The 71,770-nt window shown below is 35.2% G+C and overlaps 2 protein-coding genes across 2 annotated transcripts in view; one reads left to right on the forward strand and one right to left on the reverse strand.

Moving 5' to 3' along the window:
* Positions 1-25,644: 25,644 nt before the first annotated feature.
* Positions 25,645-58,631, forward strand: LOC124363739 (low-density lipoprotein receptor-related protein 6). The gene is made up of 24 exons (XM_046819000.1): positions 25,645-25,654; positions 28,045-28,151; positions 31,345-31,434; positions 32,570-32,689; positions 33,713-33,903; positions 35,601-35,778; positions 37,711-37,823; positions 38,561-38,799; positions 39,404-39,567; positions 41,409-41,582; positions 42,599-42,832; positions 43,209-43,518; positions 45,044-45,188; positions 46,340-46,470; positions 47,422-47,575; positions 47,728-47,980; positions 48,773-49,034; positions 49,684-49,835; positions 49,924-50,183; positions 50,605-50,793; positions 51,818-52,001; positions 54,338-54,647; positions 56,027-56,333; positions 57,686-58,631. The coding sequence occupies exons 1-24, from the start codon at positions 25,645-25,647 to the stop codon at positions 58,158-58,160; spliced, it is 4,752 nt and encodes a 1,583-aa protein (XP_046674956.1). The 3' UTR covers positions 58,161-58,631.
* A 10,640-nt stretch (positions 58,632-69,271) lies between these two features.
* LOC124363740 overlaps positions 69,272-71,770 on the reverse strand; it is a 3,642-nt gene continuing 1,143 nt past the window's right edge. The window contains exons 3-4 of the mRNA XM_046819002.1: positions 70,029-70,163; positions 69,272-69,451 (exon numbers count right to left, since the gene is read on the reverse strand). Of these exons, the coding sequence (XP_046674958.1) occupies positions 69,272-69,451; positions 70,029-70,163 (315 nt within the window). The remainder of the gene's footprint in view (positions 69,452-70,028; positions 70,164-71,770) is intronic.

Below are 71,770 nucleotides of genomic sequence, written 5' to 3' on the forward strand. Positions count from 1 at the left end.
AACCTAAATTATATAGAGGCCCAATAAAAAATTTTTTGATAATTTAAAGAGCGCATACCGTTGCGGCATTCATTCACCCATTCGTAAACCCCAATTTTTACCACCCAAAAGTCGGGGTCAATTTTTTTAAATGATCGGTTCCCAGTTGTGTGCCATAAAAATTCCCCCTGACATTAAAAAAATGCTTTTGGAAAGCCCAACAAGCGTTTGAGGCAAATTTGTAAAAGCTTAGAGGGTCGGGGGACCTTTTTATGGAATCTGGCAATTGTTTTTTTTAAAAGAAAACCCCAGCCTGTGAAGGCCCAAATTTTTCATAACCAAACCCCTTTGGGGTTTTTTTTGTTCGGAAAACTTCTCTGGGCCCCTGTCCTTATACTCAAAGGGAGTTTCGGGGCCCCCTTTTCCAAAGGGACATTTTGGGCTGACAAACAGAAAATTTTTTGCAAAAAGTAAAAAACTCCGTAGATTCAACTAAGGACCCTACTAGCGAGGGGGTCCAAAAGGGGCCGGAGGCCCCCCCCCCCCCAAATTTTTAAAGTTTTTTTAATTTTTTTTTTAGTAAACGATTTTATTTTTTTAAAAAAATTCAGTATTAAATTTACATTTCAGTGCTAAAAATCTTCTCAAAAAAAAGGAAAAAGGGTCAAAAGCATTTTAAAAAACAAAAAGCGAAATTTGGGCCCTTTCTCCCCTTTTCCTATTAAAAAAATCTCAGTTACCTGGACCCCACCCCCTTTTTTATTTCCCGGGTCGTTTTGGAGTCAACAATTGCAATTGATTTTAAAACCCCTTTTTTGCAGCGTTTTTTGAAATTTACTTTTTCGATTATTAAAAACGCTTTCTTTTTCGCAACTTTAAACGGTCCCCTTTAAAGTAAATGATTTGGGGGGGGGGGGGAGGAAAAAGGGGTTAAATTAGGGAAAAGCCTACTCCCAAAGGGGTTTCATGATATCCCAAAGGAAAAACAAATTTAAATTAAACCAATGAAGTGATTTCAGAAAAAATAATTGCGTCATATTTATAACCCTTTCATAAAAATTTTTTTTAAATAAAAGAATAATACTTTGATCCTTTTTGTTCCCCATTGGGGCCTATAGGCGTGGGGAAAACCCCCTTTAAAAAATTTGAAAAAGTGTTGAGACCCCCAATTTTAAAAAGCTTTTCGCCCCCCAAAAAAAACCACTCAATAAATATTCATACCGGAAAACAAAAAAGGTCCACTCCACTTCCTAAAAAAGATATTGAGGGGGGGATCGGAAACCCTTTAATGAGCCCAAAAAAACAAACGGGTCCCCTAATTTTCAGGGGACGCCCCGGGGTTATAGTGATGAGCACGCCACTATCGGGAGGATAAACCCCTATCAGAGCGGGGGTTTTTTGTGTGGGGGGGGGCCCCCACCCGGTCAACGACTATCCAATTAAAAGAAGCAGGGAAAAACACAAAAACCCAAAACAATTAAAAATACGTGTTGGTAATGTTAAATTTTTTTTCCACATTTTGTTGTTTAATTTAGGTCCTACCCGTTTAAAATTTTGATACTTTTTTTTAAATTTCATTTTTTTAAAGCAATGACAAGAAGAAAAAAATTTTAATTTCCATATTTTCAACAATAACCACTTACTTTTTAAATAGCAACATTTTTATACTAGCTTTTTTCAAAGGGGCCCTTTAATAGGTATTGCAAAAAAAAATGTGAGCCGAAATGGGGTTTCACAAAAAAATTAAAAAAAAAAAATAAAAAACTAAGTACAAGGCAAACACATCATTCATTTTTAAAACTTCGATAAAAATTTAAATTTAAATATTTCCCCTAAGGGGGTTTTTAAAGGTTACATTTGATTTGGGGGAGGTTTTTTAAACGAAAATTTAAAAAAATACTTTTTCTGCCCTCAAACTGTAACGCACAATATTCCTTATTATCTATTTTCGGGACCCAAAAACTACTAAGACATTTGATTCCTAAAGTTATACAATACAAAAATTTATCCCCTTTAGTCATTCTCACCAGACAACTTAAAAAGTACGGGGATCCCGGGGGTTGGCCCCAATTTTTTTTTAAATAGTCCCTTTAGGTTTTCTCTTTATTTAAAAACAGAGGTCCAAAAGTTTCAAACGAGCTTTACCCTTTTGAAGGGGTTTTTTTTTTAATTTTAGACCTTCAGAAAAATATATTGGGGTATTTTGATATCAGCTTCCGGTACCCGGGGTTTAAAACAGCAATAAGGTGCGGGCGGTTTCGGAAAGAAATTGGTTTTTTCGTCCCCGACTCGTACTGGGGAAAAAGCTTTGGGGGGTACATTTGAAACAACATAGAAAGGTCCCAGCCCCCAAAATCGCTGAAATCCTCTTAAAACCCCCCGCTCTCTGTATTTCAATTTAAAAAACAAAAATGGGAAATTTTTTATTTCTGGGGGGGAAAAATCTATATCAAAGTCTGACTTGGCACATTTCGCGAAAAATTAAAAAAACTCCAAAAAAATTTTAAAGGGGTTTTCAAAAAAAAAGGGAAATGAAAAACCCGACCCATAAAAAAAAAAAACCCCCAAAAAAAACCAAAAACCAAAACCCAATTTTTTAAACCCCAACGGAAAAAAAACAAAACCTTATTTCAACGAAAAATTTTAAAAAGAAAAAAAAAAACAGCCCGGAAAAAAGCCGGAAAAAAAGAAAAACACGCGGGAAAAACAAAAGAGGCCTTAAAAAAGAAACCTAAAGGTAAAAGGGAAAAAGAAAAAAAGGCAAACCCAAAAGAAGAGGAACAAAATGAAGGAAAAAGAAAAAAAGGGAACGGAAAAAAAAAACGGCAAAAAAGGGGCCTTTTAATTTTAAATTTCCCCTTTTTCAATTTAACCCCCTTTTAAAATTTCAACGGGGTTAATTTTTTCTTTTTTTTAAAATTGAGTCCAATAATATATTCCCCCGGAAAAAAGTTTTTAAGATTTTTGGGAAATGGGTATGGGAGGAACAAAAAGGGCCCATGGGGAGGGCCCCCCCCCCCCATTTTAAGGGTTTTAGGGTTTTTTTTTTTATTTTTTTTTTCAAAAAAATTGTTTTTATTTAATTTTTTTGTTTAAAAAATTTTAAATTCAAAGTTTTTAATTGGGGGTGGTTCTTTATTTAAAAAATTTTTTTAAAAAATTTTTTTAAAAGATCTTTTAATTAAATTTTTATTTTTTTTTTTTTGGGGGTTATAGACGTCTTCCGAAACTCCCCCCTTGACTATAAAATTTTGGAGGCTAAGCGGACTGCTTCTGAAAATGTACTTCTTTTTAAGGGTTTCGGAGATTGACCCAAAATTTTCGGGGGCGAGGGTGCAATAGGGCCCGCAACACAACAAAGGGGGAACTATGTGTTGCACCTCTCCAAAAAACCAAAAAAGTGGAAAATTTGAAACACTCAAACTTTCAGTAAAATTTTGCTCTACTGAAAATCCCCCTTTGGTGTCTGTCTGTTGGCAAATGATTTTCCCTGTTTAAAGAAAATTTTTTGATTTAAATTTAAAACAGCGGGGGGAACATTGTTAGTCCACATAAAATCTAGTTTAAAAAACAGTGGAAAAGAATGGTGAATAGTTTTTCATGTTTTTTACAAATGTATTATTTTTTATTTGGGGCGTGCGTTTGGGCCGGAAAAAACGCCCTAAGGGAAATGCACATATTCGCAGCTGACGCTGAGGTCCGAATTAGTTTTTAAAATTTTTTGAAAACTTTTAAATTGGAAAATTTAATTTTTTTGTTTTTAACACGCAAAAAATTTTTTAACGAATGGCGGGCTTGATTTCATCCCTTTAAAAAAGTTTGAATGCCAAGTCAGAATTTCTTATTCAAGGTCAAAGGAAATTTTTTATTTTTCAATACGTCAATAAAAATTTAACTTAAAATCTGAGTGTCACCCCGCACAGTAAAAAGTGGGGTTCCGGGTGTAAAGTGACAAACTGTTCGTACAAGTTAAAAGAATGCCAAAGTAATCCCCAAATGGGAAAATGAAAAAAGGGCCCAAAATTTCAGCAGTGCGAGCCCGGGAAAAAGCCCTGTTTAAAGTTTCCCTCAACTGCTTTAACACCTTTTAAATTTCCTTTATTCCCCCGAGTGGAAAGGGAAAAAGGTGCAACTGAAATTGGGGGAAAAAACGGAAAAATTTAAAGGGAAAAAAAGAGAGATAAAAAATTCGGAGAATGACAAAATTTGGAGCGGGGGGTCCGGCCGGGTTTTTTTGTGCAGGAGTGAGCCCGGCCCCGACAAACCCGGGGCCGGGGGCCCTCGTTTTGCGGAGAAAAAATGCCGGGGTTTAACCGGGGCCCCCCTATGCACGATTTACGGAAATTCTGTCTCTCTCTCCCCCACAGGCCCCTCTCGCTCTCTCTAAAATAATCACCAAAAAAAATGCCCCCCGGGGCCGGGGGCCCGGGGCCCCCGCCACGGGAAACTTCTCGGGGCCCCTGGCCCCCCTTTATAAACACTTAAAACGGCCCCCAACCATTTAAACCGCTCCAGCTTCGTTTAAAACGAGTCTTTTTTGGGGCCCCCCAATCATGGGGATAAAACCGTAAACCCCTGACAAAACCGCATGATACCCTCTTCTGGGATAAAGAATTATGAGTTCCCTTTGTCATTGGGGTCAAGGTTTAAATTGTTGAAATCAGGGAAATTGTAAAAAGGGTTTCAATTTCTTTAATTTAAACGAGAAAAATTCCCAGCAGCTTTTTGGAAAAGGATAAACCATAACCTTTTCCTCCGGCTCAAAATTTTCCCAGGAATTTTGAAAACACACCGTTTTCGAACTTAAAAAAAAATAAAATTTAATACTAAACGATAACCCCCTATACGAAAAATTTTTTAATAAAAAAAAAATAAACAGTGTTTCCATATAAATTTTTCTACGTATTTCTTACCCCCCCGAACCACTTTTTTAAATTAAAATTTAAAAAACCCCACACCCAAAACTCCCTTTTAATTTATTGCCAAATTTGGGTTTTCAGCCAATTTAAATTTCAACCAAAAAAGGAAGCTCATCGCTAAAATATAAAGTTTTTACATCTCTATTTTGGGTTTTACCTGATAATTTGCAAAATTTAAGGGCAAAAAAAGTTTTACTAACTACTGAAAAAAGGAAACGTATAGAATAAAAAAAATCAAACTTTCCCAAAACCTGACAAAAATTTCCCAAAATAATTTTAACCCCAAACGTACTGAAACAAAAATATCGATTAAAATTTTTGTAAAGAACAATGATCTAGATATGGAACGTTTCAGATTTAAATTTATACAATGTAAATGAAGCAAACTATCGATTAATTTCTGTAAAGAAAAAAAATTAGATTTTGACCAAAATTTCAGAAATTTTAAATTTATTTCAATTTGTACTGAAGCAAACCCACGATCCCCAATTTTCGTAAAGAACAATGATCTAGATATGGACAAAATTTTTAGATTTAATTGGTTTCAATCGTAAATGAAGCAAAACTTTTCGACCAATTTTTTTGTAAAAAAATCAAAGGGCTTTATATGGCCAATTTCGATTTAATTTGGTTTCAATTGTAAATGAAAACAAAAAATTCGACCAAATTTTTTTTAAAGAACAATTTATTTTTGATATGGACACTTTTAGATTTTTTAAATTTGGGACAATCGTACTGGAAAAGCCAAAAAAAACTTTTCAAAACCCAAAAATTTCTGTACTAAAAAGGAAACAGTGAACTTTACTTAAAGGACACAATTTTTAGAATTTTTAAATTGGGACAATTTTACGGGAAACAAAACTCGAACCAAATTTTTGTTAAAAAACAGTGATTTTTGGAACCCTTTAATTGGGCGGCCCAAGAAAATTTAGTTTAAAAAACAAAAAAATTTTTTGGTACAATCGTACTGAAACAAAAAACAAACGACAATTTCTGTTAAGAAACCCTTGGGTCTAAATTCTGTGTTTGACTATTTTTAGCAAATTGAACTAAAACATGTACGTCCACCGTAGGGCCAAAGACAATGAACCGGGCCCAAACTTCCCATCGGGGCTCAGGGGAACCGGAATTTCCCGTAAAAACCCCGGTTTTAAAGCGCGCGGCGCGGGCCCCATAAAAACCCAGCGGGGTCGAATCAGGTTTAAAAGAGAAATATGCAGGAGAAGACTGGGTGGAGATGGAGAGGTGGGGCGGAGGTGAGGTCTAAAAGTTTAGGGGCGGAGTTTTACCGAAACAAGTCTTTTTTTTATGATGAGCCCGGCCGGCCGAGCGCCCCAAAACCCGTTAAAAATCCTCCCCTTCCGTTTAATGGGTTTGAGACCCCCCGGCTGAACCGTGCGCCCGGGGCTTTTTCTTTCTCACAACACTCTTCCCATCTTTCGCAGTGCCGTGCGTTTCATTCCACAAACAACAATCGGAAACCCTAAAAACCTAAAAACTGGGGTTTTTAACAATGTCCAAACCCCCCTGCACTGGGATTTTAAACTCCCCCCATAATTATTTTTTTTTAGAACAGCAAGTTAGGAAAATTACATATTCTTTGCACTACCAGTAAACAATTCCTTCTCCCACAACACGAGTAAGGTAATCCCTTTTATCGTCCCCCAAAATTTAGATTTTCAAAAAATTTTAATTTTTGGGTACCCTTTCCCAACGTACAGACCCTATAAAATCTGTCTAATTTTAGGAATAACCCGGGCAAACACACTCAACACCAAACATAAACAAAAAACCCCTTGGTTTTTTTCCAAAAAACCCAAAAGGGTATTGAAAATTTTTTGCAATGTTAATTTTCTCTTGCCCAAAATTTAAAATTTTTACACTACCCCAAAGGGGGAATTTAGTTGCTGAAAGTTGGTTCTGTTTCCCCTTTGAACTCTTAAATTTGGGTTTAAAAATTTTTTACCTTTTTAAAACACCCCCCTCTATTTCCGAAAAAATAAAGCACCCTTACAAGGTACACTACAGTACCCAAAACACTTTAACTGTAGACAAGTCCCTACAAACTAAAGGTTTTAACTACTACCCATTTCGCCCAAAGTGTTTACTGAACATTACCCGTGAATTGATTAAACAAACGCATATAAGGTTTTATTTGCAATCATTGGGTAATTTTTTTTAAATATTTTTTTGGTTGGTTTTAAACAAAATTTAAAAATAAACATTTTTTTTCAAAGTACCCTTTTTGGTTTTTTTGGTGATTTATTTGGGTTAAAAAAATCCACCAAAAAAAAACAAAGAACCAAAATTGATGTTTGTACCTTTTTTTTGAAACCTTTCCCCCCTGTAAAAGGGCCCTTTCCCTTTATAAGGGCACTTCACAAAAAATAATAAAAAAGCACATTAAGTCCCGCGGCGGATCCAAGGAGGGGGGGAAAAGGGCCCCTTTTGAAAATTTTTAAAAAATTTTTTTAAAAAAAAAAATTACTCATGAGTTTTGACCTAAAAAATAACTTAAATTTTAAATAACAAACTTTTAAAAATGAGGGTTTCTATCTAAACTTTTCTTTTATCTAAAAAGCAAAAAAAATTCCCCCTGTTACCCGTAAAGGTAACAAAATGGTAAATTAAAAATAAGGTGGCAACTCAAACCCCCTCCACACAACCAAAAAAACCTGTACTGGTCTTCTCTTGCATTAAATTAGTTTTATATTTTTTAAAATATGCGACAAATATTAATTGGGCCTGTTTGATTTTTTTTTTGTTTTTATTTGGTGCTATATTCAGTAAAAAAATTTTGAAATGTTTTGTTTTCTTATCTTTTTAATATAAATTGTATATTGAATCCTCCTTTCCCGATTTTAAAATTCCAAAAAAGAAATTTTTTTCATGTTTTGTAATATGATTACCATAAGGGAAAATGTTACTAATTTTTTAAAAAAAAAATTTTCTTTGAAAAATGTTTATGTGCCCAAAATTGGAATTTTGGTTAAAAATGCAATTTATTTCTCCAAATTTGTTTGAATTTTCTCAGGGAAAACGGCCCAAAAATTTTTTTTTTTTTTTCTGTTTGAAAAAATTTTTAAAAACTAACAAGAAGACTAGGGAAATTTTTTTCATAGACAAAACCCGGAAAAGGGGTCAATTTTTAAAAAAGCCTAATGTTTCCACATGAAATCTCAAAAACAGAACCCAGTTGGACTTCAATTTTTTTCTTTTTTGCTATCACTTACCCAGGTGGCAAAATTGTTCCATTTCGTTTTTTCTGTGTTATCTCTGTCTTTCAATAAGATCCTCGGGGAACAAAAAGGGGCTATATAATTGACATTTTGCATCAAAAAATCTTTTTCATTTTGGGAAATTTTTCCCGGGCGTTAGTATACCCTTTCTAGCTACGACTTGAAATTTTGGGGAAAAAAAAAACTTAAATTTACAGGCACGATTAAGTTCAATGATGGAGTAAAAACCGCAAGTTTGGGGTCTAGGCCTTTATTTTTTGGGGGCACCACACAAGTTTTTTTGTTTAATTCCCTTATCAAATTTTCCGTAATTTAAAAAATTTTTTTAAATTTCCCTTTTAAAACAAAATTTTTAAAATCCTTTGTATTTATTTTCTTTTTGGGGGATTTTTGGAAAGGCTTGCCTAACGGGGGGGGGGGCCCCCCGGGCCAAAAAAAAAAAAATAGTATGGGAAAAATTTTTATTTTTTTAAACTCTAGTTTTGTTGGAAAAACTTTAGGACCAAATTTTTAAAATTTAGTTTATAAAGTTGTTAATTTTAAAATTTTGTATGGTTAAAATTTCCCAAAAGGATTTTTTTTCGGGAAAAAACATCCTTTAAATTTTCCCAAAACTCACAGGGCCCTGGCCCCAAAGGGCCCCCCCCCACATAGGGAATTTTTTAAATGTCTATGGGGATTTTGGTTAACCCCCCAAATTAGTTTGGGGTTATTTTTAAAACAGGAAAAAAATTCCTCAGTTTTATCTTTGATTGAGCCCGTAGGTTTTAATTTGTGATACAAATAAATTTTTTAAAGAACCAAATTCAAGTTGATTTTGGGTGTTGCATCTCCATGGGAAATTTTGCTGAGTTTAGTGGGAGGAAAAATTTAAAAAAAAATTAAGCTACTGGGCTATCTTTAAAACAACCTTTTAAAGAAAAGAAAAAAGGAAAAAAAAGCAAAAAATTAAAGTTAGTAATGGGGTTTTAAAAAAATTTTTAAAAGGGTATGATCAAAAATATAGTGAATCCACATTAAACACGTCTTTCGGACGGTACCATGCTAATACTTAACTAAGACATGTTTAAATGTCACTATTTCCCCCGGGGAATTGTGTTTAATAAGGAAAAACCTCTCCTTTGGGATATTGTTTGAATAAAAGGGCATTGGGATTGTGACTATATGAGGATTGAATATGTACCCGCAACTTGGCAATCCCAAAAGAAAAAAAAAATTGTCATAATCGGCAGGCATTTTTTAATTTTTCCCTTTTAAAAGATTTTTAAAATATTATAAGAATTTTTGCTACTTTCTTTTATACAAAAAAGGGGTTTTCCCAATTTTAATTCTGGAAAAACCCCCTTTTTTTAAAAATTTTTATAAAAATAAAAAAAAAAGATTAAAAAGTTTTTTTTAAAAAGGCTTACCTTTTGTAGGTAACGTACCAAACCTCCCAAATTTTTCCCCGGATAAAAAAACCCTTTTTAAAAAGGTCCCCAAAAGTCAGAAAAAAATTCTTTTTAATACAAAACCCAATTTTATAGTTTTTTCAAAAAAGGGCTCCCCTTTTTTTACAAACCCCCAAAACATTAAAAAAATTCCATTTTTAAGGATTTTAAAAAATTTTAAAAAAATAGAAAAATTGTAAAAATATTTAATAATTTTAAAAAATAAACCCCCAATTTTTTAAAATACCCTTTTTCAAAAAATTTTGGGCAATTTTTCAAAAATTTTCCCCCCCATGTTAAAAAATTTAATTTCCTTTTTTTCGGGGTAAAACCCCCAAAAAAATTTTGGGGAAGGGGTTATTCCAACCGGAATAACCCTTAGTTTTTGGAAAAAAAAAAAGATTTCTTAAAACCCCAAATTCGGAGGGCTTAGTTTTTTCCGAAAAAAACTTTTTTTTCCCTTTTGAGGTTTTTTTTTAAAGAAAAAATTAGGGAATTTAAACAGGGAACGACGGCCATATTACTCACACTCTTAACCCTTTGTTTAGGTTTAAATTTTAAATTTAATTTAATTTTCTCCCAAAAGGGGAAAATTTTAATTTTTGTCCCCCCAAATTTGTTTAAAATTAAAATTTTCTTTTTTAAAAAAAAAGTTGAAAGTTTGCTTGTTAAGTGCCCGGAAATTATTTCTTTTCCGAAAATTTCTTGAAAATCCAAACACAAATTTTTAAAATTTTTCCCAAATTGGGGTAAATAAAAAAGGGCCCCCAATTTTTTTTTTTTATAAAACCTGCCCAAAAATTGGAAAAAGTTTTTGTGGAAAACTTTTTCTTTTTCCAAATCCAATTTTTTGGTTTTTTAAATTAACACAATTTTTTTCTAAAAATTTTTAATTGCCAATTTTAAAAATTTTTTGTTCCCAAAAGAAAATTTGGGAAAAAATTTCGTAAAAGGGGAATCCACCTTTTGGAAAAAAATCCCCCGGTTAAAGGGGTTGTCCCCCCTGTAAAAAAAAACCTGTTAAATTTTGATAACCAAAATTTTAGTTCTTTAAAAATTTAAGAAAAAATTTAATTAACTCCCTTGTTTTGGGGTCCCCCCAAAGGGATAATTTTTGGGGGTAAAGGGCAAATTTTGTGTAATTTAAACCCCTTAACCAAAATAAAAAAGTTTGGCTAAAAAAAATCCCCCTTTTTAAAAAATTTTTTTAAAATTTTTTTTTTTTAAAAAAAAATTAAAAAAAGAGGTTCCCAAAACTTTTTTGGGCCCCCCTTTTTATAAAGTTCCCTATTAAACGGGAAATGAAGGGTTTAGTCCTCCAACTGAAAAAACCCACCCCTTTTTGTTTTTTTTCACAGGAAATTTCTCCTTACCCCCCCAAGGAAAATTGGGAAAATAAGGACAAAATTTTTTTGAAAAACCCCAAAATTTTTATGGAAATGATTTTTGGGTAAGTGGGGCCCCAAATTTTCCCCCTTTAATTTTGGGTTTTATACCATCCCCCCGGGGAATTTTTAACCCCCGTTTATAAAATAGGGTAAATTTTTTTTATCAAACGATAGGGTATTATACCCAACTTTTTATTTTGTATAAGAATTGTACAACAAGAATTCATTATTAATAACATTAACAATACAATACAAGCAATGCCAAAACCAACTTAAATCTAACATTTATAGGTCATGATATACGTTACAATACTAACGCTTGCTCGGATAGGCAGTGAGAAACTGCTTTATCTATTGAAGTATTTAATTATTGTAATAGGTGAAATAAAATAACTGAGTATGCTTCATCGTACTCTGCGAAAGTATATCCTATGATTCTATTGTTATGGGTGGGCAGCTTTTATACTGTTGCAACCCACACACTATATTGTACTTAGAGCCCAAAATATTCATTTTCTTTCCCATTGGACATCATCAATCACTTTAAGAAGGTTTTGTTTGCATAACAAAATTATTGTTAAAACTAGTTATGACTTGCCACAATATTTTATATAAACCACAATGAAAATTACTGTATACCTTAGCTAATAGGCGGGGGAGTAGGTCCCAATAAGCGGAACAGGTTTTTGTATATCGAAGGGAAAATTTTATCATCGATACCTAATATTCGCATATCGAATCATAGACTATCAATCGATTATTAAAAGTAATAACAATATTATGTTTAAATTAAAACTGTGAATTTAATGAATACACAAAATAATAAATGAACATAACCAAAATCAGGGAAACTCATTAAACTTTAAACTAAATGAAACTAGAAACGAAAACGGTTTTTACTAAAGTTGTGTTCCACCATTACCTTCTTTTTTTGCATCTGAAGACGACCATGTTAGCTCTCTGACAGTTTACATTTGTTACCTTTCCACATAATATCACATTAATGATTCTTAGGTACAACCAAACATCCTGAAGCCATAAAAAACATATTTTTATCGTTCTTTTAAAAGAGCAAATTTCGTGAAGCTTTCCTAAGAATTGACGGCTCATTTTAAATTACACAAGTGATACGTGAAATTTAAAATATTACCTTGTATTTATTGTAAAGTGTTTACAGCTGTTCATATAGATTATTTAAGTTTGTTATAAATTAATTGTCATCCAGTATCGATTGATTAAATCGAATGTGTTATATTATAGTAATATACGTTTGACTTCCAATTTCGATATAAAACAATGAAACCGGGTCCGCTTATTGGACCGTACCAACTAGGCAGCAATAAAATGGTGTAGCCTAGGCTTAACCTCTAGGATTTCTACTGTAAGATTTGACAAACTATTGAGAAAAGTTTAACTTACCATATGAAACAGATGTTTAGCCAGCACAGCAGTATAAAATGTATACCATTGACATTCTAGATATGTGAATCCTGTTTCCAGCCTCATAACGAACACAAAATATTTTGTCGAATAAGTTTTCACAACACACTGATCACCTAACTTTGCGGTTAACACTTATACCAGCATACTATGGAGTTCATTCACAATTGGAAAACAATTAGCCGATATCAAACAGGTCCACGCCTAACCTTATTTCAAACTATATAACTGGAGTACACAATCCACTACTAATGATTTCAATTCCAATTTTCTAGAAACACTAATATTCCTATTCATTTTGTATAACCGAAATACAACCCTTACCCCATTTCACTAATACGAATATGGACCCTGAAACAGCCCTTCCTAGTATCAGAGTGGTTTTGTTTGAGTCTGGTTTCAAACCCGATTGGGCGATTTGATTTTGAGCCTTCCAGTCTCCAGAGACTGAAATATGAGAACCAAACCCAATTCCCACGGCCTATACAATCCTCGTAAAACATAACTTTGAAAAATAATATTGTTATTGTTACTATGACAAATTGCCACAAAGCATGTGGATAAAATTATAACTTTTACATTATGTATTACATTTACTAACTGGTGTCCAAGTATTTTATTTTCAGTTTCCTTCATTACCTATTTGTATATTTGACATAATATAAAATATGGAATGTAAACGCACTCATAACAATTTCTTTTTCCTGACGTTTGATTAATTTCGTGAACATAATACACTAAATATAAAAAATTAAAGACATAAATGAATAAATACTCAATTATTTTTTTATTCCCCGGTTAATTTATTAAATTCAATCGTAGCGTACTAACCGTAAAGACAGCGGCTCTCTAGAGCGAGAGGTCATGGATTCGATTCCCGGGGAGGTAAAATAAATATTTGGTAAGAAGTTTGGAGTTTCCTTCCCCGATAATGTCGCCGTCATAATTATATTTCCGATGGCGTATAAAACCCGCCTTTCAATAAAAATGTATTTTTCTCTTACATCAACAGTTCATTAAGCTATTCTTCATTATGTTAGTCTCGGCTCGCCGATTTCCTTCTCTCTATTATCCAGATTATGTTGCTTCCTCTTACATAGTTTGACTAAAGAAAACTAATGCAATTATGTTATACGTCATATAATATACCTTAGTTTGTCTTAGGCTTTTGCTCTGATATATACTATAAATTATATTTTTCCTTTAAGAACTTTTACTATATGTTATAAAACCATGAATTTAGGTATTTGTCCATACGCTGATGGAAACGATTAATGGTTTTCAACTGTAAAAGTGAAGGTATCGAAATAGTGGTCAAATGATAAACTTTAATCTAAGACCAAATGTTTCCATGTGTATCCCATAATTGTAATATGTACAAAAGTTACAGAAACGTGTAAAAAATCTCTTCCTGGTAAATGTAAAACAAAATAGGTACGATATTATTATTCAGAAACGCTTTATCTCAAGTTATAGTTTGAATATGTGAAATAATTATCAGCCCAATCTGGACAAAAAACTATTATGTCAAAGTCCTCAAAATCCATATCCATTCTATACATCTTCCATTATATACCTATGGCATTGAAAACCAAAGGCGATTCAAATATCTACGGTTTTGGTTTCAGTCAAGAGTTTGATAAAATATTCAACCTTTTGCAAAGTTTATCATAAACTACGAACCCAAATAGGCGCAATTTGTAAATATAGTTACCTTGATGAAAGATAATTGCTGTGTTCTAACAACAATCTGGTTTAAAACTGATTTTATTAGGATTAATAATGAATATATTTCAATTAAAGTTTCTGTATACAACTTGAAGATATCCATCATATCTGAGACTACTCCTGAATCATTAAATAAATCTCACTTTAAAATCCAGCGCTTGTGCCCATATTAAGTCGGACAGCAAAACACAGTTGCTAGTAAGCAGATACTAAATTTCAAATATCACACATACATTCTATATCAAATTCCATTCTTTTAAGTCGAGAATTTCGTACAATTTCAATATTTTACAATGAAATCTTCTAGGTCAGTAGACCTCTGAAGATAGAATTTATACCCCGTTTCTTGGTAGACATTCAAAGCGACATGGAACTGTGTAATAATTAGTAACTGTTTCATTGAAGTGACCGGTTTGAGGAAACCTAACCTCTTAATTGTTACAAAGACCCTTAGTATGACCAATCCTGTACTATAAAAATTTAAGGAATTCGTATAACTAACAATTTATGCTAATATGTATACTTCAGCGCGTGCTTGGTAATGTATGCCAATATCGTGAGAATACCGGATTGTCGTAGTAATCTAAATCCTTTTTACAAGTTGAAACTGTTGGGTGAACTTTAGGCTTTGAAAATTAACAAACGTGTAAAATTGTGCAGAATGGTCAGCTGAATTGTTTCAAAGCTACATGTATCAGTTGAGTTCATTATTATTTGAGACTGAGTTTAGTAGCGTCTTTGGAAAGTCGAAGTCTACATTATGAATTCATAATCAAGGGTGAAGTTACTGTATATCTGCCCCCCCCCCCCACCCCCCCCCCCCCCCACCCCCCCCCCCCCCCACCCCCCCCCCCCCCCACCCCCCCCCCCCCCCACCCCCCCCCCCCCCCACCCCCCCAGGTTCTGTACAAATTTAGTTGTATCACAAATTCAAACCTACAGCTCAATCAGATACACTGAGGAATTCTCCTGAGTAACAGTGATCACTAATTGGTAACCAAAATCCCATAGACAGTAACTGTTATCTATGGGAGGGGCCATTGGGGCCATGGCCCCCTGTGAGATTTGGATAAAGGATGTTTTACGAATAAAACTTAATCACTCTTGTAATGGAACCATACAGAATAAAATTAACAACATTATAAACTAAATTTTAAGAATAAGTAGACCTAAACGTTTTCCAACTAACTAGTAGTTAGTAAAATAACACTTTTCCATTACTGTACTAACTTATTTATTTTTTGGACAAGGTCATCAGGCAACTCCAAAAATGGTCCAAAAATCACCCAAAGAAATAAATACTAGGAGTTTTAAATTTGTTTATACCGAAATACAAAATTGTTTATTACAGTAATGATAATGGTAATAAACTAAAACTTGTGTGGTGCCCTCCAAAAATAAAGGCCTAGATCCGAACTTGCGGATTTACTACTCCATCATTGAACTTAATCGTGCCTGTATAAGTGATTGTTTCTGCAAAATTTCAAGTCTGTAGCTAGTAAGTATCACTAACGCCCAGCAAAATCCCAAAAAATGAAAAATGAGTTTGATGCAAAATGTCAAGTATATAGCACATTTTGTTCTCGAGGTATCATATTGAAGACAGAGATAACACAGAAATACGTATGTGAACAATTTTGCCACCTCGGTAAGTGATAGCAAAATATGCAGAATTGAAGTCCAACTCGTTCTGTTCTTGAGATTTCATGTGGAACATTAGGCTTTGACAGTACTCAACCAAATCCCATGCACCATTATTGATCTCGGTGTTGTCTATGTAAAAATTTCTAGTCTTCTTGTTAGTTTTTGAAATATTTTCAGACAGACAAAAAAAATTAAAATTTTGCCGCCTCCCTGAGTAAATCAAACTAATGGAGAAGATAAATCTGCATTCTTAACCATATCAATATTGCACATGACATTTTCAAAGAAATTGTAAAATTAGTAACACGTTACCATATGGTAATCATATTACATACATGAAGAAAATCTGTAGAATTATCAAATCAGGAAGATGATTCAATATACAATTCTATATTACAAAGATAAGATACATAACATTTCAAAAGATTTTACTGAATATAGCACCAAATATTACAAACAAAATCACACAGGACAAATTAATATTTGTCGCATATAGTTATTTAAAAATATATAAACTAATTTAATGCAAGAGCAGATCCAGTACAGGTTTTTCTGGTTGTGTGGAGGGGGATTGAGTTGCACCTTACTTTTAATTTACCATTTTGTTACCTTTACTGTAACAGGCGATTTTTTGCATTTAGATACAGAATAGTTTAGATAGAAATTTCATATTCAAAGTTTAGTTAGTTAAATTAAGTTTATCTTTTATGGTCAAAACTCATGAGTAATTAAAAAAAAAAACTTTTTCAAAATTTCACAGAGGCCCTTGTCCCCCTCCTCTGGATCCGCCGCTGACTTAATGTGCTTTTTATTACTTTTGTGAAGTGTCTTATCAAGGAAGGCCTTACAGTGGAAAGGTCTCGCAAAAAAGGTACAAACATCAATTTTGGTTCTTTGTTTTTTATTAGTGATAATTTACCAAATAAATCACCAATATAAACAAAAAGTTGTACATTGAAGAAAATGTTTATTTTTAAATTTTGTTTACTACACCACCAAGAAAATATTTAAAAAATGATCCAATAGATTGCAATATACGCTTATATGCGCTGCTTAATCAATTCACTGTATATGTTCAGTGACACATTGGCGTATGGTAGTAGTTGCACCATTAGTTTGTACTGACTAGTCTACAGATAAAGTGTGTGGGTACTGTAGTGTACCTTGTGAGGTGCTTTAGTTTTCAGGTAATAGAGGGATGGTGCTTTAATGGTAACAATTCTTAACAACTTAAGAGTTCTAAGACAGTACCACTTTCAGCAACTGAATAACCCCTTTGTGGTAGTGTAAGAATTTGAATTTGCAAGAGTAAATAACATTGCAAGCATTTTCAATAGCCTATTGTAGTTGAAAAACAACGGGTTGTTTGTTTATGTTTGGTGTGTGAGTGTGTTTGCCCTGGTATATTCCTATAAATTAGACAGATTCTTATATGTCTGTACAGTTAGGAAGTAGCAAAATTAAATTGCAAAATCTGAAGTATGGGACGAGTCATGCATGACCTTGACTCGTGTTGTGGGAGAAGCGAATTGTTACTGGTAGTGCGAACGAATATGTAATAGTTCCGTAACTTGCATGTACTATAAAATAATAATTATGAGGGGAGTTTATATATCCAGTGCAGCGTGTTGGACATTGTTAAGACTACTAGTATGAGGTGTTACGGTTGATTGTTGTTTGTGGAATGTTACGCACGCGCACTGCGCAGATCGGAGCAGTGTTGTGAGCACTGAGCATGCGCGGCGCACGGCTCAGCCGTGGGTCTCTAACCTAACGAGAAGGGGAGGAGTTAACAGGTGGTGGTCGCTCGGCCGGCCGGGCTCATCATAAACAAAGACTTGTTTCGGTACACTCGCTGCTCCCTCACTGTAGACCTCACCTCCGCCCACCTCTCCATCTCCACTCCAGTCTTCTCCTGCATATTCTCGTTTACCTGATTCGACTCGCTCGGATATGAGACGCGCCGCGCGCTTTCAACCGCGTTTACAGGATTCCGCGTTCTCTGATGCCCCGATGGGCAGATTGCCCGGTTCATTGTCTTTGGTCTACGGTGGACGTACATGTTGTAGTTCAATGTGCTCAAATAGTCGATTCACAGAACTAGATCAATGTTCTTAACAGAAATTGATCGATAGTATTGCTTCAGTACGATTGTACCAATTAAATCTGAAATCTGGCCATATCAAGATCACTGTTCTTTACAGAAATTGGTCGATAGTTTTGCTTCAGTACGATTGTACCAATTAAATCTGAAATGTGTCCATATCAAGATCACTCACTGTTCTTTACAGAAATTGGTCGATAGTTTTGCTTCAGTACGATTGTATCAATTAAATCTGAAACGTGTCCATATCATTGTCCTATATCTAGATCATTGTTCTTTACAGAAATTGATCGATAGTTTGCTTCAGTACGATTGTATCAATTAAATCTGAAACGTGTCCATATCTAGATCATTGTTCTTTACAGAAATTGATCGATAGTTTTGCTTCAGTACGATTGTATCAATTAAATCTGAAACGTGTCCATATCTAGATCATTGTTCTTTACAGAAATTGATCGATAGCTTTGCTTCAGTACGATTGGCTCAATTAGTTTGGAATTTGTCAGGATTGCAGTTTGATTATTTTATTCTATACGTTCCTTGTTCAGTAGATAGTAAAACATTTTTGTCTTATTTGTGCTAATATCAGGTACAATGCCAAATAGAGTATGTCAAAACTTTATAGTTTAGCGATGAGCTGTCCGTTTGGTTGCATTTATTCCGCTGTAAACCATTTGGTCAATAAATTACAAGATGTTGTGGTGTCGGATGTTTAAATTTGAATTTAAAAAGTGGTTCGGGCGTAAGAAATACGTAGAAGAATTTATATGGCACACTGTTTATTTTCTTATTATTGAAAATTATTCGTATAGCGTCATCGTTTAGTATTGAATTTTATTTATTTAGTTCGAAAACTGTGTGTTTTCTGACCTCCTCGGAATTGAGCCGGAGGTAAAGGTTATGGTGTTATCCTTATCCATAAGCTGCTGAGAAGATTCTCGTTGATAAAGTAATTGTAACCATTTACAATTTCTTCCTGATTCTCAACAATTTGACCTTGACGCCAATGACAAATGACTCATAATTCGTATCCCAGAAGAGGGTATCATGCGGATGTCAGTGGGTTACGGTATGTCTCAGTGATTGCGGCGTCAACAAGACTCGATTAAACGAGAGCTGGAGCTGTAAATGTGTTGGGGCCGCTAAGTGTTTATGACGGGCCACGGGCCGAGAAGCTACCGTGGCGAGGAGCCCGGCCCCGGCCCCGGCCGGGCATTCATTTTGTGAGTAGTTAGAGAGAGCGAGAGAGCGCGTGTGGGGAGAGAGAGAGAGAGAAGTCCGTAAATCGTGCATAGCCTGGGGCCCGGCTAAACCGGCATTCTTCTCCGCAGACGAGGCTCCGGCCCGGTGTCGTTGCCGCTCACTCCTGCACACAAAAACCGCCGGAGCCCCGCTCCAAATATGTCATTCTCCGCATTCTATCTCTCTTCTTTCATTAATTTTTCCGTGTTCCGCATATTTCAGTTGCACCTTTTTGCCTCCACTCGGCGATAAACGGATATTTAACAGGTGTTAGCAGTTGATGACATCATTACACGGCATTTCCCGGCTCGCACTGCTGCATCTTCGGGACCTTTCAGGTTCCATTTAGGATTACTTTGGCATTCTCTACTTGTACAGAACAGTGTTGTCACATTACATCAGGAACATCACGTTTACTGTGACGTGTGACACTCAGAGTTAAGTTAAATGTTATTGACGTATTGACAACTAACAATTCGTGACCTTGAATAAGTATCTGACTTGGCATTCAAACATTTTTAACGATGCAATCAAGACGTCATTCTGTTAGAAACGTTTTTGCGTGTATAAAACACAAAAAATTAAAGTTCCAGATAAAAGTTTTCCTAAATTTTGAACTAATTCAGACCTCAGCGTCAGCTGCGAATATGTGCAGTGTCCTTACGCGATTTCTCGGCCACGCACAGACCAATAATAATAATACAGTGTACAAACATGAAAAACTATTCACTCATTCATTCACTGTTATTCTAACTAGATTTTATGTGGACTAACAATGTTACCCCAGCTGTGTTAATACATCAGGAATTCATTAACAGGAAAACTCATTGCCAACAGACAGACACCAGAGGGGATTTTCAGTAGAGCTAAATTTACTGAAGTTTGAGTGTTTCGAGTATGCCACATTATTGGTTTTGGAGATGTGCAACACATATGTTCCGCATTGTTGTGTTGCAGTCTATTGCACCTCGTCCCGTAATTAATTGTCAATCTCCGTACCCTTCACAGAAGTACATTTTCAGAAGCAGTCCAGCATAGCCTCCAGAATATAGTCAACACGAGTTCTCGGAAGACGTCTATATACCGAATTAAAAAAAAAATAAAAATATAACCTTGAAATGATCATTCATATGGTATTAGACTATGGGGCTTTTTGAAATATAAGAAGCCAGCCAATTTAATGCAACGTTTTTAATACCAATATTCTTTAAATTTTCTATTAATACTTCATGTGATACACTATCAAATACTTTTGAAAGATCCATAAAAATACCAATCCTATCATTCCCTTCATCAATGTTGTCTACTATGGCCTCAATGAAATGTGTCCCTGCGGTTGTAACAGATTTGCCAGCTCTAAAACCGTGCTGTTCTCTGTCAAATATATTATTCGCCTCTAGAAAATAAACTAATTGTAAATACATAACACGTTCGAACATTTTAAAAAAGATGGGATAAAATTGATAAAGGTCGGTAATTATTAGGGTCGGTTTCACTTCCTTTTTTTGTAAACAGTTATAATTTTTGAGATTTTTAATTTTTCGCGTAGTCGTGCCAAGTCAGACTTTGATAGAGCTTTTCACCCCCAGAAATAAGAAATTCATATAGTTTTTAAATTGAAATACAGAGAGCGGAGTTAAGAGGACTTCTGCGATCTTGGGCTGCGGACCTTTCTATGCTTGTTTCAAATGTACCTCAAAGCAGTGCACCAGTACGAGCTCAGGACGAGAAACAATTTCTTTCCGTAGCGCCCAGCACCGTATTGCTGCTTTGAACACTTGTGACCGGAAGCTGATATCAAAATACTCAATATACTTTCTGAAGGTCTAAAATTAAAAACAAATCCCTCAAAATGTAAAGCTCGTTTGAAACGTTACCTAGTGACCTCTGCATTCTACTCAGAGTACAACCTCAAGTACTATTGATAACCGTTGGGCCAACACCCGGGATGCGTACTGTTAAGTTGTACTGGTGAGAATGACTAAAGGATAAATTATGTATTGTATAACTTTAGGAATCATGTATGTGTAGTAGTATTTTGTAGCGTAATAGATAATAAGGAATATTGTGCGATACAGTATGATGCAGTAAAAGATATTTCATTTAATTTCGAATAATAACCTGACCCAAATCAAATGTACCACCGTAGAACACCTTATGGGTAATATTTAAATTTAAATTGTATCGAAGTTATTAATGCATGATGTGTATTGCCTTGTACTTAGTATTTATGCTTTTTGCGCAATTTTAATTTTGTGCAACCAGTTCGGCTCACATTTATTTTTTGCAGTACTCTATTAAATGCCCCTTTGAAATATGCTAGTATAAAGAATGTTGCTATTTAACAGTAAGTGGTTATTGTTGAGAAATATGGAAATTACATTTGTTCTTCTTGTGCATTGCATAAAAAAATGTATTTACAAAAACAATACCAATCGAATTCTACTGTAGGACCTATATTAAACAACACATTGTGGTAAAAAATTACATTACCAACACGTATTTTTAATTGATTATGGTTTGTGTATTTCCTGCTTCTTGTAATTGGATAGTCGTTGACCAGTGCGGCCACCCCCACACTGAACCACGCTCTGATAGTGTTATCCTGCCGATAGTGGCGTGCTCATCACTATCTCACACGCGTCACTGTAATAGTGACCTGTCTGTTCTTCGGCTCACTAAATGGGTTCCGATCGCCCTCAATATCGTTTTAGGAAGTGGAGATGGACCTTGTTTGATTCGGTACTGAATATTTATTGAGTGAGTTTTTTTGGGCAACGAGCTTAAATTGGGTCTCAACGGTAGTTCGATATTGTGAAGATGATCCCCGCGCCTATACGCCCCAATGAGGAACTAAAGGATCAAATTATTATTCGTTATTTAAAAAACATTTTTATGTAGGCTCATAAATATGACGCAATTATTTTCTGAAATCACGTCATTGGTTTAAGTTAATGATTCCTAGTATATCATGTAACCCTTGAGTAGGCTTTTCCCTAAGTAACCCCTTCTCTCCAACCTCCCCCCACCAATCATTTACATTAAGAGCGTTCAAGTTGCGAAAAAGAAAGCGATTTTAATAATCGCAAAAGTGAATTTCAGAAAACGCTGCAAACAAGATTTCAATCAATTGCAATTGTTGACTCCAAGAACGTAGCCAGGAATATAATTAGGGGGAGGGGTCCAGGTAACTGAGATGTTTCTGTATAGGACAGAGAGTAAGGTCCCATTTCGCCATTTTGTTCCTTAAAATGCTCTTGACCCGTTTCTTTGGTGAGAACGACCGTTCAGCAGTGCATGTCAATAATACTGAATTAAATAATAATAATCGTTTACTAAAAAAATAATTGAAAACATTGAAAATTTGGGGGGGCTCCGGACCCCTTGGACCCCCTCGCTAGCTACGTCCTTAGTTGAATCTACGGAGTCTTTACATTTTGCAAACAATTCTGTTCTGTCAGTCGAAATGTGCTTTGACAAGGGGCCGATACATACATGAGTATGAGACTAGAGGCAGAGACAGCTACCGAACTGAAAAACACAGAACGGTTGGTTATGAACACTTGCCTTCACAGGCTGGTGTTCATTTATCAACAGATTGCCAGATTCCATCAAAAGTGCCCCAACGCCCAAAGCGTTACAAATTTGCCTCAAACGCTTGTTGGCGTCAAAAGCATTTTATAATGTCAGCGAATTTATGGCACACAACTGGGAGACCGATCATTTACAAAACTTGACCCCGACGTTGGTGGGTAGAATTGGCGTACGAATGGGACTGAATGAATGCCGCAACTGTATGCGCTCTGTCACTATCTACTAATTATTATTAGGCTCTATATAAGTAGGTTTAGATTAGGTTGCCATAATTACATCACTAGTAGCACCAAAGTTAAAGAAACCTTTATGAGCGCCCACTTGATCTGAGCTTGAATCTGGGTACTGTCTCGAGGGACGTTTTTTGTGCTACAAGTGCCGGATGGCGCCTAAGGCGAAACTAAACCCCGCACTGATGGTCAGGGGCTTTTCCGATCGGGACGTCCCCAACCTCAGATCACATTCCAGATCGTCCAACTTTTTCGACGTCAGATCACATTGGACGAACATATCCGTAAACCTGCTAAGTGTATTCTAATAGTTGGGATAGATTTTGTAAATCACATTTTTATCATTCTTTAGGTATGCGGACATATTTTATAAATGCTTGAAGACTTAAAGTTGTTAGGAATATTGATTTACAAAATGTCTTAATATCGATCAACAATACAAAATTATTTTTCTTAGGTCCCAGCCACCTTTCTGGTGTATTTATAATATAGATACTGTAGTACCAACTTAAATTCAGGCAACGTCTTTATAGTATAACAGATATACTGTGTCTCACTACAGTACAACAAATATACTCTGTGTCCCACGAAGGAGTTTACATTTTTGAAACGTAAATCCTACAATAGGTAAGAATGTTATGATCACATTCCAACAATATAATGCAATATCAGCTGATTAGACTACTAAAATTAAAACAGCTGATTGTCGTGGCTCACTAGCTGTGCTGTCAGTAATGACAGTTGATATTCGTTGGAACTGGGCTTTTAAAAGCAAATCATCTCTCTTATTTATCAACCGATTTTCTAAAACTTAGTTTCATTGGATTTGCAATTGAATTCTCTAACTGAAATGCTGTAACTATAACTGTAACTTTTATATCATTTGTTGTTTAAAAGAAATTTACTTACAGAAGCCGCTATTTTGAGAATTAACCCTCTAAAAATTGTGATTTTTTCTGTTATTGGAACTTTATGTTATACTGCTGTATACCAAATTTCAACTTTTACAACAAGCCATTCTCAAATGAAAAACGGTTAAGTGAACAATACAAAATGGCTACTTGTGTAATTCTTGAGTTTTCAAAAGTTTGATTATGATACTTTGGTTTTTCTTTGGTCCAGAAAAGGTTGGTAGAGAGTTCTTGGACACCCTGTATAGTGCTCTGTTATAAAAAGGTTTCATAAGCCATTACTATACACCGGGCCCCAGAAGAAGTTAGGATCATAGGAGTGTATGATAGGAAGGTGTGCTCTAGCTCTAGCCGTGTCTTGTAGGATGGGCGCAGAGGAAGGAAGGCGTGAACACCGGGCCCGAGGAACAGTAAGGATCATAGGGACGTGTGGAAGGAAGGTGTGCTTTAGCTCTAGCCGTGTCTTGTAGAATGGCCGCATAGTAAGGAAGGCGTGAACACCGGGCCCGAGGAACAGTAAGGATCATAGGGACGTGTGGAAGGAAGGTGTGCTCTAGCTCTAGCCGTGTCTTGTAGAATGGGCCGCATAGGAAGGAAGGCGTGAACACCGGGCCCGAGGACCTTAAGGATCATAGGGATGTGTGGAAGGAAGGTGTGCTCTAGCTCTAGCCGTGTCTTGTAGGATGGGCGCAGAGGAAGGAAGGCGTGAACACCGGGTCCGAGGACCTTAAGGATCATAGGGATGTGTGGAAGGAAGGTGTGCTCTAGCTCTAGCCGTGTCTTGTAGAATGGGCGCAGAGGAAGGAAGGCGTGAACACCGGGCCCGAGGAACAGTAAGGATCATAGGGACGTGTGGAAGGAAGGTGTGCTCCAGCTCTAGCCGTGTCTTGTAGGATGGCGCAGAGGAAGGAAGGCGTGAACACCGGGCCCGAGGACCTTAAGGATCATAGGGATGTGTGGAAGGAAGGTGTGCTCTAGCTCTAGCCGTGTCTTGTAGGATGGGCGCAGAGGAAGGAAGGCGTGAACACCGGGTCCGAGGACCTTAAGGATCATAGGGATGTGTGGAAGGAAGGTGTGCTCCAGCTCTAGCCGTGTCTTGTAGGATGGGCGCAGAGGAAGGAAGGCGTGAACACCGGGCCCGAGGATCTTAAGGATCATAGGGATGTGTGGAAGGAAGGTGTGCTCTAGCTCTAGCCGTGTCTTGTAGGATGGGCGCAGAGGAAGGAAGGCGTGAACACCGGGCCCGAGGATCTTAAGGATCATAGGGATGTGTGGAAGGAAGGTGTGCTCTAGCTCTAGCCGTGTCTTGTAGGATGGGCGCAGAGGAAGGAAGGCGTGAACACCGGGCCCGAGGATCTTAAGGATCATAGGGATGAGTGGAAGAAAGGTGTGCTCTAGCTCTAGCCGTGTCTTGTAGGATGGGCGCAGAGGAAGGAAGGCGTGAACACCGGGCCCGGGCCAGTGAGTAGGTGTGTGGCGGGGGGTGGAGGGGGGAGCGCGGTCTTGTTGCCTCGCTAACAAGTCTGTCCAGCCCATTGCATCTAGCATTCCCAATATAATTATGTACAGTCTCCACTCCGCTCCACACAGGACCGGCGCAGACCGCTCTACGCTCTGTTATTAGAATATTATTCCACCCTTGTTAGCCTCTTGTTTATTTTCCTCAGATTGGTTTGTTTTTGTATCGTTTTTGGATCCGTACAAGAGAGGACGGGTTAGGCCCGCCTGACGCTGGTTGTACAGCGCAAGAGTCGGCCTCTGAAATTGAAAAGTTACTCGTTGCCTGGGATGTGGCCATGGCTGGCGGTACACGCTCCCGATCACCATGTCGTAATATAAACTCTCACAGTAACTATATTTTTGTTATGTTCCAATAAAACTCCTGTAAGTTGAACATTTTTTAAATATTTTGTATCATCACTATTGGTATGCCTGTCGGTTCGCTCTAAGAACAGTGTTGTTTTAGTTTTCAGGCATCAACCATAGTATGATCTGTTTGTTTCAAGACCACTTCTCTTCAGTGTTTTATCTCGTACAAGTTCTCCAGTCGCATCTAAAGGCGGATATCTTATCTAAGCGATTGAGATACAGCGTTTAGATAGCCTAACAACACAAGTTTTCCAAATAAAACGATTTCAAAGTGGTTCTAGAGATGAGGATATCTTTCAGTGACTTATCATTCATTCCAGGAAAGCAAGGACGTCGCTTTATCATAAATTTGAAAAGGGTCACAGTTTTAGCTGTGCTATGTGTATCACCCTTAATTTAATTAGGGTTTAAGATTTAATCAATTGAAAACAGGTGTGATTTTTGTAATAAAAAAAGTAGACGATTAGGTGGTTTAAATTATATATTTTTGTAAAATAACTAAACACTGTTTGCAAAGTAATTACCTACTTTTATAAACATGTTGCCACAAGTAAGTAAATAAATTAAATACTATGTACATTGCAGGATATGTATACTTGTAGTTTATCTTCAAGATATCTAATTTATGAACGCATTTAAGATGGTTTTATGTTGCATTGCACCGTGAATTGTTATTACTAACTGCACATAGGCTGCCTCCTTACGGATTTAATAAACCTATATTTTATATAATATACAGGCGCATAGCTAGGGGAAATCAGACTGTTTTCATCTTAACTTTGATTATGTATCAGTCTATGAGGAGATATTGTATCCAATGGTAAAATCTGTTCCGCTTGAATTGTAGTTGTGCAGTATCTTGCTGCGAACGGAGGAAACAGCGAAATATATAACAGGAAACATGCTGTTTTGAGTAAACTGAAACAACATTAAAAAAATAATTAACATTTTGAATTTAATTCATAAAAATGGGGCAGTAACTTTAAGATAAAAAATTGTTCGTAACTCTAAAAAAAGATTTGATATAGTAGCGCTATTTATGGTATAAAGAATAGAACTAGCTTTACCGAAAAAGGTGTGTGGTGTCTGATACATCAATATAGTCAGCTTCAATTTACCGCTAGGGAACTATTCAATTACTCGTACCAACTGAACAGACTGAAATAAATTGTAAAGTTCATCCACTTTGGCCGATGCTACGTCACAATCACAGATCGCGCTTATAACTCGATGACTAATCTTTTAGACTGCTGGGGAATCGTAAAGTAGATCCACCGTTGGCCATGCTACGTCACAATCATAGATTGCGCTGATCACCCGGGGTTAGTCATTCGAAATCGTAAAGTAGATCCACCGTTGGCCATGCTACGTCACAATCATAGATTGCGCTGATCACCCGGGGTTAATCATTCGAAATCGTTAAAGTACATCCACCGTTGGCCATGCTACGTCACAATCATAGATTGCGCTGATCACCCGGGGTTAATCATTCGAAATTCGTAAAGTACATCCACCGTTGGCCATGCTACGTTACAATCATAGATTGCGCTGATCACCCGGGGTTAATCATTCGAAATCGTAAAGTAGATCCACCGTTGGCCATGCTACGTCACAATCATAGATTGCGCTGATCACCCGGGGTTAATCATTCGAAATCGTAAAGTACATCCACCGTTGGCCATGCTACGTCACAATCATAGATTGCGCTGATCACCCGGGGTTAATCATTCGAATTCGTAAAGTACATCCACCGTTGGCCATGCTACGTTACAATCATAGATTGCTCTGATCACCTGGGGTTAATCATTCGAATTCGTAAAGTACATCCACCGTTGGCCATGCTACGTCACAATCATAGATTGCGCTAATCACCCGGGGTTAATCATTCGAAATCGTAAAGTACATCCACCGTTGGCCATGCTACGTCACAATCATAGATTGCGCTGATCACCCGGGGTTAATCATTCGAATTCGTAAAGTACATCCACCGTTGGCCATGCTACGTCACAATCATAGATTGCTCTGATCACCTGGGGTTAATCATTCGAAATCGTAAGGTACATCCACCGTTGGATGATGCTACGTCACAATAGTAGATCGCGCTCATCACTCGGGGAATAATCATCCGTTTTAGCTACGCAGTAAGTTTGGAAGGCGACGAGCTCTCCGACTACGAGCCTGTAGCGGCGTCTGGCCGGACAAGACAAGACATTACGAGCCGTCCGCACCAATTACTCCGCATGTCTACTGCGGCGCGGGACGCGGGCAAAGGACGCGGGCTTGAAGGGGTATCGGTGACGTGTGTTCACACTTGTGTATTGTTCTAGCTGTCGGACCCTGTGCTATACAAACCCTGAATAGTCGACCGGAAGTCGCCCCCTCACCCCCTCACATCGCATCGTCCGTCATCGATACTCTTCGTGGAGACGGAGATGTGTGCGATTAAATTTTATAGTACACTCTGGACGCTCAGCGTATGGTCAACACGATGTCGATTTCAAAATGGCGGCCGCCATTTTATGACGGCATTACAAAAGTAAAATCTTTTGCTGCATCCAGTGAAGTTTTGGTTTTTGAAATGGGGATAAAATAAGGACTTCGTAAAAGTTTTAGTCTGACGGACGTTGACCCTATTTTCAGTGTTTGGGAGGATGTTTTGACATCAGAGACAATTATAAATAGGTGAAATGGCAGTCTCATTGTCTCATCAGGTGCACAATTGAGTGTACTTCATCTGACTACAATGTATTATGTAATCATGAAAACAATATAAACACAAGTTATTAACTTTGATTTAATTATAATAGGAAATCCCTTTAAGGGCTGAAAGTTTTCCATAGCAATAATTTAAAATTATTTATATGGATAATTGGATAAATTTGGATAAATATGGGTAATGGATAATTCCTATTTTACGAGAAATAGGAATGATCTGTTGCTGATGAAGGGTAAATACACAAGCACGCAAAGTAGCTTTAGGTATCTGGGAATCAAATTGTACAATGCTTTACCTGAACATATAAAAAAATTATCTAGGCCTAGGTTTGAAACCTCCATAAAAACATGTTGCTTAAGAAGTGTATATATAGTGTAAATGAATTTTACAATGCTAGTAATAGTATGCTTCTTTAACTAGTTTTACATGTTATAACTTGTTGACGTTGTTATACACTATTGTAGTGTCCTGACAATAAATGATTTGATTTGATTTGAAATAGCCTCCTCTTGTTTTGAGAGTCAAGAATTGTCATCTTGGCAGTATTACATCACCACTGTTCATCGTGTAACTAGTTGCACACTCATCTGTATTGTTCAGAGAATTCGAGTTTCTCTTTTTACATTTTATAATAATCATGTTGAGTAAAGAAGTACCATAAAGTTTATTATAAATAAAATACGAATTTGACACAAATGTGTCACTAAGTAGGAATCACTTTCTTATCCTGGCATGACTAACCGACTTAATAATTAAGAATAGCAATTAAATTTAATGATGACTAATAAAAAATATAAAACTAATTAAAAATTGATAGATCGATTAAGAGTAACTGGAATTGTAGGCAGTATATCATTCCGCAATCAGAGCATTGTTCAATTCAAATTTAAAATCTTTTGTACTTCTTGCATAGCATATGCCAAAGTAGTTTGTTTCATATAGTGCAATGTTTCAAAGTAAACACTGATAATAACAAGGAAAATGGAATTTGATAGATTAATAATCTAAATACTAAAGACATAATCTTAATTAAAATTTACAATATAGCAGTAACTAATTAATCTTATTTTTCTAACTTCGTTTGAAGAAACATTTGTATTTTAATTATAATTTCAATTTATTTTACTTTCTCCATTTTTTATCTGTTTTAGTTCTTTAGCAACTAAACAGAACCGTTAAAATGTTGGTAGTAAATCAGATGCTTACTCCTAGTAAAAACATCTGAGAGTGCAGTTCAAATTTCACAGTATACTGAAAATAAAGTGCAGTAAACATATCATGCAACTGCCAATCCGGGCTGAACTTCAAACAGCTGAAGAGTCTAGTTGTATCTCCATTCCATCTGTTTACCAGAGATGGACAGTTGGTTATTTATATAACACCAGCTATCTCAACCACACAACATATGGTGCAAGCCTCTGCTGGCTCTGAAATCAATGTTTTTACCATGGCACCGGATCATTTCTTCCATTTTGTCCAGTTTCTCAACTCGGCTCTTGAATATCTGGTCTGAACAGTATTTTAGTTTTTACTATAGGGTTTCATTTGAAATACCCAATGTTTATACTTTATTCTCTTGTAACATTCTGAAAAGTTGTGTAATTTGTCCGTACATGTGAAGTAATAGTATGATTGGATCCAAACATTCAAGCTGCTAAAGTATACATTGCCTCTTATGTTTTGCTAGATCATGCAAAAGGAACAATTGTTCAGAATTAATGTAAACGATGCTGTCAACTTTTTGTTTAAAAATTAGGGTAAATTCCACTAACTTGCATGAAATGAAACACCTGCGTAAAATAAACAATTACCAGTTAAAAATTCAATTTCAGTTATCTCATAAAAATTAATAAAACACACACACACACAAGACAAACTTAAAAATGTACAACTTTCCCTTTTTAACATTGCTAGAATACATTAGCTGTAATGTAAAATCCTCAAGGACTGCAGATTAAATAAAATCTGTAAACCCCTTCCTTTAGTCCGATTTTATAAGTTAACTAGCTCACCAAGAAACTCAGGAAGGAAGGTTAGTAGCTAAATTTAAGGAAAAAATTCAAAATTGAGACAATGTTGTTTTTTAATTTTTTTTTCTGTTTAGGATATGAAGCATAGAAATTGCACCTAATTGCACCTAGTCCTAAAAGGACCTTTATATAATAGGATAGGATAGGTTAAGGTTAGGGAGTAGTGGCCACTTCCCATCGAGATCCATGAGGAAGAATTGAGGCACTAATCTCAAAGACATGTCCCCCTGGAAGAAGGGGAGGCCAGCTCTGAATCAGCCTCTCCAGTCAAAGCAGACAGGGGGTGGCACACCCTTGTTGAGGCTAGCTGGAAGGTATAAACCAGCCAGAAGTGATCCCTGCTGGGTTAGCAGCATCAGTTAGATGATATTTGTTTTTCGTTATTTATTCGTTAGATGACAGATTTCCCCCTATAAACCATTCTTTATTTTTATACCATTTTGTATCCGTTAATGAATGTTTGTGTTAGTAGATTTCATTTGCTCATTTGCGCATATAGAAAATTATTTTGGAGAGAGCTGACACACTGGGCAGTTTAGGAGGTATCAAATACCCTCCAAAACTTGGGGCTCGGGAATCTTCCCCAGGGAAATTGTTGACCTTTAAGACCTCTTAAATGTGTTAAGCTTAAAACGAAGTACTGAGTGCAATTTAAATATTTATATTTCAAAATTTCAGTGTGGGGGAGTTTGAGCCCTCCTTATAATACGTCCATGTTTCTGATAGAAATTACTATGTAGCATCAATTATACGGTTTTGGTGAACTCTAAAAATGCTGTTTTAACATTTATTTATAATATGATTACATTAAATTACAGTGTAATTTAATTGTATGTTTAGTGGTATTTAAAAACAATATATTGATATGTATTTGTTTTGTTTCAGCTTTCCCAAAACTGCTGTTCGTCACCAATAAGGATATCAGGATTGCCAATGTTTCTCGACCATCAAAAGTTGTTACTATTGTTAAGGTATGATCATGTATATCATTTTCACTAACTATTAATCCTCCTTGTGGCAATAATTTAACCCCTTATTGACAGACCTTTTTGTATTGTTTTGTAAGATTCCATGTAAACAAAATTTAAACCATACACACAGTTAGAAATATAATATATCATATTGTATATTATTGTTTTTAGAAAGAAAAATTTGACTATGTAAAATTAATTATTTATAAAAATATTCATTATTTTTATTGTTTGTGCATACATTTATATAAAACAAACGGTAGATTGTGCTTTGAAATTTTAATAATTTTGAAAAAAAATTTGAGGTAGACATGAGTTATAGAAAATTTGATATAAGCTCTAAAAATATATTTAAGATTAGTTTGCATTATGTAGAAAAATACAAAAGCTAGGAATAGTTTGGTGTTAACAGATGTCATGATAAACTAATTTTTGAGGTTTGTTAATAAGTGTTTTTCATTTGTCAAATTTGAAAGTGTGAATTGATGGTGTTTTTTTTCAGCTTGGTGTTTTAAAGGGGTGGTAACTCTCTGTCAAAACACTGATATGGAAACCTATTCATTACCTCTCTTCTTACTTCCATTTCCAGTTTATTTATACGACAAAGCTTCATATTTATAATTTTGTTTAACTTCAACTTAACCAATTTAAGTTGCATGAGATCTGTTTAATTGTAAGTTAATAAAGTGAACATATTTTCACACAAAATGAAAAATAAACTGGGTCATATTAATACGTTATTTGAGTTTTCAAAGTAAGTAGGAAGTAAAGTCTTTTTTAAATTTGATGTTTCCTATTATATCATCTGAATAATAATATGATATAATAATAGTCTGCAAGCTCTTTTTATTTTTAACTCAAGCTAGAACACTGTAAACTCTTTAAATGTTGTTACTTCATAAAATATTATTTGGTTACTGCTCTTTTGTATTTAAATTTATATACAGCTATCTGCAGTAGAATTTTTATTTATTTTGCAAGCTACTTTAGACTTATTTGTGTTAAATAGTAGTAAAAAATTATAAAAGCCTATTTTTGTAACACTACCAACATATCACATATTTAGTGAGAATGACTGAAAGTTCCTAGTACGTACATTCTCAGTCACTACAGCAGATACAAATGTTGTTTGTAGGATATTGAGGAAGGGGCCGCAGTGGACTACTATTATGCCGGATCTCGGATCTGCTGGACAGATCGGGGACTGGAGATGATCCAGTGTGTTACGTACAATGGCTCAGAAGCGTACAATAGGGTAAGTCACCAGCTTTGGTCATTAATAATTTAATCAATTAACACGTTGACTGCTGCAGACACCTCAAATCTTGCTGGCAAATAGTATTGTACAGTAATAAAATATTTTGGAATATTCAGTTAATTTAATTAATCTTTATATATATTTATTTCTTGTGTCGGTGTGTATGTCACTGAACTCCTCCTGAACGACTGGACCGATTTTGACAAAATTTTGTGTGTGTGTTGAAGGGGATTTGAGAACGGTTTAAATTCACATTAAAAATTTTTTTACTTAATTTTTAATTTTTAAGTGGTTGTTCATTTTGGAATGTTTAACATTGGATCTGGCAGACTGCGCTATGACATGTAATACAAAGTGAACTGATACTTAACAGCTGTTAATAATTTCAGCTGAATTTCATCAAAGAGGCAGAAACATTTGTTTACATTTAAATTCGAGAATATTAAATTATTGTAAAGTAAAGATCAGTAGTGTAATGCAGAGTGCAACGACGAAGTTATCTAATTTTAAATTTATTTATTAATTTTAGATTCCACCAATGATCAATAGACCTATTGCACTGGCAATACTATTTAAACGCTGTTATAAAAACTATCTTATTGTAAAAAGCTATGAATGTTTGCATATAAGGTAATTGAACCTGGTTAGATCGAAAGTAAAATAAAAAAAGCTAAAAGAAGACTCTTTATGATCGAAGTTGGTTTTCGTTGGTATACATTTTCTTAATCGGGGTACAAGGCAAATTCAACAATAATGCTGGAAATATCCCTTTCGTATTATTGTTGTATGATGATGCAGCTTATGCAATGCCAAAATTCTTGAATTTATGTGCTCAAAATTCAGTATAATTAAATTCAACTGAAATTTTATTGTGTAATGAAGAATTTGTTTGGAGTCACTACCAATGTCCTTGGATCTCACTGAGTCATATTGGATAATCTCCAGTTTAATTAAAACAATAAATTGTTTGTAATCCATATCTTGAGTGCAGTCTTGATTGATGTTGAGTACTAATGTCAGGTCGAGGTGGTAACGTCTGGACTGATAACTCCTGATGGTCTGGCGTGCGACTGGCTCACCAAGAAATTGTACTGGACGGATGGGGAAACCAACAGGGTGGAGGTGGCAACACTGGACGGCAAACTACGCAAGGTGCTGTTCTGGGACGACATCGACCAACCACGGGCCATTGCTGTCGTCCCCATGGACAGGTCAGTGTCACAGTAAATATTGAATTTTGATGTCTTAAGAATTCATTATTGAGAATCATTGCTAAGCAGAGCAACATATGACGAATGAGAAAATAATGTGACTTGATAATTATTGGTCCAGTTATTTAAACCATTCAATAAGATTGCCATTTGATCATCCTGTAGTTAGTGTTTGAGTTGATAAATTACGGGTTGACTATTTTGTTTACCTGAGTCAACAACCGGGAACAGTCTGTTAACCAGGTACTAAAAATTGAGGTATCTCAATGAAATTTGGAACGAAGAAATATTACAAGGTTTTCCATACAGTCTGTCAATGTTGAAGTCAATCTGACAGAGTTAAGTGCCTAATTATGCTTATCGCCTTTTGTTAAATTTGTTGACCCAACTGACGAAAACATTTTGATCAGGCTCTAAGAATTTTCACATCTCAATGAAACTCAGAATAAAGAAATGTATAAGATTGTCTATACTGTCTGTCATTTGGACAAAGATATCTCAATTTTTAGTACCTATCTTATTGCCGGTTTTTGACCCAGGTCAACAAGTGCAACCGACATTAAAATGCATAAAAACTCTGACCGACTTCAAATTTACGTACGGTGTAGAAAATCTTGTAATGTTTGTTGCAAGTTTCATTGGGTACTTCAATTTTAGTACTCAATCAACAGATTATTGTTGGTTGTTGACCCGGGTCAACAATTGTAACAGCTGGTAATATGCATAAATAGGCACTTTGTTCGATTTCCTTAAATTTACGTATGGTGTAGTAAATCTGGTTATATTTATTTTTTCCAAGTTTCAGTGAGATATCTCAATTTTTGGTACTCAGTCAACAGATTATTGTTGGTTGTTGACCCGGATCAACAAAATAGAAATTCCAATAAATTGCAACGTTGGTATTCTGATAACTCAGTAGAATTGAGTACGGAAAAACAAACCTAATGAAATTAAAAGAATCTTTATGGGTACTCCACCTGGACAATGACTTATTTATTCATCAATGATTTGTCTGTCAACATTTTTTTGGTCAATCACAAGCTCCCTGTTTTGGACTTTATGTCCTAAAAGTCTGATTTATCTCTGTATGACTTGTTTGTTTTTGTAAAACTCTAATCCTTATTGAAAGCAATGAGGGTTTATTAACTTCTTAGCGAAAATGATTCAGCATTGCATTACACACTGAAAATTTAAGAAAGTGCGGTAGGAATCGAAAAAGAGTATATGTCGAAGAGAATCCTGAAATATTATAGATAATCATGAATATACAATTCTGATATACTATATGAATAAGTCTATACTATTATGACTATAACACCTAGCGTTGTTGTAAATAAATAAATCTTAGACAGTGCGAAACATTTTTGACATTCGCCAATAAAATCCTGTACTTTTTATCATGTGAAACAGTTCTATATAAAAAGGACCTCAAAGGTTTACTAAATAAATAGTTATGTTCCCATTTGAATCAAACGTGTTTTGTTACCCTATTCATTTCGAAGAAGCCTTGTATCTTATGCCAATAGGAATTAATTATAATCGCATCGTATTCTTCCCCATAACATCTTCTAATGTTTCTTGATATTTACAATTTTATTTTTACAAGTTGTATTACATTATAACATCACAGTATATTTGAAGTAAGCAGGTAAATTGTTGTTAGTAATTGTGGATAACCTGTTGTGTTTTGCATGCAGCCTAGTGTTCTGGACTGACTGGGGAGAGGTGCCAAAGATCGAGAGGGCAGGGATGAACGGAGATCCTACCACAAGGAAAGTCATTGTCAACAGCAACATATTCTGGCCCAACGGACTGACAGTTGATTACGACCAAAGGCGGATCTATTGGCTCGACGGAAGGCTACATTTCATTGAGGTATCACGTTTTTGTTACTTTTAGAATGGTTTGCTAAATTCTGTGAACAAACTTGTGAGAGGTTGTTTTTTTTTGGCCAAATAAATGTTGTGTTTGAGAAGTGTAAAATAAAATGTGGAAATTTGGACAAAAATAATATCTACTACTTCCTGGACTCGTTCACCTGTAACAATTGATTTAATCTAACTGTACTCCAATTGCAGAAGAAATCTAATGGAAAATAAATTGGTAGTTAAATTTAATCATCATAACTATTCAAGATTATCAGTCCAAGCCAACAGTGAAGTGTAAAAACCTTAAAAATCAGTTTATCATTATACTCTTGTTACCAGTGTAAAAACCAGTTTCTGTCTTGTTCACAGAAATAATAATTACATTTTAAAAATTATTTTATTGAATATTTTTTGTTGATTATTAAATTGTTCTTCATATGCAGCTTTTCCGAATACATGTTTATTTTTCAAGTATTAGTTTTAAAACTCAATCAATCTGATTTATACGTCATATGTAACAAATATCAATCAATATCATGGTGTCTTTTTAAATAAAAAAAAATATTTTGTATTAATGTATCGTGAAGTTTTTTGCTATTTTTTGTTGAACTATCCAAATGCAAACTGTTTTTTTTTTTTGTATTTATGTATATATTGCATTGGCTTTTTGGGCATGCTATTAGTTTTCTTAAGCCCTCATTATAAAATGTCCTTAAATTTTGCTTCAAATGCCACTCCTCAAATGATAAAAATATTTTTTGTCTGTTTTTCCTGTTTTCAGAAATGGTATCTTAAAGAGCTGTGAACAAATGTATAATAAACTAGAAACAAAAACCGAAAGGATTACGGATTACATTAAGTTTGATTTTTTTATAATTATATTCAAAATGACTAGGCCAAAATATTATTCTCCATATCCTTACAAAGTACAATCTAACATAATGTGATAATTGCAATAATGCATATATTCACAACGATTTTATGAAGTTATTTAAATCGCATAACATAAAAATGAAAAACGTGTTTATTAACGAGGTGGAGTCATAATAGATATTAATTTAAAATTACTGGCAACGCTGAGTTAAAAACATGGACCGTTCCTTAAAGTATAGATCCACTTTTGAAACATTCTAAAGTAAAGCCCACCTGTTACTGTACACATGATATTGATTTTGTGAAAAGTGTGGGCGAGATAATATAATGGCAGTACAATAATATATTTGATAGGATTATCTAGTAAGCTGCTATTTTAATGTTATCAGAAAGATAAGTAATGGTTTAGCTGTGTTATTTGAACTTCAAGTATATACCGGTGAAATAAACAATCTGAAATTATAGGATTTAGTTATTTTTCATCGAAAATCTTAGCTAGCTTACCACAGTACAAATTTTAATGCCATCTCATTGATTGTATTTTATGGCATTGTGGACTACTGAAAATTTTAAAATCTTGATTGTGTGTAGACAATTTTCAAATTTGTATCTACTATAAGTGTTTATACAACTAATCAATAGTTAAACATTTATTCAATTGAAAATATTTATGTGTTTATAAGTATGTAACTAAATCTTTGGACTATCACTTTAAAAACCAATTTGAAATTTTTATTTAATTGGTTTGTTCTTATAAATTTCTGAACAAAATGGTCTGAATTATTCTGTAAATCATCCCAGTTGATCAAATTTTTTATTTTCTTTTAGTTGTATTTAGGATGAAGGTTTGAAGATTACAATAAAGGCGTACTCTAAATAAAAATAAAATATTGTTGTAATTTTTCTATGGCCCACTTATGTAAATTTTAATTGACCTCTCTGGGTATCACACCAATGATATATGATATATCATTGTTTCTGTTGGAAAGCTGTTTGTTGATCCTTAAGTTACGGATAAGATAAATACATTTCCCTGAAACTCATCAACAATGACTGATTTTTGCAGGTAATGGATTACGATGGAAGAAACAGGAAGCATTTAGCTGAGAAAGGCGTGATCTATCCTTTTGCTTTAGCACTGTTCCAAGATAAGCTGTACTGGACTGATTGGAAAACTTGGTAAGTTTTACTGTCAAATTTAAACACTAATCAGTATATTAGGTATCTTTGAAGAGTGCATGTTTCTTTGAAGGCGTAAATATCCAATTCAGGTCTTAAAAATGCTACTCAGTCCAAAACGTTAAAAACAGAGATTAAATGTGAATTTTGAAATGCCACCTGTTCTGGGGTCTAGACATTATAGAAATCAAATGTCCTGATTTAGTAACTATCACACAGTATGAGTATTGATAGAAACCATCAAGTATGCAGATTGAAGGAATTTATAAAACTCTTTCTAATACTCTCTTCAAAAGTAATCTCTCTTACTATCTTGAGTGATGCTATATACACCTTGTTTCCAAATATTACTACACCTCAAAGCTGGCTAAAACACATCATGGGGTGTCTCTTAACCCTCCAACTGATAACCAACGGCACAGACGTTCATCAATACTGCTTGTGAACTGATATAGACGGCAAAGCCGTCGGTCAACTCTTTACCGGGTGATAGCATTGTTGAAAACTCTGCACATTTAAAGGGTTAAATTACTGCTACAGCCACATATTTAAAGGTTTCTGAGGAAAGGCTCCAGGAATTCCCTTTCTTTTGGGAGGTATTCCATATCCTCCAGTAGGTTACAGTTCCGTCGACTCTACTTGTAGAAATAGACAATTGTGTCTACACATTGCTTTTTATTAGTAAACTAGCTTATTTAATGTGGTCAAATATTGAATTATGTGACATTGTGTTTCAGGTCAGTGCATGTGTTTGACCGCACCAGCGGAGGCTCACCCAAGGAGATGCTGCACAGCAACTATGTGCCGATGGACATCAGAGTGTGGGACCCACGGAGACAACCCTACAAGTGGACGCCCTGCGAGCACAACAACGGCGGCTGCTCTCATCTGTGCTTGCTAGCTCCGTACGCTCCTGGCTTCACATGTGCCTGCCCCACCGGCATCAAACTCATCAACAACTTTACTTGTGCAAACGGTATGCTCATTTATCCTCAGGAGGGTTAACTTCTGGCTTGTTTATACCTTCCAGTTGAATGCACACTGGTACAGCAGAAACCAATGTATAACTTAAATCCTTATGGATGTCCAAGAGCGGATATATATAATAATTTATGAATAAATTCTCTAGGGAATGAAAATAATACTAAAGAAGTAAGCATATAGGAATAAGACGATTAGCATTTTCACAGACAACCAGGCAACATTAAAGGCATTGAACTCTTGTGTGTTCAAACTCTAAACTTGTCTGGGATTGCTATCAAGTCTTTTCTTCCCTTGGCAGAATCAACAATGTGACTGTTTGTTGGGTTCCTGGTCATGAAGAGATCTCTGCGAACGAAAGAGCTGATGCCCTGGCCAACTTGGACTTCGTGTTCAACAGAACCTGAGGATGATTGTGGTTACGTCTGTGTTATGCAGGAGCCCAGGAACTGCTGTTGATAGTGCAGAGAACTGACATCAGCAGGATATCCCTGGACTCTCCAGACCACACCAACCTCGTGATGCCTCTCACTGTAGTATAGTCGATAATTTGTTATTGTAGTACTGAGGATGATTGTGGTTACGTTTGTGTTATGCAGGAGCCCAAGAACTGCTGTTGATAGTGCAGAGAACTGACATCAGCAGGATATCCCTGGACTCTCCAGACCACACCAACCTTGTGTTGCCGCTCACTGGAGTCAAGCATTCCATAGCCATAGACTACGATCCTATCGATGGCTACATCTACTGGACCGATGACGATGTTAGTAAACTGTATTATGTCTTGAAATTAAGTTATAAAAAGGTATTGAAGATAATTTGTTAACAATAACCATTGTAAGTTTATCTTGGCCTTCAATTAATATTAAAATAAGAATATTATTCTTTCAATAATAAGTATCACAATGGATGTTTATCATAATTATGCACAAACACACACATTTAATCCTGTGTTTCTTAATTTTTGTATTTTTTGTGTGAAGAGTGTACAATTAGCTAATAATGATTACTATGATTTATTTGGCCCTAGATGATGAGTTATGTCAATTGAGACTAGTAGAAAGAAAAATTTGTTTTAAGTGTATGGCAATTAACAGAAATCTTATACAGTAGAACCCCTCATATCCGGCCACCACGGGACCGAGCCCCTGGCCGGATAACGATTCGGCCGGATAAACCAACCTACAGTACACAGCACTTGACGAAACAAAACAATTGTACTGTACTGTACTAACCGCACTGGAAATAATCAACTAACTGTTTACAGGTTAAACCTATTAGCTCAACTGAGGACAACACAGGAAAATGTAAACAAATAGATACACCAAAATAACGCAAGAGTCGTGGGAGACTAGTGCGTGCAACTGCGCGTCTGCAAGCCGTGGTAAATAAATTTCGATATTGGCTTCCGGGAAGTGGCCGGATAAACCGAGGTGCGGTAAAACCGAGGCCGGATATGAGGGGTTCTACTGTAGTACAAAATACTAAATTCAGTTTTGTTTCTTTACTGTAAGCAGGCTAAATTTATCGTACTCTCTGAGTTAACCTCAGTTGTTTCAAACTGTGTTTTAGACATTTTATTTATAAAAAATTAGGGGCTTATACAAGGGCTATCCAGAAAGTAGATTACTTTTTGCTCTGTATCCGCTAGGGACAGGACTATCACGGCCATTTTGTTGTCAGGGCGTTTCTCTGTTCAGTGGCTATCCAGCTGTGCAAGAGAGAGAGGTTACTGTCCCTCCTTGTTATTTTATAATAGTAATTTAAAATGGGTGATGCAACTGAAAATCCTGCGAGTTGTGAAGTGCGGTTGGTAATACTGTTTTAGTTGGCTGAGCACAATAAACAAATTTAGTTTTATAGCCAACTCTGTGAAGTTTATGGGAATGATGTGATTACTGAAGATGGAGTGCATTAGGTTTTAAAAATGACCGAACTAGTGTGCATGATGACGAATAAAGTGCACGGCCAAGCATTGTGACCGATGAAATTGTCTCAAAAGTTAATGAGAAAATTAAAGAAGACCGCTGATTCACAATAACAGAACTGTCACTTAGTTTTCCTCAAATTGCAAGGAGTTCGTTACACAAGATTGTCATGTAGAAGTTAGATTACCATAAATTTTGTGCAATTTTGTAGAATGGCGGGAGGGTGTGACTACCTGGTTGACGTCTCAGGTAGCAGAATTTTATAATACTGGAATTTCAAAACTAGTTTACTGCTATGATAAGTGCCTAAATTTGTATGGTGACTATGTTGAAAAATAATATTTTAGTGTCACTTTCAAATGTACAAAATATTTTTTTTTCTTGTACTTTGTTTATTGTTTATATAAAAATGTAATCTACTTTCTGGATAGCCCTCATAATAAAAGATATTTTATATTAAATATGAAATTCTAAAGAGCTAGAAAAAATATATTAAGGTGCATATTAAAGTTTTTTTGTTATATATACATACAGTTTATATTTAGGTTTTGATTTTTGCACCTGTATTCATACAATACTTTTTTGTGTTGTGTGAGTGTTTGAAAACGGAAGAAAACTGAGTCTCATAATAAAAGTCAATAGTTGGTTGATAACAGAATCTGATCTTTTTTTACAGGTTCAGGCGATCAGGAGAGCGCGGATGAATGGTAGTGGACAAGAGGATTTGATAACAACAGAGGTGGAACATCCAGACGGGATAGCAGTAGACTGGATAGCCCGCAACATGTACTGGACAGACACTGGCACTGACAGGATAGAGGTGGCCAGGCTAGATGGACGTGCCAGAAAGGTAACTTCCGTGGGAACATGTTTCATATACCCATTTTAAAAGTATAATAACAAGCAATAATCAAAATGTTCTGTTTCTTTACTTAGATTTGCTTTTAGGCTTGATTACTATGAACAAATCAATATTACCTGTAAGTAAATATATAACATCTGCTATATCTGAAATAATGTGAAATTAAATATTAGTGACATGTTTTAATGCATTTCTTAATTGATTCAGTGTTGCTCTTTTATTTGTCAACATTTTTGTGTACAGAGTGAAGTGAAATTTACGTTATTGGAGGACAGTTTTATTTAATGTTATCAACTTGTACTAGTAGTGCAGTTGTAATTTAAAGGGAAGCAAAAAAAAAAAAGAAAAGTGAAATTAAGAGTAAACACAGGAAAACTCTGGAACAATTGCCTAACTGTACAATCACAAACAGATGCTAATATATTGACACTGAATATAATTGTATTTCTTAAAGAAAACATTCATACATTTCTGAGGATTTTGTTAAAAGATTAGGTTTTTTCTAAAGTTTTGTTTTTTCCTTTCTCAGCCCTCTTTCAAGAACAACACATTACAGTAACAACACTACTGTTGTTTATTAACTGTTCATTTTTATCTAATAAACGTTTAATTATACAAATCAGATTGCTTACTATTGGTTTGTGTGTTTTCAATGTAATTAAATTAATAGCAGCCAATACAAGCTCCATCTTCAACATACAAAATATTGTTGACTGTTCATTTTTATTTCATGAGTACCAAGTATACTTAAAATCCTTAAATTGAGGTAAAGTCATGTTTTACTTCATATCTTTACAACATTCAAGAATCCATTTGGGAAGTTTGGTGAGTACCACTTGTGGCACACGTCAGGAAGAATATCAATCTGTTATTCACGTCTTGGTAAACATATTAAACTGGCAAACCGGGTCTAGGATTTCACTGAATTTCACCAGGATACTCATGAATATAGAACCTAATCTACGAAACCCTTGTGATGTGTTAGTAACACTGGTGTGTTCCAGGTGCTGATCAACGAGGACCTGGTGGAGCCTAGAGCTGTGGCAGTAGCACCGGAACACGGCTGGCTGTTTTGGTCCGACTGGAATGAGAAGCGGCCCAAGATCGAGCGAGCGGCTCTGGATGGCTCGGAGAGAGTTGTGCTGGTCCGAGAAGGGTTGGGTTGGCCCAACGGTATTGCCCTGGACTACGGCACTAGCAAGCTCTACTGGTGCGATGCTAAGACAGACAAAATTGAGGTAAGATGCTCAGACTACAGTGTGCTGTTGCGCTAATGTCATTTATAAACGTCAGGCAAGTCTCAATGAATGTAACACAAGCCTCTTAGCCTCTTGAAGAGTAATAACTTTATAAAACATAATATGTTTTTGTTTTGTTTCTATTCAAACCATAATTGCTCTAACCAAAATTTATTACAAAACAAAAAATTGCTTGCAAATTATTTATGAATGGTATTTACGACATTAACTCATATATTTCCAAATCATAGAGCAACTCAAATTAGTTAATATACTGTTGTACTATTAGAGAGTCATTACTGTCCATTGGCTTGTACAGGTGAATAAAAAAATGTTCTGTATTGTACAACTATTCAGACAGCTGAGTTTTGAACAGGTTATCAACATGGACGGGAGTGACAGACGCGAGGTGATCAGTGACAACTTGCTGCACATCTTCGGCCTGACGCTGCTGGGGGACTATCTGTACTGGACGGACTGGCAACGGCGCAGTGTGGACCGCGCAGACAAAGTGACGGGCAACCGGCGCGAGCTCATCATGGATCAGCTGCCCAATCTGATGGGCATCAAGGCTGTAGGGGTGGGGCAGGGTGGGGGCTGGAACCCTTGCAAGGAGCACAATGGGGGCTGCTCTCACCTCTGTCTCAACCGGCCAGGCAACCACTCCGTCTGTGCCTGTCAGATAGGTACGTGCGATTTTTTTTTCATGTCACACAACATTTTAATGTTACCGAACATCTCAGTGAACACATTCAGAGTTCTACTAGAAAATCACTAATTAGAAGCATGGATCATGGACTTGAAATTAATCATGTGTTCAACTGAATACATTGTTTTACATTACCGATAGGGAGTCCATTTTTAAATATGTTTTATAGGCCCAAACTTGGCGACTATTTTATACGTGGATGGGAGTAAGTCTTAATTAATTAAAGTCAATTAAACTGAAGTACAATCAGTTGCAATTGAGTAATTATTTATCCTAAAATGTGCCTTCATATTAAACCTTGAAGCACCTTCATGGAAAAAAATTAGGCTCGGACACAGTTAGTATGCATTTAGAAATTTAAAAAATTCTGTTAAGTTAATTTTTCTTTTGGAAGAAAAAAAATAAACAAAAACATATTTTTTTTGAAAAAGCTATAACGATACTGGCAATTGTGTTTTACATGTACATGTGCCGTACTATTATATTGATATGCTTTCTGTGACACACATTGTTATACAAAACGCGAAAAAAGCACTGTTATTAGTCTATTTTTAGCACATCATGTATTCCAGTTTGGATCTCAACAATTCTGAGTCTTCTGTATTCTGTTTGTGTATTGTATATCAATCAGTGCATTTACTCCTTCATACAAATTCATGGAACTTTCGTTATTTGTATAAACTAAAACAAGACAATTAATACAGATATTAACCCATTGCGGATCACTGACGAGCTGGGCTCGTCACGCGGCGGCCGGGCCTAACGGCACGATGACGAGCTCAGGTCGCAAAAGCGGTCTGCTTTTAAATTTCCCTCCAAATAGTACTTTTAATGTCTGATAGATCGGGCGATCGTCTTCACTTGTCTACTAAGAGTGTTTAGCAACGGTCTACGTTTAGAGTTTTCAAAAGTTTTATAAATATCCTACAGATCGCAGTTGTATGTCGAAGTTGAAAAATCATTCATGTGAGTTTACTCTCTGCTTTTTAGCGCTTCTGATTGGGTGTTTTCCTAAGTTGTTATTATAATACTTTTGAGGTTAGTGACACAACTAAACGACGCAGACGTACATATTGGCGGGGTTAGTCTAGACAATGACGCGGATGTTGTAATCGCTTCGCCCGAGCCGCTTTATTTAGACTATGATTCAGACATCATCCCTGCCACCCCGTAACCTACATCACGTATACCCCAGCAGGTCCTTGTTCCATCTGAACGAATACCATCAGAGCTGAATATTCTAGTATACAATAGCGAGCAATACGATGTGGCGCACCATTGCTGTTCGTTCGGCGGCCGCTGACCGTAAATTAATTCGTGCCCGCTGGTCCCCTCGCGCCAAAACAATACGATCCGCAATGGGTTAACATATGTTGCGCTTCAAGTATTATGGGTGTATTTAAGTTAGATTGTACAAAAGTGTTATGTTTGTGTTAGTTTAAAACTTTTCACATACACAATTCATTCTGTCAAATTAATATATTTCACATTTTTATTTCTAGGTTACGAGTTGGCTACAGACGGACACACCTGTGTGGTTCCTGAAGCTTTCCTGTTGTTTGCTAGACGAGAAAACATCGGAAGGATAAGCATTGAGAATGCTGACAATGATGCCATCATTCCAGTGACTGGAGTAAAGGATGCAAGGTAACAGTACATCTTGTTCTGCATGTGTGAGGGGAGGGTGAACACCTTCTCCCTATGGTGGATAGCACTGCTGAAAAAGTTCTATAGTCAAATAGCCTTCTTTATTGTTACTACCGCCACAAATTGGAGGTTGTCTTTGCCAAACAAGACAGATTGTTAGAGATCAGATCGTTAGAATCAGTGGATGAAGTTTTAATTTTAATTGTTTTTGATGTGTTCTGTATTATGTAAATTATGAATTTTTCTGTATAAAATGTTTTTCTTTGTTCTTTTATGACAAAAGTTATATATAATATGTTAAGATTGGAGTATTGGTTGAAGCTGTGATATGCTTTTGAAAAATAACAGCTGGCCTAAAACATCATGCCACTACACAAGAATATACATTCCCACCTCTAGAATTAATTTGGCAAACTTTAGATTTTTGTGTTATGAGCACCAAACTAACATCAAATTCTGTATTTCATTATATGAAATTACTATTTGAGACCGTAGTGATTCTGAATGTGGAAAAGTTCTGTTAAAAATGGTAGTGTGTGACCACAGTACTTTTATAAAGGTAACACTCATCGAAGGTAACATTCAAAGTGGTAGGCCTCCTTTTTCACCATAAATAAAATTGTCAATTGCATTTAAGAGAATTTAGACTGTGGACGACTGAATGCTACTTTCCCTGAACTTGAAATTCCATAGTGAAGAAAATATGTTCACAGAATTCTCCTTATAGTTTTTATCATGCATCTTGTTCTTTTTTGTGGTTTGAAAACTTGTAACTCTGAAGAAAAGGAAGTAAGAGTGAACATGTCCAGATACACGATTCACATAGCTGATGTAATAATTTTTCCATGAAAATTTTAACAGATGGTTAGGAAAGGAGCTTGCATTTTGATACATGTACAAAACTTCAAATCTGAATGGAAACAAAAAAAAAAAAAACCAAAATAACCTTGTTAGATAGTATCCCTATTTTTAAACAACCTGAAGCTTCCTGGCAGTAATGGAGCAGTGCTGTGTCAACTGCTAGAAGAAACATTTCTCTGTAGCAAACCTCTGCTTGAGCGTAAGTAATGATTCAAAGAATGTTTGAACTTTATCCCATATTCTAAAATTATTTCAATATCACTTAGTAAAGTTTAAATTCTTTGCTCCAGTGCTCTCGATTTCGACATGACTGACAGCCGAATCTACTGGACCGACGTGAAAGTGAAGGCAATCACGAGAGCTTTCATCAACGGATCGCAGGTCGAACGCATCGTGGAGTTTGGTCTGGACTCCCCAGAAGGTAAAATAGCAGTTAATGTCATCGAAAATGATGTAAAATGTTCTTAGTTAATACCTTACTGACCATGTTTTAAAACGAAACAAAATAAACAAGCAATTATTCCACTCATTGAAATTGAAGGAAAAGAAATAGTATTTGCCAAAGAAGTTAAATTTTTGGGGCTAACAATTGACAATAATTTATCATGGGATGCTCACACTAAAATTATTATAAATAAGATTAATTCTGGCTTGTACGCAATAAGGAGAATGTCTGATTTTTGCAGTACTGACACCTTAAAACATATCTATTTTTCTCACATTCAGTCTCACTTTACATATGGACTGTGTGTATACGTGGCTACTAAAACAGAAAATCTCAATGCAATACTAAAAATTCAAAAAAAGCTGTCAGAACCATTTATTAATCTGTTAAAGAATGTTTTAAAGAATTAAATATATTAACTATACATGGACTTTATATTTTTTAAGCCATCATGTATGTTAAACATCAAACATCCATCAGTAGCAGTAATGTGGTGCATCACTGTGGTACCAGATGTAAAAATGATTTTCTGATCCCTTGTCATCGTTTGGAATTATATAAAAAAATACATTATACGTAAGAAATGAATTTTTAAGAAAATTTCCTGATTATATAAAAAGTGAGGGTAAATTTACTTGTTTTGGAAGAAGTTAAAAGGGTTTTTGGCAGGATTAACTTGATATTCTTTAGAAGAATTTGAACACTTTCCCTTAAGACCTTAATATTAAATTTTGTAATAGTAAGTACATACTGTTTAGTACTTGTTAGGTGTCTGTTAAAAATTAAATTACAAACTTTACATTACAATTATATATTGTAATTTAACTACTTTTTTCATTAAATTGACTTTATTCGATGTACAAAATGTGTAAATGAATGAATAAAGATTATTTTGATTTGAATGATTGTTTGACATTCTTGCGGCAGGGCTCGCTGTGGACTGGGTGGCACACAACATCTACTGGGCTGACACTGGGAGTAAACGTATCGAAGTCGCCAGATTGGACGGTACCAGCCGGAAAGTACTTCTATGGAAGAGCATCGAGGAGCCTAGGAGTATCGCTTTGGATCCTAGCGAATGGTGAGTGTGTTACAATGCATCCTGTAGTGATCGTAAGTTTCCATCTCATAGATCTTGTAATCCTCTTGCACGTACGATTTAAATGTTGGCAAAACATAACTGCAATGCCTGGAACGATGTGAACGTATCTAATGTAGATGATTTAATATTAGTTACATGTACTGGAGCGACTGGGGAGGTCAGGGCAGTGTGGAGCGTGCCACCATGGATGGAACCTCTCACTTAGTCATATTGGCGAAGGTGGGACGAGCCAACGGTCTGACCGTGGACTACACGGAGAGACGCCTCTACTGGTCCCAACTGCACGGCACACCCGCCATCGAGGTGGCTGACTTGGACGGCAAGCACCGTTCCACCGTCATTTCCAAGGACATCGGCAGACCGTTTGCACTTACTCAGTACCAGGTCAGTAAACCTGAGGAAGGTTTATACCTTCCAGTTAAACCTACCACTGGGCACAGCAAACAGATGTGTCACTTAAATCTGGGCAACCCTATGGATGGCCAGGAGCGGTACATCACTAACCACAAATGTAGGGATTCTGGGGTTCAAGGGTAATTCGATAGGTCTAGTCTACCGCTGGAGATGACTGTTGGAGTTGGTGGGGTTCATTCCCTAACTATCAGAGGTTCTTGCAGCCTTAACAAGGGTGTGCCACCCCCTGACTGCTTTGACTGGAGAGGCTGACTCAGATCTGGCCATCTGGCCTTTCCGGGGGGACTTTTGCTTTTGAATACACTGTATTCGATTCTTTTAAGTATTTGATTCTCCCATCACTAATTGATATGTATTACAGGGAATATAAGTTTACTAGGTAGAAATAAACAATTTTATAGACAATAGACAAACTTCTTTATTAGCATATTCATCAAGAACAGTAATAAAGTCAGAAATTAGATAAACTTGTTTTTGAAAAATAATTTTTGAGTCCGATGATGCATCACATTTTAAAACCTCTTTTGCTTCGTTCAAGTTCTGGATGAATTAGTGTGATGCTACTTTGAACCTCGTCCATAATATAAATCAGATCTTTTTGAATTAAACAGTTTGTTCTTCTAAAGTATTCAACCAAACCTTTGATAAAGACTGTTGGAAGTTTAATAAAAGGAATTGGGGCATACAACTATTATTGGGGTTACATTCATTTCATTTAGAGATGGTCAGTGAAGGAAATGTCATTCACTGATGCTTTTGCAGGACTACATCTACTGGGCCGACTGGAACAGCGGTAGTATCGAACGGGTGGAGAAACACTACGGCGCCAACCGCACACTGCTTCACCGCCAGCTGGACCACGTGACGGACCTACAAGTGTTCCATACTAGTAGACAGCTGGGGTGGAATCTGTGCGCGGGAGACAACGGAGGCTGCAGTCACCTGTGCCTGGCACGGCCGGGGGACAGTAGTCGACACTGTGCTTGTCCCACACACTACACGCTGCACAACAAGACTTGCCAAGGTATCACAACATGTCACAAACTCTAACACGTGTTGTAGACAGTGTTATCAGGAGGGTATCACACCAAGTGCTCATAAAAGGAAGATGGCCCGCAAAGAGTTAGAAATCTTAAGTGAGAGCATAGGTCGAGTTGTAAATAAAATTAAAGGTCTTTATTAGTAGAGTATAATGCCGCAAATTCAATCAACCTCAAAGGGTTCACTCTTTAAAAAATTATGCTAGTTTAAAGTTTAAAATATTTACAGTGTAGGTCCTGTTTTAGATGGTTTAATATTCTTGTCTTTGCTCAAGTTGTGAAAGTTAAACTTAGTAAATGAATACTGGACTTAAGAAATAGTTTTAGGGTAGTAGACATTCAATGGAGAATGGTCTAAAAGGAGTTTTTACTGTAAGTTATTTTATGCACTACTTGACCTGTGCTCTTATTTAAGGTTTTCTTATGAGTCCTTGTGGGCCATCCCCCTGACATGACAAAAATATGGTAGTTACTTCAAAAATTACGTTTATAGGTGCAGTAATGATGTACCAAGTTTTATTGCTTTACTTGTAATCGTTCGGAAATTATCAAGCCTTTGCAGGACTTTTTATACCATGTATAACAGTAACACATAGTTGTGTCTACTAATTTGATTTTATTGACTTGTTTCAGCACCAACAGCATTCCTGCTATATTCTCAACGAAACAGTATCAATAGACTAATATGGGAAACGGATGACTGCCCTGATGTTCCTTTACCAATCCAAAATTTGAAAAATGTACGAGCCATTGAATTTGACCCAGTGAAACAGTTTCTATATTGGGTAAGTAGTTTATAATTTATAATTGTTGGCCTACCTATGACTTAGCCTATAGTTTACAGTACGTCTAATGATGAACTGTTGTCATCAGATTGACGGTCGCACGCAGTCTATCAGGCGATCCCAAGACACCGGATCTTCAGTAGGGATCGTTGTGGCGGGGGGTGGGGCGGTCCACCAACATCCCTACGACCTCGCCATCGACCCCTACACCCGCCTGCTGTACTGGAGCTGTGCTGTGGGCGACACAATCAACGTAACACGACTCAGCAATGGTTCGGCTCTGGGAGTCGTAGTGCGAGGTGCCAACGGGGAGAAACCGAGGAACATTGCACTGCACCCCGACAAAGGGTTAGTCAGTATTAGTACTATTGTAAGTTAGGAGACGCTTAGGAGAGAAGAGTAAAAGGTTATTGCGATTCATGATGCAATCGCAATAATTTCAGATTTAATTTGTTGTTATGTTTGCAATATCAGCATAGTCAGTTAACGTGCCGAGCCTGGCTTTTCCCACTTTCTTATGGGATCATATGTACTGACTATAAATTATAAATAATTAGTATTAAAAGAAAATCATGCAGTTAATTAGTTACTGTATAAGTTACTTCCCAACTTTAGTTACGCCACTGGTAGGATCTTATTGTGAGACACTACAATCTAAGTTTCTATAATTTCATCATAACGTATTAAGGCGTAATATAGAAGAAACACTAAAAGTAGGGTTATTTTGTAACAACTCAGATTTATATGTGTTCTCTGTTGTCCGATGCAGGTTCCTGTTCTGGACGGACGTCGGTGTCAAGTCCCGAGTGCTGCGGTCACGGCTGGACGGCCAGAAGAGACTGGTGATTGCTGAAGAGAAGGACCAGGTGACAGCTCTGGCTGTAGACAAGGACCATGATCTTATCTTCTGGTCCACAAAACAGCGTATCAACGTTGCTGATCTCACAGGAAAAAACATGTATGATTATCTTTCAGTTCAAGATTTACAGCTGATAATAATTATCAGAGGAACTTAACAATCACGTGCAATGATCAATACAGTGACAATGTAAAACTAATTATTTCTTCAAGTTAATACTTCTTCCTGATCCTTTATTACTTTCTAGTATTGCTATAAATTACTTGATTACTTAAGTATTACTCTTGTACTTAAATTCCAAAATAAATTGTAGAGCTTTATTTTTTTTTTTTGTAGATTAGTAGATAAATAAATAATCCATTTGGAGTATCAGGCTTAATATAAAAGCTCTTGAGATTTTGTAAATCTTCGATAATGTTATTATGATTAGTAAAGTGTGGTTTTTTATGCAATATCTCTACTGTAATCTTTGAGCTTAATCCACTGATAGGAATCCTATGTACAAATAGGATATATTTTTAAAAATTTGACAGCTCACAGTTTGTGTCAATAGACAAGCATTACTTGAAGCATTAAGAAGTTACTTAACCAACTGTGTATTTGGTTAGGCATGAACCAATAATAAAAAAAAGACCCATTCCTGTTCCCCTTTCTTTTTATTGCCGCCATCTTCTTTTTGTTGTGACGATCGCCATTTGCTATTGGCCTCTGGTCAGTCGTAGGTGGTTGTTCGATGAATGCAGACGTATTGTGACCTGTATTCTGGGTTCAGTTTTAATAATTACTGTTGTGTTTAGTTGTTTATTAAGTGCATGTTTTAGAGTTAGTGAAATTGACACACAACATGATGGTTGTGGTTCCTGACTTATGCGTGTCACAACGCTCTGGTATGATTTGTTTATTTAACCTAGTTTGCAGATCTCGAAACGTAGTGTTGCTAATTTTTTGTTTCACGGAACGATGGCAAAAGTCCGAAAAAATTCTTTTTCCTTCACAGTCCTTCAATCGTCAAAAATAAACTTCAAACAAAGTAATGCATGAAGTAGCATGAAAACGTCCCAATAAATATTCAAATTGTTGTTAGATAATCTATAAAAATACAAGGAAATATGTTATTTGGCAGGCGAACAGTGGTGTCGAGTCAGCTGAGCCAGGTGTCAGGTCTGGCGGTGCTGGGAAACTACCTGTACTGGATGGACAAGGATCAACAGCTGATTGAGCGAGTGGACAAGAACACGGGACTGTCCCGGGAGGTTATCATGTCCAAAGTGGCCCACCTTACCGACCTGGTGGCCATCACAAACATTGTAAGTTTTTTAGAAACTTCAATTAGTACTATTTATTTTTTGTAATTTTTTTGGCTAAGCATTAGCAAAGCTTATCACTCGTGCAGCTGGAAATCTTCATTTCTGTCTCTCTGTTCGTACGATATTCCAAAAACGAACTGACCTATACAATTTATTGAAAGTTTGGACGAAGCTTCATTTCTATATAGGCAACACTGAGTTTGATGACAGTGCATGTCACTCCGTAAAATTTGGCTGATCGTTAGCAAATATTTTTGCTTGATCTTATTGGTAACCATGATCGCAACGAGAAAATAGCAGAGTAAATAAATTAGTGAACAAACTGATTGTACTTGTGTATGCAAGAATTTAACTTGTGATATACAGGGTTAGCCAGTGAAACAGGAAGATTTAAATAAGTAACTAATTCTTTAAGAAAATAAATTTAATTATTTAAATGTTATAAATATAAAGAAAAAAGTTAGCCATTTACTGTACAATAAGTGAAAAAATTATTTTTCGAATATAACACTTGTCATATGTCCTCCATTGGAATCTATGCACTGCTGCAGCCGGGCCTGGAAGTTTCTCATGACATTTTGCAGTATATTGACTGGTATTCCTTCGATTTCGTCCCGAATTCGTTTTTTTAGGGCAGAGATAGTTCTATTTGGATTTTATGGGTGAAAATTTAAATCTTGATGAAGAATTCTTCTCGCCGAAGTGTTACTTATTCCAAGGCGTAGAGCATGTTGTTTGGCAGATCGGCGTGGACTTATGAGCATTACCTGTTGAACAGTAGTGACATTTTGAGGGGTTCGAACTCCCCCTATTTTTTTAGACGTTGATCCAGTTTGTTCAAGATTGTTTATCTACGAACGAATTGCGCTATCCGAAGGAACAGACCAGTTGTGCGGAATGTTGAAATGTCGTAGAAAAGCACGTCGCTTTTTCACCAAACTCTCACCATTTGTATAATACGCTTTAACCGCGTAGCCGCGATGTTCACCCGTCCAACGATCTATCTCAACTAAATGGCGGGACACGCAGGTAGAAAGGAGCCGGCCACTAGTACCCCCACCACTCACATTCCAACTGTCAAGGCCATCTCCAATCTTCCCGTTTCATTGGCTAACCCTGTATTAAAACATGTAGTCGAACTACTATGTCAATATATACATCATCGTTTGGTAACTTGGTGGTATTATTTAACCTATTGGTTACCAGTGGCGTATATTGCTCATCAGTTAGCATCACAAACAAGTGATGCCAACTAATCGAGTGCAAGTGCTATCTCACGCCAAGTTCGTAAATTTGGAGTTGAAAAATATTCCTGATACAGATTATTTTAGCATTTGTCTATACTATTATATTGCTGGTCAGTTAAAAAATATAACATGCTCAATTTTGAAGCTGTTCGACTCTCAAAATTGATTGTTGTGTCATCTGCTGGTTTTTTTTTTTTTTTTTTTTTTTTTTATTAGTTACCGTAAATAATATTGTGTTAAAAAAAATTCTTTTCTGAGAGTTTTACTAGTTTTGTTGACAACATAGTAAAAATTAAGAGCGGTGGTATCTTTGATGATGAATTTTTGAGTGGAAGTAGTAGTAAAAGAAAGAAAAATTTCTTGGCAATGGAGAAATTTAAGAAAATTATGTGGGAAGGTCTAACCTTTATAATTGGGCATGGCCAAAGCAAGCTAATACCATATAATTTTATTCTAGTGGTAGATCTGGTATAAATTTAGTTATTGCTAGGCACCTGAATACTTAAAATATAAGATAATAAAATACAATTTCATCATGTTATATGGTAGTTTAATATTTTTAGTTGACCCTAAGCACTCACAATGATTTCCATTGCAAAATAAAACATTAATTCGGTACCTGAGGGTAAAAATATTTGAATTTTAATTGTTAATCAGTCAATGGTTGTGAAATGCACCTTAATGAAAAAAATATGATTGTATCACATGGCAAGATATATGGAGAAATATTTCATCTGTAGAATTTACATTTTGCATGAAAGTTCATTTCTTCAAAGACAATATTGAGTTCTATGATGGTGCATGTACAACCATGAAATTGGCTGAGCGTGGTTGAAGGTGCTCTCTTAGTAGGCTCACACAATTTCTTTTTTTTCTAAAGGAGAAATGTAATAATCTCCTTCCCATATAGTCTGTATATCTGTCCACAAGGTTTCTCAAGAATGTAATGAGCTATATACTTATTTTGTATCCAACCTCAACAAGGCCTGTTGTGAGATACTTGGTGTGGTTTACTTCCACCTTATAATATTACGGATCAACTGAGGTGTGTGATTCTTTCGCTCCGTAAATTTTATTTATATTGTGTAGAAAAATGCAAACCATCCGTGTGGGCCATTGACGAATCACGGAGGCTGTACTCACCTGTGCCTGCCGCTGCCCCACGGATCCACAGAGTGCAGTTGTCCCCAGGGGTTAATACTACACGAGGACCGTGCCACCTGCTCAGCCTTACCTGCCTGTGGAGTCGATCACTTCACCTGCGGCGCACCCTCGGCTGACTGCATCCCCTCTGCATGGCGCTGCGATGGCCAGAGCGACTGTCCTGACAGCAGCGATGAGATGGGCTGCCCCGAGTGTACCCAGCATCAGTTCCGATGTCACTCAGGACAGTGTATTGGTACGTGACTTGTCTGTCAGTTTTAAATAAATTATAATACCTTTGTATACAAGCGTTCCTCAACTACAAAGAGGTTTTCGGGACAAATCTTAATATCTAACTGTGACTTTTACATTCTTTTTAAAAGAACTAATGGAAAGAGACTTCAAGAAACCAGGCAGGTCATTATACAATGTCAGCCCAAAATAGGAAAAACTTTTTCCTTACTCTATGGAAGTGAAACATCCACTTGCGGCTGCGAGACTTCATCCCGATACCGCAGTCTCTCACTCAGGTACTTGGGCTCCCTGAGTGGGAGGAGTTTGTCAATAGCTTGTTGAAGTCACACATGCAAAGCATGTTAACAGCATCACGATACTGTAACACATGATCATTTCGTCTCAGAGATAACACATACCTCAGCTTTGTGTTTTGGGAGTTTTTGAATTCTCTGAGCGTCGTGCATGACGATACTGTTATCATAGGCAGGGTAACATTAATAGAAAACTGATAAGACTGAAGTCTGCACGAGCTAGAGTTTTAAAGGCACAGGCAACAAACCTCTAAACCGAACCAAACCCCTCAGCCTGCCAATGGAGCACTGGATATTATGAGACACATGGTCTGCAAAAGAGAGGTCACTGTCTAAAACGACTCCGAGAGTTTTGACCTTATCACGAATTGATAGGGTCTCGCCACCAAGAGTGACCTCTAAACCACTCTCACTGAGGGTCTGTATGTGGTCTAGTGGTGCTATATGTAACACAGACACTTCCCTATGTTTAGTTTGAGGTTATTTTCGGAGGTCCAAGACGAGATCTTTTCAAGGTCAGTGTTAATTTGGAAAATGGCATCCTGAAGGAACTCAGGATCATAGTAGAACAAGTGCAGTTGACAATCAGCATATAAATCTGGGCACAGGTTGGAAAATCTGAAGTGTACCCGGTACACAACGGCAATTGTGAAAGATCGCATGTACCCAAAGGGGTACATGTCGTTGTGAACTTGTTAATGCTGTTTACTGTGCCTGTGTTGATCAATTCTAATTCCTGTTAATTTCCTAACCACAGTAGATACTTTTAGAAATTAATAAAAAGGCTGTTCAAGATAAACAAGAAATCTACATAGTTTTTAAAAACCTTTCTTTACTGTGATTTTTACATACCTGTTTACTATGTTATATAATTTTTTTCTTCATAATGTAACCAAAACATGTCTCATAAAAAAATATCTGGTACGAACCAGTAAACAAATATCAAGAAGAAGATTATTCTAACAAATGATTGGTGTAGCAGATCATCTGAGAAGTGGTTAACCTAATCTAACCTAACTTACCCTAGCCTAACCTAACCTAACTTACCCTAGCCTAACCTAACCTAACGTGTGTGTGTGTGTTGTAGATGTGAGCTGGCTTTGTGACGGCAACTCGCAGTGCCCTGATGGCTCAGACGAGATCTCTTGCTGTACGACCTCGTCCCCCTCACTGTTCCCGTGTAAGCTGGGTGGGCCCTGTGTGTCGATAACAGAAGTTTGTGATGGCTGGTCCAACTGTCCTGATGGTTCAGACGAGAGCCCTCTAGCCTGCCAGACACACCCCCCACCCAGGTTCGTCAGCAACCCACCCCAGGGCCACGTCACACTCTACATCCTCATCTCCATCTCCTGCCTGGCATCCTTCGCTGCCGCTCTCTACCGATGCAAGAAAAGGTCAGTGTAGTGATAGAGTTATTTAATCTGGTTTCTTTAAGAATCTTGAATGATAATGTTCATCACACTTTGTATTGTGGAATGAGCAGAAACTTGTAAAATATATTCCCGTTCATTCATCTGAATCTTCCAAGGTTGGATCAATCAGTTGACTCATTGTGAGAGTAATCAAAACAGAAAAAGTACTGTGATCAAAGCCCTGACAACTATAGAATGTGGAAAGTGACATGATGATTAGACCTTGAAAAGAGGTCAAGTTGTTAATGATAAAAGTTAGAATGTCTGCTTCTCTTTCTGCTTTTGAAATTGCATTTGAAATTTTTTCCTTACTTTGGCTTTTGATATTGGAAAATCCAAAGAAGGTTTTGGATGCATTGATTAAGGATGCATTACATTAAGTTTTGCAACAACAAAAAAAACAATGAAAGTTTTGATGTGTATTACAACATTTAAAAGCTTAATATTTACATTATTTCATCACCATTGTTACATTTTAGGTCTCAAAATGTTTAAATTAAATTTAGTAACTTTTACAACTAAAACAATTTCATAATCTTATTAATTTTTATTTGATTAGTTTTAAAAATAAATAACATCGGTCATCTTGAAATTCGATATGAGAATCATATATTGATTTTTTTCTTGATTTGAGACGGCAAGATCAATAATTGTGTCTAATTTGAATTTTTTTAATCTTTACTGGTCTTTGAAATAAAACATAAAATCACACATACAGGCAGATGAAAAACAGCATTTTTTACCCATGTTGTGTCTGTCATATAATACTTATTTTTGGTTGCCTGGCCCAGAGAACAAATCCCCCAAAAGATTTTTAGATAGTTTGTAAACACCCTGTATAATTATCATGCTAAAACCTTTATTTTGTAAAACACTACCTGGGCCAGGAGAGGTATAACTCCCAGTGGACTATAGAATCAAAGTGTTAATGTCAAATGTGCTAAATAGAGTTTAATCGTCTTATTAAAAACATAACAAGACGTCCATGCATGGCACTTGAAATTATTTTCCCCTAAGTTTTTGTACAAAGGTAATTTGATCCAAAAAGTCCTGAATTTAAGTTTTAACTAAACAAGAAAATTAATACACATTTTATAATTTCTTATCCATATTGAAAGCCCTTAAAACCAAGCTGCTGTATTTTCTTGTCTAGGGGATTCTTTAATGCCTAGAAAGTTTGTTAAATAGATATGATGACTACAAGTAACACTTAAGTAATGAAAAATGTTACCTCAGGTAAAGGCTGAGTTACTTTTAATTTGTATGATAAAATATTTTTAAATTTTGTCTAAATAATGGGGAGGTTATTCTTAAAAAGTACGGTTGCACGGCAGGTTCGCCCCGGCCAGTCCAGGGCTGCCTTGTGAGGACTCTGCAGCGGACCCTCTGTCCCCCAAGCCGTTACGGGTGGTGCCCAAAACCGGACCTACCATACCGAAGCCTGCCCCGGCTGTCAGGATGACGGCGATTAACGGAACCAGTAGCTCCAGCTATGACCGTAGCCACGTCACTGGAGCCTCCAGCTCGGCCTCATTGCTGTGCTATCCTCTGAACCCTCCACCGTCCCCCGCCACTACGGCACAGCGCGAGGAGTATTGCTGTCCCCGTTACAGGCCCCCGCCCCCGACGCCCTGCAGTACAGACGTCTGTGACGAGAGTGACTCCAACTATCGGTGCGATAGTGACCCCTTTCCACCACCCCCCACCCCCCGGTCCCACTCGTCGGGGCCACCCTCTCCCTCATCCTCCACATACTTCCATCCCCTCCCTCCCCCACCCTCACCCAACAGCAGGTGTCCCAACTGCTGACATACCATACGTTGTATAGTGTACAGACCGTCTTGTAAATATGTACTATGGTGGTTACTGAGTGTGCTAGCCTCCAACACAAACTGATTTCTTCTTAACCAAGGAATTTCTAATGATTCCTCCTTGTTGTCTTGTGTCATATAATCTCTTTCACATGTAGATTAAATAGAAAAAGCCCCTTAATGATGTTAATCTCATTTTATTACTTCTATAAATTATAGTTTATTGCAGGCTTCTGTTGTAAAAGTTTGAATACCTGTTCTCTTTCCCCAAGTTTAAATTTGTATTGCTTCACAATACAGAACACGATAAATCTCAGAGACCACCATAGTCAGTGTAAATATTGTTAAGGTGCCATTTATATATTGTAACATATCAATTGAATTTTGTTAAAAGTACAATAGTTAATGATTTTTTAACTTATAAAAGTCTTAAATGTTGTGAAAGAACTAAATTGTTCTAATTTTTAAACAAAGTAGTGTCCAAATTTTAAAATAACTGCTGATATAAAGATTTCTTATTTATTATAATATGTATTATTTGAAAATAAAGTACAAACTTTAAATAAAAATGTTATTTACACGTTCACTTTTGAAACAATGTATATGGTGATAAAGTGAATGTCGATGCACTTTGTATATTTTTTGCCTTTTTTAATTAAAAAAAACCAATACAACAGAATATCGAAGGATGTGACAGGACATAACACATGTCCATACGTATACAGGGGGTTCTGAAAAGGGTGTCACAAACTTCTGTGGCTGATAATACTCAACATTTCAAACAAAAAATGTCATATAAACATAGGTCGAGGAATGTCCCTCTCCCACCTCTAATAATGTCTACCACTCTCCACCAAGCATCATGAAACACAGTAATAACATGTCTACCACTCCTCACCATAACATCATAAAACATTTAATAATGTCTACAACCCCACCATAACATCATGAAACACGTAATAATGTCTACCACTCTCACCGTAGCATCATAAAACATCTACTAACATCTTCCACTCTTGCCATTGCATCATAAAACATCTAATAACATCTACCACTCTCACCATAACATCATGAAACACGTAATAACATCTACCACTCCCACCATAGCATCATAAAACATCTAATAACATCTACCACTCTCACCATAACATCATGAAACACGTAATAATGTCTACCACTCTCACTGTAGCATCATAAAACATCTACTAACATCTTCCACTCTTGCCATAGCATCATAAAACATCTAATAATGTCTACCACTCTCACCATAACATCATGAAACACCTAATAACATACACCACTCTCACCATATAACATCATGAAACACGTAATAATGTCTACCACTCTCACCGTAGCATCATAAAACATCTAATAACATCTTCCACTCTTGCCATAGCATCATAAAACATCTAATAGTGTCTACCACTCTCACCATAACATCCTAAAACATCTGATAACATCTACCACTCATACCATAACATCATGAAACATCTAATAAAATATACCACTCCCCACCATAGCATCATGAAACATCTAATAGTGTCTACCACTCTCACCATAACATCATAAAACATCTAATAACATCTACAACTCACATCATACATCATGAAACATGTAATATCTACCAATCCCATCATAGCATCACAAAACACCTAATAACATATACCACTCCCCACCATAGCATCATAAAACATCTACTAACATCTTCCACTCTTGCCATTGCATCATAAAACATCTAATAACATCTACAACTCACACTGTAACATCATGAAACGCGTAATAATGTCTACAACCCCACCATAACATCATGAAACATGTAATAGTGTCTACCACTCTCACCAAAACATCTAATAACATCTACAACTCACATCATACATCATGAAACATGTAATATCTACCAATCCCATCATAGCATCACAAAACACCTAATAACATATACCACTCCCACCATAGCATCATAAAACATCTACTAACATCTTCCACTCTGCCATTGCATCATAAAACATCTAATAACATCTACACTCACACTGTAACATCATGAAACGCGTAATAATGTCTACAACCCCACCATAACATCATGAAACATGTAATAATGTCTACCACTCTCGCTATAATCATCACAAAACATCTAATAACATCTACAACTCACATCATAACATCATGAAACATGTAATATCTACCAATCCCATCATAGCATCACAAAACACCTAATAACATATACCACTCCCACCATAGCATCATAAAACATCTACTAACATCTTCCACTCTTGCCATTGCATCATAAAACATCTAATAACATCTACCACTCCCACCATAACATCATGAAACACGTAATAATGTCTACCACTCTCGCTATATCATCACAAAACACCTAATTGCATTTGCTGAAGTGAACTTGTATGAAACATTACTTATTAGCTAATAGAACAAACTAATATTCAACAAAGAAATTATAATTACTTCTATCTCGCAGTTAGCATAATTTTTTTATCCTATACATGTAAAGAAATAATAAAAATAAATTGGACACTGATATTTCTTAATTTTTGTTGAAAGTATCTGTTTAGCCAAGTTTAAGGCAAATTGACTGTAGTTGAAATAACTTTTATGTACAACTGTTAATGCCAATAGTCTAGACAATTGAAAAGGAACTAGCAAATTGTACCTATTGAGCACTGGTGAGTCATACGTGATCAGGAACAATAAAAACTTTTGTTACAAACATGTATGGTCATATGTCGCTATACAGGAACATTGTGTTAGAATGGCACTACAATCGAGATATATATATAGTACAATATAAACTGAGTTTTGACCACCAGTGCTCCGTTTGGGCGAACCTTGTTTGTTCCGATTGTTGTATTTTATCAATAGTTCTACCATTACTTACATTTAAAGGCAAACTTATTTATTTACCAACTTCTCTGTGATAATATTAAACACACGCACATGACACGCACTCGTATCAATTTAAGTAGTAAATGATGTAGTCTTGTATATCTTAGTTCCTACTAATCGTAAATCACTAAAACATCAAACTGTACATACTTACACTCTAAATCGCATAATCTATATTTTAACAGATTACATGATACTGCACAGATAGTGCTTGTTCGATTTTAGACTAACCAACTGTAAAATTGATTAGTTGCCTGTTTTAACGGTTAAACTGTTAGTGTACAACTGGTAGCTGTTAATTAGTTCTATATATTATATTTATTTATACTTTACTTCTTTGTACAAAATATATTATAGGCAGCGTATTTTGAATAAGTAGAATACCTCGGTTCACAGTGTTGAATGTTACTTCGCAAATATTCCTAATACTGACTATTCACGACATGAAAGATAATATCCATGTTATTTAAAGAAGATTTATATTCAGTGCACAAATAAATATTAAAACTGTTGTGGACTGTCATAAAAAGCAGCTCATAATAACAAGAAATGTTATTTGAATAATCAACAACGTTTCAAAACATTTTCATTGTTGCACTTGTACGAATGGCTGATTTGAATAAAAAATTATTAATATTCATAAATAAATGTATAAATACAAATGAGGGTAATTATGTATAATTATGAGGTTATTTATGGGGGGTAACTCATGCAACAAATTTTGTGTTGGAATTATACAATTAACCGTATAAAAATTTAATTTTCTTTCAAATAACGTTAAAGTGATGTTGAAAAATCCGTTGTTTATTCTATAACTATAATAGAAATAAATTAAATAATTATCTGATTTGTAAAGAGAAAATTATCACGTTGCATACCAACATATTCCTAATTTATTGTAAAAGTAAATATGAAAATAAAAATGTTGTTGGTTCAAACTGCATTTGTTAAGATGTAATCATCCTTCCAATTACATTTTTTTCTGTCATTTTTAAATGAAAAAGAAGATAATTAAGTATCATTTGTATCAGTGTTTGGCCTACAAAGACCTTTAAAATGATGTGCAACATGACATATGATTACATTCGATAAACTCAAGAATCAAACACCAGATTCTCGGATTTTGGCACACTCTGTACTTGAAAATGTATGAAAACGTTATAAACTATTCTCAATAGCTGACTTTGTGGAGGAACTGTTTAGTTCATCATTCTACAATAATCTGTTCTCTCACAATCGATTTTGTGCTACTCCTGTATTATTCAATTACTTTAAATTAAACATTTGCAAATTTCGTTCCTACTTCAAAATCCTATCCTACAAAAGTAACACATTTAATTTTTTAATTACTTTTGTACTTTTTCTTTACTGCAAGGAGATCATTTTGGTATTCCGCAACTTTGTTAGTTTGTGTCATTACTATAGTGTTAGAATTACAAGTGCAACGCTGTAAAAAACAAGTTACATCTTAGAACGTCAATAGCCCCAATGTGTTAAAATTAACACAAGTATCTTTCTCAGTGTCATGGAAGGAATAAATGACTAAATGAAAGACAAAGACTAGATAATAAATGCATAAAAACAGAATTTATGGAGACCATTTTAAATATTTCTCCCACTGTGAACTTGAGAATGGCAGCTTGGTTTGTACACCAAAGTTTTCATAATATATGCGCATAAAAGATGTATATCCATGCATAAATTTTAATTGATAGTTAAATTTTATTTTCCTATGAATTTTTATACTATCCGCTATAAAGTATGTTGTAGTTCGTAACTCTTGTGCCTTGATAATAGTAATGAATATTACGTACTGTTAGCACAATCGTCACACAAATATTTCAATCTGTCCTGCGTAACACAAACTGTGTTCCTTGTTATCAGTAAATCTCTGTACTTTGTTTGTGTAAATACTGTTGTAACTCTTGTTTTACGTTATTAATGTTACGTTAAAGTAGTGTCACGTAACGTTTATGCAATGTACTACGCTTAACTCAACCTATTACTAATTCTTTAGAACCCCGTTGAAAGTACGAAACGTGGACTAAAATCTAATTTCAGTTGTTGAGTGTTAACGAGGTTACTACAGGGTAAACAAACAACGAATTGAGAAATGCCTTATGTAAGACAGCTGTTGAACTGTTACTGAAGTGTTCCTTTCACACTTGTCTTGTTGCCCTGTGCAGAAGACAAGGCTGCTACTTTGTTTCCTGTAATATATTTATTATAAGATATTGTATATTTTATTGTTAAACATATTGTTATAGATGAATAAGTTATACAATTTTGTACTTTAATAAATAATATTACAAATCATCTGTTTATTTTATTGTTTTATTATAACCCTAATGTTATGGTGAAAATTGGATTCAACCTTGGAACTGCCTAGATCGTAATTTGCGATGCACAAAACATCATCTGCTAATTACAACATCTATTGAACAATCTTAATTCAAATCGTAATAAAAGTAAATTCATTGTAATCGGCAGACTTCTTTTATTGTACTTACTTTTATACATAAAACGTTTCTTTATATTTTACTAGCTGCTATAAGCTAAAGATGTTCGACGCACTAAGCAATCTTGACAGCTAATTTGTGTTCTTTTTAGTTTTACGTTGTTTTCGTTCCGTATTGTAAGGAGATATAGCATAACAACCCGGAATATTTAGTATATTTTGGATTTTTACATTGAAGTTGTTAGTTATTTCTATGTACTGCAAAAAATTAAAAATTGTCTTAGAAAATAAAAGTTTCAACTTCAAAGCACCATACATCCATGAATATAAAGGTAACCTAATTTAGATTTTAGTAACTAATTTTTCAGTTAATATTTGGTTTAAATCCTTTTTGTTTTGTTCGAATACTTTTGAAATGAATACAATTTTTCTAGAAGACATTAGGGTAATTCTTATGAAAATTAATTCGGGTTATTTTTGGTCTAAAATTTAGTCTAGACCTATTTTTCAGTTCAACAAAGATTCATGTGATTTTATTTTTTTGTAGCAAAACCTGAGCTATGCACCTGCTACACCAGGTTCCTTAATAGGGTAATAAAAATTAATTTAGCATGAAAAATATTTTTATTATTTGTTACTTATCAACTAATTACAAATAGGTAAAAATTTGATCTTCTGTTTTTCTAAAACAAATTTTTCTAACTAAATTCCACATCACTGATGTATATATTTATGTGTTTTTAACCAAATGTTCTCCAACTATAGTAATATTTTACATCAGGTAACAGTTTGGTGGTTGTTATAATCATAACAGTATTCCAAAAGAAATATACAACAGCAGTGAGAAGAACAAGAATTTAATGTACAAGCAATAGCGTAGGTTGCAAGAAAAGAAAAGTATAAGAGGAGAAACAACCTTGTGATAAAATGTCATTTTAACCCTTTGAGTGCCAACGTCCGATTTTACTGGACGTTTGGGAAAAAGTCACTAAAAATTTTAACCTTTTATATTTTTAAATAATATCATATTGAAATGTTTGTGAAGAATCGTTCTTTTCAAAATAAATTGTTATAGTACACTTCCGATCAAACTTTAAATTATGAAACTCACATATAAACATTTTTGGTTGCCATAGCTACCGGAAACAATGTGACAATAGTTTCTTAAAAGTTGTATAACTTACTCATTATTGAAGATAATAATATAAATTTTTCAAGATTTACAGACAATTGCATACACTTTCCAGTGATATGGACTAAGAAAAGGATATGAATTATTTTGGTCATAATAATTTGGTTGAAAAATTAAATTTAAAAATATTTTTGAATTTTTTTTAGGTAAGTCCATTTTTGGTATTCCTAAATTTAGTGTTATGGTAACTTTGTTATTTTATGTTAATTAAACAGAGTTTTCAGAGAAAAATAAAAAAAGAATCATGTTGATAGCTTATTAAATAATCGAACTGTGAATTTTTTACTAAAACCTTGCAAAATGCCTGCAAAAGGGCTGGCACTTTTAGGTACACCCACTAGAAAAATACCTGGCACTTTTCAGTATACCCACTCAATAAATACTTGGCACTCAAAGGGATATTTAACATGTGCTATATAGTAAACACATTTCAAACTTAAAATATAATTGTAAAACTAGTTTTAGTTTGTATAACATCTTTGTGCTTGTGCAAGAATAAAATGGGTGCCTAGGTAAAAATAAGTTGCAGAATATGAATTATAGTTATATATATATATATTTCATATGTTATGTTTGTTATATTATGTTATGTCATGTGTTGAATGTTGGAGTGAATGTTATTTTCACTCTGAGAATTTTAGCCACACTTCTTAATAATTTAATGACATTAAAAACTAAAATATTTATTAAAGCTTTAAAACACTGTTTAGTTCTTTCATTTCTAAGGTAAACCAAAATTTTACACCAGGATTCGATACACTCCAATGGTATTGGAATCTTTGAGAAATTAATTTTCAGTGTCAAATAAAATAATTAAAATACTTATTACAGAGAGAATATGTATCGAATATGAATACATATGTATCATTGTTAGAATATTTGGTACCAGTAGGTTATATTTGAAATAATTTAAACATGCTAGCAAACTAAAACATTTAAAATACACTGAATTAATTCAAAATGTAATTTTAAGGAATTTGTTTTAATAATAATTAACTTAACAAAATTTTATTCCATACTCATATTTTCCACTTACATTAGTTATTCCAGCTTTAGGAATATTACAAACAAAACATTTGTTCATTCATATTTTCAAATTAAAAATTAGTTTTTGTAATGTAGTATAGAGTTATCCCATCTGGATTTGAATTAGCTCTCCAGTCATGATAGAATATTAAATATTAACACTAATAAAGATCAATGGAACCACTCATAGTCCCTGTGGAATCCTTATTTTACTAATACACTAACTATTATACTACTACTACTGTTACTTAGGAATAGAGATCACATTAATTAGAATTAGAGAGTGCTGACTCCATGATTGCCTGTAATTCACCTGCTCACTACTTCTCTGAAATAGTCATTATCATTAGAATCAACTACAGTGAACACTGTTTAAAACGTACTTGTCTGTAATGAAAATTTTCTTTACCGGATGGTATTAGCCTAATATTATGAAACTTGATAAGATTGTTTTGAAAGGCTGGTTTCTCAGACAAATCCCAGGATTTTCTATCATTTAAAAATCATGACACTTTACTAAAAATAAATCATTATAGAACAACGTTTGTAGCAAAGTTGTATATACAATAATAACCCATTACCACTTTTATAGGAAGAACTTACTCCGTTATATTACATATTTTAATTTTCAGTCATTATTAGTTAGTAAATAAAATAAACGCTTAGCAACAAGGATATTGTACGCCGACTAGTGAAGCAAAGAGATTAAGTTCAATTAAATTTAAGATCAAGAAGAATTGAAAATATTCTATTTAATTGAATTTGGACTGTACATTTTCTTAAATATACTTTCTTTTTGTAATTTGGATTGTGATATTTATTTTTTTAAAGAAAGGTATTTGAACACGATTTATCTTTTTAAATGTACACACTTGTTATATATTTAAAACAAAACATCAATGAAAGTAAATAGTGAGATGGTAATCATCTATATCCAATTTAACAATTTTGTATTTATACTGTAATTATGTTTAATGTAACAAAAAAATGATTTAAATTGTATCAGTTTTTCTTTTTATACTAGATGCAATATAATTTTAATAAAACCGTTAAATGTTTAAATAATTTATAGGATATTTTGTTACCAAATTTACATCATAAAGCGTAAAAGCAGATTTTGTCAATCTTGGAATTGAGCTTCTCTAATCCCAGGATAAAAAATGGCTCACAAATTCAATCCCTATCTGTACATCTCTTCCTTGTGAAATATTCATGTAAACAAAACTTTTTTTTTGCCACATCATGTGCCTTATTTCATTTCTGTACTTCATACTTATTTCCATTTCTGCCTTCATGACTGTTTATGTTTCTGGTAATGTAAATTTATAAATTCACCTAAATATAATTATTTAAAACTGGAATCAACCATTGCCAGTCAAAAATTATTTTACCCACATCAATTCTTATGTAGATCAGCATTTATACTCAGTTTCAATACTAACTTTTATCATGTTAAATTTTTAGTAATTTAATTACTGCATCAAACTAGCCGTGATCCAAAACCCAGTTTAATATCAACTAGTTTTAGACACGTCAGTGAAGTTGTAATTTACAGAACGAGGGTCGTTAAATACATCAATTGTGGCATGGAATTTATGATAAGTCCTAGCTAAATATCAATTTTAAGCAAAGAAACCACTTGATTATTAAAAAAATAAAATCAAGAACCTATAATGCGATTTGCGAATAAAAATCATAATTGTACTCTAACATTAACGTACAACGTATATAACATACGTTACTGATAACGTGTTTTATATAAAATATTCCAGCTTAGATTTTTTTCCACAAATCCTGAAAATTCGTTATAAACAGTGTTTGCTGCAGTTAGTATTCTTGCAATCATAATGAGGAGCATACATCTTTAGTCTAATATTAGGCCTACACACTAACTCTGTACATGAAAACATGGTGTTAAGTGAGATCTTCACTACGAGGCTCGTGGAGTGTTCTTCTTTACGTTCTTCAGCAATTAGTTGGGGAGGCATCAGTTACTAATTACGATGGGACGTTCTGCAACAGATTTACTGAAATTGGGTTCATGAATGTTTATAATACAATGTACCAATATTTTTTGTGAATAAATGTACGAGTTAGGGGCAAAAAGTTCTTGGAATTATAATCTCTATTTAACCCTTTCAGTGGTGCAGCGTTTACATAGTAGACAATATCGACAATATCGATATTGCAAAAATGTCCAGTGTCTACATACTAGACGATCCGTATTTGAATATTATTTAATCTATTACGTTTTTGTTTTAACTAATCATTTAGTTTACGACATTCTCTGAGAACCAAACTATCGATTGTTATCAAATTTTCTCTTTGCTATCTCCTAGTAGCCTAGTGCTATTATTTCTGAACTTTTGGTGGGTTTGCACAAAATAGCTTTTTGTCATATTTGTTTGTTTTGTATTGCAATATCATGTAACATCATAAGTTAAAATAATGTATTATATATGATTTTTATTTAGTTTTACATGCTCCTTTAAATGATGTAACTGAAAAGTAATAAAAAATACTCTACATACAAAAAATTACTTCAAACTGTAAATTAAATGTTTTTTACTTTTTGTTTATAACAACTTGTTTTACATGACTATGAATAGAACAAAACTGTCACTTTAATCATAATCCTCATTTAATTACAAAGAAATAAAAAAGTTTATCAAACTTGATTGGTTAATCTAATCCTCATTTAATTACAAAGAAATAAAAAAGTTTATCAAACTTGATTGGTTAATCTTTTATTATACAATCTTTTCTCCTGGAGATGCTTTCAAAACTATGAGAAATGGTCCAGCGATTTATGAATATGACTTGGAGAAATGGCAATGGCACTGAAAGGGTTAAGTAGCAGAGAAAATAACTCTTCCTGAAGTGCAGGTGAAAGCAAAAGCCATTTTTCACCTTTTTTTCCGTTACCCTGGAAAAACTAAGTAATTTCTGGCAAAGTAATGTTTCCATTACAGAAGCGAGATGAAAAGTCAAAAGGGCCCTGTCGTCTCAATTATTATGTTTTTCAGTTATTATTTTCCAACCTGCATACAATGATGTACATTTCAGTGAAGACTTCTAAATGTTATCTTGAAATGTGACTAAATTATAGGATGATTTTGTATTAGGAAATGGGGTTATTCAGAAAAATTTATTTCAAAACAGAATCATTGTTGATGTTATTTACATACTTAAGATAAAAATAATTCATGAAAAGATACTTTCAAATTAATGTCCTCTACAAATAATACAATTAGTTTAAGTTGTGAAGTTATTAAACATACTATTAATACATTCTACTAGCTTCTTCTATTGAAATATAATACTTAATTATTGGAGTGTTTGTGTTATACCAGGAATTCCGGACGCTGTACTAATAGGAAGGTTAACTGGAGCTAAACACTCACATTGACTCAACCCTTCCTACCATAGTTACTGTACGTTATCTTGGTATTCTTGTAGATTCCCTTTTTACAACCCACATTGTAGAAAGGTTATAGAAGCTATCAGCCAGTACTTACAGTAATAGGTCTTTGAATTATGTTTCTTGGACAGCAACAGTACCTTGGGGCAGATCCACTGCCATGTCGACATCATTGCTGCTGCTATAGTCACCAAAGTTGGTCCACGTGTGGTCCCACAGACGAGGATCTCCGTGTTTGTCGATCGGCAAGTTTCCAGGAGGTACAGCTGTCGTGTTGATAGCACTGAGCTGCGACTCTAGATGACGAAGTACAGCTGGATATCTAGAACCATTTTAAATTTATATTTAAGGTGGTTGTAATAAAATAATATTAGAAGTGATCATTTCTAGCTGTCCATGGATAGTTTTGTTTTATTGTACAGAGCTTTGATCCACATCAGATGTACATACAAGCAAGGACGTAGCCAGCGAGGGGATCCAAGGGGTCCAGACCCTCCCAAATTTTCTTAAATTAATTTTTTAGCAAACAATTATTATTATTATTATTTAAATGATTCATTATTGCAGACATGTACTGCTGAAAGATTGTTCTTGACATTGAATCAGGTCAAGAATTTTGAAAGAAACAAAATGGGGAATGAGCACTTGCCTTACTACGGAAAAATATCAGTCGTCTTGACCTCCCCCAAAATTATTTCCTGGCTACGTTATTGCATACAAGAGAGTTTTAACTAAATCAAAAACAATCAACATATATTTCTTTACTCAATATTTTATTTTTATATTTACTAAAAATCACTAAAGTTTGTCGTGATTCTATAAATAGAACATAAAACAATATTCTTTATTTCATTTAGATAGTTCAACTTACCGATCGGCTAAATTGTTTTAGTTCACAAGGGTCCGCCCTGACATTAAACAGACACGGGTGTATTAGAGGTAGACATGGAGATTGTATCACTTCTTGTGTACACTGGACATCCAGTTTCGAGCGCATCTTCAATGCCTGAAATTAAGTTTGTGTTCAACATGTTATCCAATATTACTATACGCTACTTGGATTATTATAATTGAGTAATCTCCTAAAATTCTTAAATTGCTGATAAGAATTAGTAATATTATTGGAGAAATATAGTTCAACATTTCCTGGTGAATAATCTTATGAGCATATAAATTAAAATTTCTTATGCTGTTAATCCTTGTTCAGTAAAAACTAGTTGTTGTTTTTAATACTAGGTGAGCATTAGCGAAGCCTTTTTTTGTAGGCTGAAAAATTTTCTATTGTGTCAGTCTGTCTATCTGCAAGATATCTTGAAAAAACTTACATATAAATTTGAAATTTTGTATGAAGCTTCATTCCTATATAGTCAACTGAATTTGAAGATGGTGCATGTCACTCCATGGGATTTGGCTGAGCGTTAACGAATATTTTTACATTGGTCGTTACAAAGGTAACGAGAAAATCTCAGAATAAATATATTTGTAAAGGAACTGAGTGCAATCATATTTTTATTCACAGAGTAACAAAAGTAGTAGAATAGATAGTCAATGCTAAAAGTCGGTGATGAGATTAGATTCAATGCACACTTGCGTTATAGTACTCTCCATAGCTCTCCAGAACTTTTATTATTTGTACACTGCTGTAAACATAAGCATAATAATGATGGACGATGTTCTCTTGGAAGAGGCCGAATCCGTTAAGTTCCTTGGAATGTACCTTGATCGAGGACTGATATGGGACTTTCACATTGACAGCATCTGCTCCAAGGTTGCTTCTGGTATTTATGTTTTGCGTAACCTTGCAAAATTCTGTTCTATTGATGTATTAAAAACTGCCTACTTTGGCCTGATACATCCATATTTGTCTTACGGTTTGAGACTGTGGGGCAGCTGTTCTAAATACAAATTCGAAAGAGTATTTAGAGCTCAAAAGAAAGCTATCAGAATTATTTACAAATTGAATTTCAGAGAGTTGTGCAAAGATGTCTTCAGAGAGCTTGGATTGTTAACTTTACCCTGTCTCTATATTCTCGACGTCGTTCTATACTGTCGACTCAAATGCGAGTTGATCCAAGGCAGTGACGTCCACCAATACGAGACAAGAGGCAGGGACAACTTTCGGATTGTACAACATAGAACGAGTGCATTTAAACACTTGCCGTCCCAAGTTGGTGTGAAACTGATAAACAAGCTGCCTGAGGGAATAAAACATCTCATTAATTCTAAAGTATTCAAATCTCGATTAAAACACCTCCTGGTATCACAGGCGTTTTACTCCGTTGAAGAGTTGATGTTGAGTTGCTGGGATGAAAATTATTGAAAAACTATTGAAATCAAGAATAAAATTAAACCCCCAGTTCTGTTATACAATTAAATAGCAATAACTGCAATGGAACTGTATGTTATTATGAATGTACTTGACGCATGCATGCAATGTAATAATTGTTGACGCAATAAAGATTATTATTATTATAAGTTAATGAACAAAAATATGAATGTATCATGTGGGAAGATATCTCAAAAAAGATTTCATCTGTAATTTTTTAAATGTTGGTATGAAATTAATTTCTACAGAATTGACAAGAATGAGCATTATGGTGGTGAGCATTGGTG

Source organism: Homalodisca vitripennis, chromosome 5, assembly GCF_021130785.1.
Source record: "Homalodisca vitripennis isolate AUS2020 chromosome 5, UT_GWSS_2.1, whole genome shotgun sequence".
NCBI classification, from domain to species: Eukaryota; Metazoa; Arthropoda; class Insecta; order Hemiptera; family Cicadellidae; genus Homalodisca; species Homalodisca vitripennis.

Coding starts and splice junctions, on each gene's coding strand:
- LOC124363739 (XM_046819000.1), top strand. Junction 31,435..32,569: donor AAGTTGTTACTATTGTTAAG/GTATGATCATGT, acceptor TGTTGTTTGTAG/GATATTGAGGAAGGGGCCGC. Junction 41,583..42,598: donor TAGATGGACGTGCCAGAAAG/GTAACTTCCGTG, acceptor GGTGTGTTCCAG/GTGCTGATCAACGAGGACCT.